A 57,744-nucleotide genomic window follows, 5' to 3' on the forward strand; every position below is an offset into this window, starting at 1 on the left:
TTTGCATTTGTTCAAGGCTATGGTTTCTCAAGCCAAAAACAAATGAAAAGTTTCAAACTTTACATGGTTCAAAACTTTTTAAAGACTCCTTTCAGAATCATCACCTTTAACTCAAATAATGCCAAGGGTTTTCTCCTAAGCTAGGTGTTGGCTTTTAAGGACAAGAAATCAGATTTGAGAGTGGGTAAAGACCAATGGTTTCTTCCAAAAAGTAGATGTGTAAGAGGTAGATGAGTGATTTAAGGGATTTTGTGTAAGAGGATATGTACTTTTGCTTGTTCAACAAGCAAGCATCTTACACGAAAGCGATGTGACCTTTTTGGCGAAACATTCACGAATAAACCATGCTCGATTATTATTAGCTAATACTCGGTCGGATATTAAAAATCTTCTGACTTCGGTTTACGGTTAGAACTTCGAAACATGGAATTCGGAGTGAAAAATATTTAGAAATGCGTTCTGGACAAACTTGATATCTATCTTGACTCGAAATAATATTTCGAAGCCAATGGTGCAATCGGAATTCGATTCCGAGTTACGGAACTCAAAAACACGTTAATGGGTCGAATTTGGGCGAATTTGGGCCCGACAACAGCTCAAAAACTTGACGTCACATAAAATTACGATAATTTACCGCAAAATAGGAAATCATAAAACAAGACTAACACTCAACTATGGTTTAGTCTAATTCAGTACCGATTAATTTATAAAATTAATCGTTGTTAAAATAAATAATTAATAAAACATACACGGAAAATTCACGGTGTTACACCACCCAAAAGAAACAAAGACTAAAACCATAAGTGAACTCAAAGTTAAACCTGGGCAATGAGGTAACAAATTTGATATGTAAAGTATGGTTAGAGAAAAAAAAAAAAAAGAAATTGACATGGTTGTTTTACTTGCATAGGAGTTAGATGTGCATTAAAAAAATGTTGAGCCATTCTCAAACTTTGGATTCTTAAAAAGGCTCCAATTAAACTTTCTAGAGCTACAATCAAGATCAGAACTCCTAAATGGATATCCAAGCACTAGCAAAGCATTGGATTCTCCAAAAGGCTTCTTTGCGTCATGGTTGGACAGTTCAATTGTTAACACTCCTCTACTCTTCAACTTTGTCATCACTCCTTTATGGGTAAATGGATATCCAGTTATGTAGCTTCGTCTTTTCAATTTTATTATTTTGTTTCTAATTTTTGTAAGTCTAATTTTGTATATATCAACTATTATTTTGTTTTTAATTCGTCTTTTCAGATATCATGTATATTGTTGTAGATGATTTACAGATTCTTTAACTTGTAACTATGAATGACGACAAATAATTAGCTCTTTGGCTTTTATTCTTTTAGGCATTTGCAAGTAGTTGATTAAATTAGGCATATCACCATCATAATTGAGCAGGTAAATAAGTCTGTGCTTTTGTGTAGGTAAATAAGTTTGTGTTATAGTAATATGATTTACTATTATAATAATGATTAAAATATACTATATTCACTTCATATGACTCATGCCCTCCACTTCAATAATTGTATTTCTTATTATATCTTCCTAATTTCTATTGGCTAGATAGAGCATTATTCTCCTTTGCTTCTCTTTTCTTCATGTGCTTCCATGTTGATTTATGTTCTTACACTGTTTTTTGGTATTTCCTTATGTTCCAATTCAATTTTGTATCTTTATGTTTCACTTTACAACTCTATGCTCTTAATTTCTATTCGCTTTATTAATTTTATCTTCAAGTGTTCAATTTTGTTGGACACGTTACTAGTAAATAATGGTTCCCAACTTGTATGAGTTATTATTAAGACTTTGCAAGAATTGATTTTGCAAACTAGTAGCAACAATGCTTTCTATTTTTTTCTGTTAGTGTCTTACTTTTCCTTATCTCAATTATTTCCTTCTAATTCATTCTCATTTTTCTATCATATATATGAAGACGTAAAATGGAGAAGCTGAAACAAGAAGGTCTAGTTCCCATTCTCTTCATCTATCAGTGGTAAGTCATAGATTCTTTCATTATGATGTTTTCTCGCGTTCTTCATTTCCTATATATATCTTTTGCTTTTACGTATTATTCTCAATCCATGTCTATTATATATCTCTTGGTGTTATTATCATATTCTTCTGATATCAACTTTATAAATATTGCTCTATTCTTTATTTTTCAATAATAGTATCTGATGTTTTTTTGGGTTGAAAAACTGATTCTTGGGCAATGGGCATATGCATCAAAATATATATGAGGATGCCTGTTATTTTCAATTACTGATATTTCTTGCTCAACATTCTTCGTGGCTTCATTGGTGGATATGAAATCTTGTTGTGATAACTTCACACTTCATGTTATATTACTTGGTCTATAATTAAACCTATATTTATTGTTAGATGTACCAATATAAGACATTAATTGATATAATACCATATAAAAGATGTTTATGAGTTCTAGTGGCTCGTAATTTTTTTACTTGTTTTTTGAGTTTTAGTGGCTCGAGTCAACATGTTGAATACTTGAAGAAATATGTGCAAACTTTGGAATTAAAGTTGTCAGGATATGAAGAGACCAAAGAGCAACTTGCATATATTCAGAATTGATTGGCTACTCTTGAGAAGTTTCTAGTTGACAAATTTTGTAGCGACTTACCCACTTTCACTTGAGATATCTCACCCTCTTAGTTACACATGCTTAGATACTCATGAAATTTTATCATTTTAATTTTTTGATTTATCTTAATTTCTTTACAAATTATGAATGTTAAACATTTGAGAAATGTACAAGGTTTGCTTTTGCTAATGGTATGACACTTTTATTGCTATTATTATTAGCTTGTAAATATTTAATTTAGTTTAAAATTTAACCATTATATTATAGAATATAATGATTGTTAAACAGGACCAAGAGAGAAGGAATATGTGTGAAAACAACTGAAAAAAGATTTGTAATGTGGTTAAAATAATGGTATAAATTAGCCACAGTTTTTACTATATTTAAAAATACTAGTATAAATTAGTCACGGCTGTAACCATGGTTAAACAAATGTTGCCACACTTCACAGAGGCGTGGCTATATCATAAAATGACTGTGGCTAATTTTTTGCAACGCCAATATTTGCTAGGGTAGAAGTGATTGTGGCTACCGTATTTTGCCACGGTTTTATGGTACAATAGCCACGGTTTTATGGTACAATAGCCACGGTTTTAGTCGTGGCAAATAGGATCGTTTTCTATAGTGATTGTAGACAATCTTATGAGACAAAGACATAAGACACAATCATTCTCTTCATCTCATTAGAAGAGAAATTAAGGCTAATAATGATCTACAATTGGAATGCCAAATGACATACATGTTCTACTATAAACATTTGCATATAAGGACAAAGGATATAGAGTTGATGGATTCATGACGAAGAATAATATAAAGTTCACTCACCTTATTCTCAAAGAATACATTAAGGTACGCTTCCGTTCTAGTTTTTATATCTCTTCTCGATAATTTAACATAAAAGATTTTGGCTATACGATGATAGTGTTCATCATCTTTAGTATATATTATGTATCTTTAATATATAAAGTTTCTCACACCATTAAAGTCTCTATTTTATAGAATTTTCCAACCGTCCATGACTAGTAGATCCTCTACGTATCCGCTTAACACTCTTCCAATAAACATGAAGAAGTTGGTTGAGAAATTGTCAAGCTTTACTTACATAGAAAGAAATTTCAGGCACATTGATAATTGCATATTGAAGAGCACCATCCACTGATGCAAAACATAGCAAGTTTAAGACCTGATGTGAATATTGTCTAAAACACCATTAATGTAATTTTGTTGAGACGGGTGTAGAGTACCATTAGCCAAACGAGTTACTTCCGGACCAAGAAAATAGGTGAGGTCACCAAGATATGCAAGAGAAAACTCATTGTTTATTTTATGAATTAGAATATCTATAACAAATAGTGAGCTTCCGGTGATAATTATATTACGAGAGACATTGATAAAAATATCATAAACTTTATATTTTTGTAAGTAATTACTATGAATTATATTATAAGAGTATCATTATCATCAACATTTACAAGAACAAAGATCAACCTGAATCTTCTCAACATCTTTTTTAACTTGCAGGTTTACCCTTTCAATTTGGCAACACCTCTGCAACTAGTTTGGCTTCTATATTGCCCACCCACAAGACACTTCTAGTCACTTTAACATGCATACGGCCCTATCTCCCATGAAAAAATTCTGGAAGGTATGTAATATCATTTGGTTAGCAACAATATAATTCATTTGATTAGCTTGAAACAACAATGTCTTTAACTCACACAAGTTTTCTACTCAATACATTATCAAATCAATGATGATGAAGGCATGATTTTGGATTAAGGGATCTAGTGATAAGTATTTGATGGCTTATCAAGATTGGACTATCAACCCAAACACTTGTCAGTAATACCCATAATCAGTCGAATCTAGGTCCGTGTTTTTGGACCTGTGAGTAACTGAGGTTGGAGATTTTTGAAATCCGTTGTTAAACAAGTTCGAGTCTAGGTAATGAGGTACTTGTATATATATATATATATATATATATAGTAACATAACTAAATATATTTTTCATCATAATTATAATGTTATGTTGTTAAGCAATAATGTTATGTTATTAAGTAATAATGTAATGTTTATTAATCCATCACTGTGATGTAGTTTTATGTTGGTAGAGAGATCTTGGACATTTAATATGTTTTATTGTCATATTTTAAATTATATTTTTAGTAAAAAAAATTATATTTAAGTGAAATTTTAAAGTTGTGTACTTATATTTTAATTATGTTTATAATTATTATTATCGTTTTTCTTCTTATTCTGATTGTCTAAAATAACATATTTGATTATAGGATATACATGTACAAAAGTATAAGTTGTTTGTAATATTTTAAATATTTCTAGATTTTTGGCATCTATAGATTCTCTACTTATCCAAGGACACGTGACTTGCAGATTCAGCATGTATTTGAGCGAGTCTGGGTCCCAAAATGGAAAAACGGGACGGGTCTAGATAGTGCATTATCTAGAACCATCTAGACTCATTGTCATCCCTAAACAAAATACATGTAATTATGGGTGGACATTTTCTATCCCAATAAGTGTATCACTCCATGTACTATTGTCTGTGATTATTTAGAAAAATAATTAAGTGTTAAACTTTTAATTTAAATATATTTTTTCAATCTATCACACATAATAACACAATGACGGGAGTATTATCACTTATTTGAATAAAATGAGAAGGGTCACATTTGCTTTCAATGAACTGAAATTGAAGGACATGAGTTAGCTTTTCAAACCAAGGTGTGGAGTGTTTGTCCTTCAATCTCAAAGAGTGTTTGTCCTTCAAACAATCAAGTGTTTGTCCTTCATTATCAAAGAGTGCTCCATAAACACCTCATTAGAAAGGGTATCGTATTCACGAATGCATTATTGACATTAGTTTGTGAAAGTGGCCATTAATGAGTTAATGCGAGAGCAAAAATATCCTATGGTAGCAAGCTTGATAATAGAAGAAAATCTTTCACCAAAATCAAAATTAGGATTTAAGTGATAACCATTACAACTAGTATACACTTATATTTATTAATAGAACTGTCGATATTCTTTTTCACTCTAAAAATCCATTTCCACCAAATAAGCTAATGACATTTATTATTGAATTTTTTTATATTACACTATTACTTCACGTAATAAACTAATTATTATCCTCCTACCAAACGTCTTTTTTAGGAATCAATTCACTCAGATTTTTTTATTCTTTTATATCTCTTAAACAAAAACAATTGTATTAACTATAAGCGTAAAATGTATATATTAACAGTATAAAGATTTATATACATACACTATATCATCTACTAGTCATTTGGATTTCCTTTTCTGAAAAGTCAACAATAATAAAAAATCAATGGTGATGATACAATGACAGTGTATATACATATTTTTATCATTAAGTATTAGCTCCCGGATTATGTGAACTCTGTCAGTAGCAGTGGGTGTGGGGTCCGCCGTAAGATCAGGTCTGAGAACCCCTAAGAAAAAGGCTTATAAATTAAATAACATTAAATAACACTCTTTTCTATAAATAAATAAAAGAAAATATACATGTGTCCAGACTATAGATCATACTCTACATTACAACTAATCTTTATTTAAATTGAATATCAAAAGAATTTTTCAATACCAAACTATTTAAATAAACAATCAATAAATGGTTTAACAATGTAAGACCTTATTGAATTTTTAAGGTTGAAGGTTCGATTTTTGAAAGTAACACTTATCGTGAAAAATAGTAACAAATCTCAAAATGGATTAATTACTTATCAAAAAGATGAAAAAATTTCTTTGGTAATACAAAAAAAAACTATTTAAATGAAGTGACTTTTAGCCTAAATAAAGAGCAAAAAGAACCATTTACTTTTTAGAGAGAATCTATAATAAAAGGACACTCACACACTCTCCCTTAGGTTCTAACCTTCTTTGCCTTTGTGTTCCTCAAAAACAGAGTACACTCTACACCTTTCAGAAAAGCACAGAGAGAGAAAGAGAATATGTTGGGAGTGAAAATGGATCGATGCTCCACAATATTGAAATGGGTTTCCATCTTCATGCTTCTATTCCTTCCCCATTTGGCTCTCTCAACCCCTATAGAAGATGGTAATGTTTCTTAAATATTTACATAGAATTTGGTTATTGTTTTCCTCTTTTTGTCTCCTGAGATCTGATATACAAGTGTTGTTTTTGAATTTGTTGCTTGATTTATGAGCTTTATTTTGTGTACTATTGTATGATTTTGGTGTTTATATTTATTATTTTACCTTCCCATTGTGTGGTATAGTACTATGGTACGAAAATGAAATGGCTAGTAATTATAGCTTAAAATTCTTGCAACATTTTCTAGGTGTGGGTGGGGCAAATTCTGGGTAGGGGTCAGTTCATTAAGGACATGCCAGTTATAGGAAGCTAGCAGCCGAGCATCTTAGAGTTAGTTATATACTAGTTAACTAAAAAATAGCTAAATGAACTGATTAGTTTATAACTAAAGTAAAGTTGTGCAAGTAAAGCATCCCCGTCGTGCAATTATTGATGTTTCCAACAGCAATATGTTACCGATACTAAAGGCAACTCATAAAAATTTACCCAAAAAATGTAAATCAAATTAAAGCAATAAGTGTTTTATTTTTAGAATGACCCTAGCAGGAGAAGAAATCAAACCCAGCCTAAAGAATAGAACAAAAGTAGTGAAGGTAAGTAAGCATATGGGTCCCAAGCAAATGACCTTTAAAGTAGTAAAAGTTCCTGTCCCATATCCCACACCAATCAGTGTTTGCCAACAAGTCAAAATTAACATCTCAATTTATTTTTATTTTATTAAAATAATATGTTAATTCCATATGTAAATATATGAATGGAATGGGACAGGAATGGGAACACCAAGTTGGGACAGGTGATCCCCATCCGTAGTACCAGTACTACTTGGAAATGCGAAATGGCCTTTTATTAACAGTGTTCCCGCCACTCAACAAACGTGCTTTTTTTATCCACCTATTTTCATAAAAAAAGAAACGTCCTTACGGGAAAAGGACACAATCAACGCGTGTTTAAATTTACTACTACTGATATCATATATAGTATGTGAATCTAATTATTTTTTGTATAATGTCTTTCGGAGTGTGGGAGTGTGGGACTGTTCCTCACACTTTATTTTTAAGAATTAAACTTATTTTTGGATCCAATCCTTACCTTTTAATTATCATTAATAAATAATGAATCACTACTTGTATTTAACTTTTTTTTAATATTTTCAAAATCATTTTAAATTATACAAAAGAGATATTATATTAAAAAACTATGTATTGAAGAAGACCCATAAAGGTTAGTTTGAGAGTTGAATTTTGGAGGGGAAGGGAGGGAAATGGAAGGTTTGGGAGCCATGAAATACACTTGTGAGATGGTTCACAAGCTTTCCATTTTCATTCATTCCCTTCCAAATCTAACTCGCAAACTAACCCCAAGTGTATTATCTTTGGCCATTATCATTCATCATTTATCCCCATACCGAAGCCATGCTCCCTTAAACAAAAACAAAAAACGAAGTAAACAAAGAAAGTAATGATCTTCTAAAGTTCTCTTTGTTAGAATGAGATGAACAATGTTATTAATACTATATCGGTCATCAAATCGGTTAGGGTATTGATATTATAGTATAGTGGTTTAACTGATAGTTCACTAATTAAATTGCATATCGACGAAATTAGATATACATATATAATATATTAATGTTGAAAAATCAATAAAAGGCCAATATGTTTTTTATTTTCATTAAAAAATTATTTTAAATAAAAACCAACTAGTATTATTGGTATGGTTCAATTGAAAATCGGTCAGTATCATCGGTTTTAATTGGTTTTAGCTAGTTTTAATTGATATGATTGTATGACCGACATAATTATTATTCCATACTCGTAATGGATCGATCCACTAGTTTACCGATTCAACTTGTCTGTATAAAATGGTTTTAACAAGAAAGGACAATGAAGTGGGAATGGAAGTGGAGGAGCGTGTTAGGAGCCACGCGCTCAACGCACCTTCTGATACATATTGGATTGGACCAAAACTCAATTTGTTCCCAATCAACATCATGTTTTTTTGTCGTGTTTCTAATCATCCCCATGCTGTGTGCATTTGCAAGCTGTCATATACAATGAGAGATATTTTGTAAGCTACTTTATTTTGTGACTACTTGAGTCTAGTGTTCATTTGTCTGAGCAACTTAGCAAGCTGGCATTTATTATAGAATAATGTAGGTAGGAGATATAGATTAAATAGAAGTTAAATGAAGTAAGAGAAATGATAAGAAAATTCCTCTGCGAAACATTAGGAAACGTTATCAATTAATGCCATAAAAGCTTAATTATAGGAAATCCATCCAGTTTGATTGATCAAGTTTATGAGAATTTGTCTAGCTGAAAGATATATATAAGCTGACCAGATTGAGAGTTTTATGACAGCTTAAAATAATATAGAGTAACACTATACTTTCTTACTAAATTCTCTTACTTACGAAAATGTAACATTACTAATCATCATCAAATAAAATATCATCTTTTGATATATATCATTTTATCATGAGTATAAAAATTAGTAGGAGAATTTAGTATAAGGATATATCATTTTCCAGTTTCAATTTACCAATGGTTGCTTATTATACTAATTGACAATGGGAACTGACGCGAATGAAGGATTTCATTTTTCTAGTTTGGTTCAAGGTTTGAATCTTGTTTATGGTATATTTTATTCGATATTCTCTAGTAAAATTAAGGTTTATAATACTGGATCAATAATTTGATTATATTATGAGTTGTCAAATAGAAATCACTTGTTCCGGATATATATTATTTTTTATCCTAAGTCAATGAGAATGTTATTTTTATTATTTTTTGTTTTTAAAAATTTTCTTTTTTTTCATGGACAACAAGTCATTAACATGAGACATAGAATAAAACATTATTAAGGACAAGTGATTTTCATCTATCCGTCCCGATAACATACCATCATATATGCATGTGCATGTGTCATGTTTATAATTTTTATGTACAAATACATAGAAAAAGATAACGTGGCATCTATTACTTAATGAATCTATTTCAAGTGTAAAAAAAATTATTTTCTCATTAATTTTGATCTACTTTACTTCTACTTGTCTATAATACTTTGTGTACTAAAATATTGATGATAAATAAATTACAGGGTTAGTAGAAAATGGGGACTTTGAGGCAACCCCATCAAAAGGGTTTCCAAGTGAATCAATAACAGAGGGCCCCACAGAAATCCCCACATGGAAATCAAACGGCACCGTTGAGTTAGTAGAGTCAGGGGAAAAACAAGGTGGAATGATCCTCATAGTACCACAAGGTAGACACGCAGTGAGAGTAGGCAATGATGCCGAGATAAGCCAAGAGATACACGTGGACAAAGGTTCCATTTACTCGGTCACGTTTTGTGCGGCTCGCACGTGCGCACAGTTAGAGTCACTTAATGTTTCAGCTGCGTCTGCATCACAGAACATAGACCTGCAGACATTGTATAATGTTCAAGGGTGGAACCCTTATGCGGTTTCTTTCAATGCTATGGAGGAGAGTATTAGGTTGGTGTTTAAGAACCCTGGGATGGAGGATGACCCTACGTGTGGGCCCATCATTGATAATATTGCTATCAAGAAGCTTTTCACTCCTGATAGACCCAAAGGTTTCAACTCAAACCCCATCTTTTCTATCTAGTTTACTACTCCAATTTATAATAATGACATATTATTTAAAACTTTAGAATAATATCATCTTACCAAATTTTACTACAAATCATCATGCCTAGAAGAAAGTGTAAATCAATCATTTATATCGAATATGACTTTGTGACAAAATGTTACTTTTATGATATAGGAGAATTTACAAGTGGATATATCATTTTTCAAAATTTTAATATCTATGTTTTTTGAATTTTGTTAATAATTTAGTATATATTGACAGTGTAAGTATTTTTTACACTATCAGTAAATCATCTACCATTTATATGTTAATTATTATTGACTCTTAAATAAAAATAATACAAATTAATAGTCGATAATAGGATGATAGTATAAAAAACTTTGTGCATAAGTTTTAAACTTTTTTGTTAAATAGTCGATACAAAAACTAGTGTGGTTAACACATGAATAATATAAGGTATTTACAGAAATTTTAGGAAAATTCTTATATTATTTGTGCATACACTTATATCTAATTATCTAATAAAAATAAAAGAGTAAACATATATTTTGGTCCTTCAAAACTTTTATATGTATCAATTTTTTTAAAGATTAAATTGATATACGTAAAAATTTTGAAGGATAAAAATGTGTATTTACTCAAAAGAAAAATTGCACATTGTGCTTAGTTTACTTTTTTTCATGCATGTCAAGTTTTTATATTACAACACAATCTATTTTATTAGCTGATTTTATATATGATTTTAAGATAATTATATTTAGAGGTACATTTCACTTCAATATTAGAGGTACATTTCACTTCAATATTAGAGGTACATATCACTTCAATATTAATATTTTTCATACGGAGTAATTATTATAATAAATAGGGTAAACAATACATTTATATTTTGCAGACAAAACCAGTGAGTTTGTCTAGTGATTAAATGCACTTTTTGGAAAGAAAAAAAAAGGAAAGGCTGAAAGGGCCTATCATATTATTATTTTTTGTAAAACATTATAAGAATGTTTTCTATACAATATACACAAATTTTAATTAGAAGTTTTTGAAAGCACTCTTATTTGGCATATGTCCTATTATAGTTTTATATGCGCCCACATAATACCATCACTATCCACTGTAATAATAGCTAGTAAGAAGCACTTTATTTTGTTAAGCTACAAAATATGAATTAGAATCATCCTTCTTAATTTTACTTTTACTCTCAATACCATGACAAACTACATTGTACTTTAGCTTAGCTAAACTGAAGATACATTTGCATAATATTGTTACTAGCTGTTTTAGATTGTATTCCTCAACCACAATTGTGAAATATTGCATTTTCTTTTAATTTTTCGCAATTGCACTAAATGGCAACACTAATTTCAAAAATTGTATTGATCATGGTTGTGTTGATCATTGTAGATAATGCAGTAACCAATGGAGATTTTGAAGAAGGTCCATGGATGTTCAGGAATGCTTCACTTGGTGTCCTCCTTCCTACCAACCTGGATGAAGAAACTTCCTCATTGCCCGGCTGGATCGTCGAATCCAACCGAGCCATCCGGTTCATCGATTCGGACCATTACGCTGTTCCACAAGGCAAGAGAGCCATTGAGTTGCTCTCAGGCAAAGAAGGCATCATATCCCAAATGGTTGAGACCAAAGCTGACAAACTATATAGCTTGACCTTCTCATTAGGCCATGCAGATGACAAATGCAAGGAGCCTCTTGCTGTTATGGCCTTTGCAGGTGATCAAGCTCAAAACATTCATTACACTCCAAATTCTAATTCTACATACCAAATTGCTAACCTCAATTTCACTGCCAAGGCTGATAGGACTAGAATTGCATTCTATAGTGTGTATTACAATACTAGAAGTGATGATATGAGCTCTCTATGTGGACCTGTTGTAGATGATGTGAGGGTCTGGTTTTCTGGATCCAATGGGCTTGGTGGGTTGGGCATAGTAAGGCTTGGGCTTGTCATTCTGGGTTTAGTTTGGGTTATAGTTTAAAGGGTCTTGTTTGGTTTTGGTTTACTTATCTATACATATATATACTGTGTTACTATGCTTAATAGATTCTACTAGATTAGGGGTATGGGTAAAGTCACATTCTCCAAATCTGTTGTATTTTAATGTTTATGTGAACTGACCTTAAGTTTAAAGCTTTTGCTATTAGAAATGATTTTGTCGTATCTAGTGTCATTCTTATTTTGTGGTTTAGAAGAAAGATTGTCTTGTCAAATAATGCTACTAAAATGTCTAAAAGGATTAAAGGAGTTTAAAGTTGAGTGATTCATACTTAAGTGTTTTATTCTAAAATAAAGTTTGTGAGAATTTTATATCTTGCAAATATGATTCAAGTTGCTAAAATTGTCAATCATGTTGGCACAAATTCTAAATCACGCTTACCTGGGAGCATATCTGGTGTCTCACTTTTTGTACCACTTCATATACCTCATATACCATTACTTCTAATTGGTTGAAAAAAATTATTGAAGTTAAAATTACAATTATTAAATATTTTTTCGGACTAATTATATCTCCTAATACATAGAGTGGCACAAAGGAGGGGGAGAACATATATGTACCTGTAAAAAGTGATTATGTGGGCTCCAAACAAAAATCAAAACATACACTAAAATGATAGGCTTGAATTTTTCTTTTGCCTCAAGGTGCTGCTGAAAATCAGTTATACAAATCAAATATCTTTCTTCATAACATTACTTTAGATATAACTTTTGCCATTAATTCCAACCTAAATGTCAAGAAAAAAATAAATGGCCAGTTGAATATATAGAAATTCAACTAAGATGTACATTAAACAGAGATGAAGGTCCCAATCTAGTGTTTTTAATGGAAACTAGGTTGAAGGTATCTGAGTTGGAGAAGATCAAGATGAATAGTGGTTTTAATCATATACTCTCATGTGAGAATCAGACATTAATATCACTTTATAGAGTTTGTCTTCGAACCATATTTTGGTGTTCTGTGATGATATCCTAGTTGTGGGACAGTTTTACTTTACTGGCATTAATGGATATCAGAAAGAACATAATAAGCATAGCACTACGGGGGTTATTATAAAACCTTGCTGGCCATATTCAAGGTGGTGCATGGCTGTGAATGAATGATCTCAATGATACTTTGTCCAATGATGAGAAAAAAAGTGGTGCTTTGAAGGAATGGAGAAAATATCACCATTCTTGTCTCACTTTGTGTCCCCGCCCAATTAAAAAGTATCACTTAAAAAGAAAAGTTATAAAAACATATTTTGTGAAGTCTGAGTGACAAAAAGATTGTTGTTCGCTTTTGAAGAATGCAATCCAATCTAAGTCATATCTAATCAACATGCAAAACTTTAGAAATGAACTCAATTACTCAAGTCATATCCTTTAACAATACCTCGTGAAATACAAAAAAAAAAATTGGATATAGAAACACGACTTAACTAGATTTAGAGATGCTACTGTTCTGTTAAGCATCAAAATTGAAACATAGTAAAGAGCCATACACCACATAAGTTTAAAGCCTTCTCCCCCTTCTGCCACTCTTTCTACGAGTGCTGTCGGATGGAATGGGAGTCACATCCTCTGAAAAATGGTGCACAATTGAAATCAGTTATGAAACAAAAATGAAAAATACAATGAATTAGGGAACAAATTATCCCTGCACACTAAATGATGAACTCACTTATTAATAATATTCACATACATAACACAACAATAAGAAGTGGCATAAGACAATTGAGTAAGAGATAAGGCTGAAATACAAAGTTTGTTTTTAACAAAGGTAATTACCTATACGGCCAATTTTCATTCCTGAACGAGCAAGGGCGCGAAGAGCAGACTGAGCACCAGGACCGGGTGTTTTTGTCTTATTTCCACCAGTAGCACGGAGCTTGATATGAAGAGCAGTTATGCCCAGTTCCTAGTCCAAAACACTTCAAATCATTACATGTATTTTGCCAGTTTTGCAGAAATAACACATGCTTACTACAATATTTTTACAGGCCCATTACCAGAACAAAATCAGTCATGCCATAACTTAAAAAATTACAATTGTGGCTAGAAGCAGATAAGGTTCTACAAATACAAGAAGAATAATGCAGCATTACTATCATGAAAGTTTGAAAGATTAATTAAAAGAACGATGTTGAAGAAATATTAAGACCTTGCATCTGGTAGCAACATCCTGTGCTGCAAGCATAGCAGCATAAGGAGATGACTCATCTCTGTCAGCTTTAACCTTCATTCCACCTGAGAATGGAAAGGAAATTGCATAAGGATACTGCAGCAGTAAGCATTAGGATACTGTAACTGTAAATTTTTATACTGAGGGTGCATGTCTTCCCTTTAATTTCTTATGATAAAAAAGGCAGGCCCAGTTCACTAAGCTCACAACATTGTGAGGTATGGGGATACTTCAGTCCATACATAAAGATCTCACAAAGAGTGTACAAACTGTTATGAAAGAAAGCTAAAAGGAACAATTCATATCTTTACATATGTACATTTGGAAATAATGACCAGAAGAAACTACAAATATTAAATATTAGAGTGAATCATTACTGTTAACTAAATATCAATTTATGAATTGTTTAATAATTCATTGAAGGTTAAGAGAAACGCTCATACCAGTGATACGTACAAGAGTTTCCCTCCCAGACAAATCAGTCACATGCTGCAATTATACAAATAATTCACTCATTCAATTAGGACCAAACTTGAGGCAACACTAATTAAAATAATGACATGAAGAGCGCTGCATGTACTCACAATGAAGGTGTCATTAAATGACGCAAAGATGCGAGCCACGCCAAAAACATGTTCACCATCTCTGACAGCTGGACCAAGAGTCACTGTTTCCTCCTTTGGCTCCCTAACCTTTCTTCTCGACTACAGTAGATAAGTCACATTAGAACTAAATCCATCTTCCAAATCCCATAACATAACCAATTGCCATAAGGAGTAAAACTATAAGCCATTTTTTAAAATAAAATGGCAACAGTTCATCCAAGCTAAAAATAAAACTTTCAATGTTTCACCATTCCCTATGTAATCAGCTAATTTTCTTATTTAAACTATGTAATGTGTAACTAATTTACCATATTGTGTAGCATGTATAAGGTTCATCGTCATAAAAAACGTCTGATAAATTAATGTAAAAACTGACGAACTGTATATCAAAAACACATACTCATACATGTACCCTTACTGTGGACTTTGATTAGTGGTTTATAAATACAAATAGCAAAATAACCATCAAATGAATAAGATCTTATCAAAAAGATGTCTGCTTTTTTTTTATAAATGTGAAGGCTTAATCACAAACCCATCAAAAAAATAGGGGAATCATAATGCCAATAAAGAACATGCATAAAAACATCATGCATTTGAACCATTCAGAACCCAAATAAACTTAAAACCAAACACAATAATCACGATTCCAATCAATCTAAAATCTGACAAATCTAAAGCTATAAAATTTGCGGGTCAACAATAAATGGGAGAACAATGAAAGATAGATGGAACATTTAATTGGATGAGAATTACACGTACCATGGTTACAATGCGAAGCTAGGGTTTAAGAGATTGATAATTAGATGAAGAAGCGTCTACAACACTTGCGAGTTGAAAATGGAGGCAGTTCTTAACTTCGATTTTATAGTAGGGTTTTGTAAAAATCGGAATTTGCTATGAGCCCCCTCAACCCTTTTTTAATTTTTCAGATTTGCACTTATTTCTTTTGCAATTATTTTATAAGGACCCCTCTTTGAGAATGATTGAGCTTGGAATTATTTTGATATCATCTTACAAATCTTTCTATATACTAAGAAAAAGTAATATTTATCATAAATAATATTTTATTTATTAACAGTTTTAAAAGTAAATATGTCACTTTCTTATTGTGATATATTATTACTTTTTTTTAAAGAACAAGTTTTTATAAAACTCTTGATTAAAGAAAGAGACTTTTAAACCACATTATAATATATATTTTTAAAATATTCTCAAACCCTTCTTTTTCACAAACTCATACTATAGTGAAGCTCTTCAACAAGAACCTTTGTTGCTTCTTCTCCCATCTTGTATGACCAATTAGTACAACACATTCCACTCACAGAATACACATGAAAATATTGAGGCTAGAGGTGGATGTTTAGAGGGGTAGGTGGGGGCAACTGCCCCTATATTTTTCTAAAAAATTAATATTTTTTAGGTAAATTATTTAATATATTTATTTTGTATAATTTATTAAAATATTTATTTTACGCTACAAGTGAATGGTTGAACTAAAATCTAATTTATTAATTTTGAACAGCATATATGAAGAACAAATAATTCTATTATTCTAATCATGTTGTAATTCAAAGTCACACAACATTGTAGGCTTGTAGTAACAACAAATAAAGAACAACATTGCATATCTGAGAGTGCGTTTTTTAATTTGTATTTGTTATCAAAAAAATTTATTACATGATTCGCCTCATCACTCATGAATTCATATTGTGTTTGTAAGTTATTTTTACCAATACTTTCTTCATGCAATATTCTTATTTCCTCAATTAATAATGTAATATTGCAGTATCATTACTCCATATTGGGGGTAGTTATAGACATTGTTGATATATTTTGAATTTTTGTTATAGTATATATTGTTTCAATTATTAATCAAGATGAATTTCCTATTGGCAACGTGGTGACTTATATTGAAAAGGAAATAACTAAAAAAATTATATTTGATTCAATCATGGATGAGTTTAAGCATTTCAAAGAACAAAAAGTGACACTTTAAGTGAATATATCCTTTTTTTAACATCTTTAATTGTCAATTAATGTTATTTAAAATTAAGAGTAAATATTTATTTATGTCCCTCATGTTTTTTTATTTTACTAGTTTGGTCCTCAAAAATTGAAAAAACCCAAAATAATCCCCAAAATTTCAAACTTTGAGTCAAATTAGTCTCTATTAGGTGTTGTGAAATATGCTAAAAAAACTAATTCGACCCACATTTAAAACTTTTTAGGATTTAATTTTGTGATAGACCAAAATGATAAGGTCGAAAAACATGACGGACTGAAATGAGTGTTTACTCTAAAATTAATATGTTGTTTTAAAACTTTGAAACAATTATATATATATATATATATATGTGTGTGTGTGTGTTTTATTGTTAATCAAATAATTTTAATTATAAATTATATTTAAATATTATTATTCCCTATAAACTTTAGAGCAAGATCTGCCACTGATTGAGGCATTGTATAATCAAATCTAACATTGATGTTAATGTCAAACACAAATCAAATATGATTTTTTTAGTTTCTATTCACTCAAATCAACTTCTTTACTATAGTCATGTAGTACAAACTTCATGAATTTTTTTAAAAAAATTGCAAGTTGAACAACCATGTCACAAGCAAAATTATATGTTGGTGACTTAGATGAATAAGTATACTTTTTCAAGTTATTCACAAACATGTGATTTTGGAAGATAAAGTTTCCACTTAGGCTATGAGTTGTTAATTCTTTAACTTTTGCAATGTAGTCATGAACCAGACCACCCTTGAAAGTGGCATAAAGTATGGGATGATTTTTTCAGGATCTGGTTGGTTGCTATTAGAGGAGATAATATGACCTAAATAACTAACAAAATCATACAAAAAGTATATATGGATAGCTTAACATAGAACTGTTTAGTAACCAATAAGTCTAGAACCATCTGCAGATGAGTCATATGGTCATGTATAGTAGCACTACAAATCAATATATCATCAAAAAAAAATACTAGAACAAAATGTTGTTAGGAATGGCCTAGTAGATCATTCATTGCTGCTTGAAAAGTGGTTGAGGCATTTGTAAGTATCCTTAGGGTGAACTTGAATCATGTGATCGGTATCTAGAGTGTAAGTCAATTTTGGAAAAGATTGTCGCGCCACCCATTTCATGCAGTAATTCATTGATAGTAGGGATTGGAAATTGATTTCGTATAGTAATGGAAGTTAGGGTTCCATAATCAACAGAGAAACACCAATTTCCATCCTTTTTTCAAACCAACAACGTTAGGGAAGAAAAAAAGGCTATTATTAGGCACTACAATTCCAGCCTATAACATTTCTTATAGCATTGTTGACATAACATCCTTTTGGGAATGTGAATAGCGATAAGGTTTCACACTTACATGTCTAGAATTTGGGGCAAGGATGATAAATTGGTCATGTGCTCTAGGTGGAGTTAAAAAGGTGAGTGTCTAAAAACTTGTGGGTATGATTGTGCAATAGGTAAGAGTTGAGGGGAAGTGGTTTGAGGAAGATTGGGTGGGGTAGGGTAGATAGTAGTTCAATGGGAACAATAGTAATTGCATGGAATGTAGCAATGGCATCTATGTGAAATAGTCTAGAAAATTGGTGGAGGGTAGAATGTTATAAGTTAACTAGTAAGTTACTTATGCATTCGCACAGAACAATAATTTTTTGTCGTTTGGTTAGGAACACATATGTCACTCGTGTATTTGTATGGTTAAGAACACATATGTTACATATGTATTCATTTGGTTAAGAATACACATATTACTCATGCATTCACATGGTTAAGAACACATATGTTACTCGTGCATTCATATGGTTAAGAACGCACATGTTGTTCATGCATTCACATGGTTAAGCATGCACATGTTTCTCGTTCGTTTACTTGGTTAAGAACGTACATGTTACCTCGTGCATTCACATAGTTAAGAACATGCATGTTACCCGTGCATTCACATGGTTAAGAATGTGCATATTACTTGTGCATTCACATGAGACTAATTGATTTGACACATATTTAGAACCATGTAAGTATCAATATTATTATATATATATTAGTAGTACTCTATAATATTTTGATAATATAAAATGAAATATATAGAAACACAAACATTGTGAACTAATTTTATTGTATGTGTTTTCTGTTGTAACCATTTAATCATCATTTGACATCTATATATCCATAGGTTCACCATCAATCTGCGATAGGGTAAACATATATTCATTAGTCAAATATAAATTTATAATGAAGTCAACACAATCATGTATGTACTTAAGAAATTTTCAATATTATGCACTTAATTCATATTATCAGATTGATATATAATTAATTGATAACTAAGAACTTATTATATTACTACCAATGTGAAAACATTTCATACAAATACAGTCACAAAATAATAAATGAGCACCCCATAAGAGTTCCCATTTTCCATTTGGATGGACAATAAATTGATAATGGATACAATTATGAACTTTGTCCAACATAATACACCTCAAAGATATTAGTAGAATATGATATATACATCCACTGTCATGTATAAGAGTCATGGAGAGATTTGAAAGCATGATATTGAGACAAAATGCAAAGAAAAAAATTAATGATTAAAAAATGAAACTAAAAGGGCCTAAACATTCATAAGAAGTTGACGGTAATATTAGATAATAAAAAACCAACATGACATATGAGAAGCAAAACAGTGAAAAGCAATAGAAAATTATAAAAGCTTTTAAGGCAACAAAACTTTTAAGAGGAAAGAAGCAAACCAAAGGTAAAAGTAACTAAAATACCAATAAAAATTGAATATTGATAGGTAGACTTTACACAGTCACATGTGTACCCTAACCATTAAAGAGTAGATTAACATCAATTATCTCATACTTTGTGTCACTCTGTATGCCAAAGCACGTGATTGGTCAGAAATAAACATATTAATGATAATAAATTAAATACTTAAAAAACTTAATAAACTTTTTATATTTATTTTTTAGTCCTAATCATTATTAACTTTATCTTCCCCGATTCTAAAAAGTCCTTTGGCTTCCACTTCCATGTCATGTCTACTTTTTATATTTATTTTTTAGTCATAATCATTATTAACTTTATCTTCCCTAATTCTAAAAAGTCCTTTGGCTTCCACTTCCATGTCATGTCTACTTATTTTCAAGATTTGGTTGCCTAACATTAATGAAAATAAGTAGACATGACATGACATAGTCATGTATTGGCAAGCTCATCAAAAACTCATTTATTTCGTGCACATAGACAAATTTCCATTGCTCAAGCCACTGAACTAGACATGACATGCAACTCTAGAATTACAACTAAAGAAAGTATGGAATTAATGAGTAGAAGAACTAGTGGGAGAGAACATCTTGGTTTTCTACATATTGATTGTGATAATTATTTGAAGACAAAACGTTCAAAAGAGATGCAAATAGGAGACATCAATGGAGTGCTAGAATATTTACAATGTAAGCAAATTGAAGATCCCATGTGTTTGAGGTACACAAGTACTTTGTTCGTGACTTTAGTAGTTGTGTTTATGATCATGATAATGAAGTTGATTTCTTAAATGCATGGGTTGAAATCATTCTTTACTTTGAGGGAAAAGTGGGCGCTTGTTTATGGTAGACAAACGTTTTGGGCTAATATGAGTACTACACGACGTAGTGAAAATATGAATTCTCAAATAAAGAAATACATTAACTACAGAAATCATTTGTTACAATTTTTTCAACACTTTGAACGTCTTCTTGATGATAGGCGTTATAGTGAGTTGGTGGCTGATTTCAAGACTTTACAGAAATCATTTGTTACAAATAAAGCATTCATCAACTATTTATACACCAAAAGTGTTTGAATTGTTCCATTTAGAAACTTGGAAGGCATGGGATTGTGTGGTAGAAGATGTTTGTACTATGGGAACGACATACAACTATAAAATTATCCCCCATTTGAACAAATTTCAGCATTGGGTTATATTTAACCCAACAAAGGTTAGTGTTTCATGTAGTTGTAATAAATTTGAGTTTGTTGGAATTTCGTGTTCTCATGTGTTAAAATTTCTTTGCTCGAGGTATGTCACCATGATTCCAAATGAATATATTATTAAAAGATGGACAAAGGATGCAAAGGTTAAAGAATTGTGTGATATAAAGGAACTTATTATGCCTACAAATCCAAAATTATGTTAAAAAAAGGTGTAATGATTAGGATCTTTTGTTTAAATATTTTACAAGGAGATCTAGTCAAAGTGAAGAGACATACAAATTTGTCTCGGATGTTTATGACAAGTCACTTGCACAAGTAGAGGCATATCTTAAGGAATTATCTTGTGGAAAAGTTGGTGAAGTTGACATAAATATTTTGGATAATGGAGGAGGAGCAACCAAAGATATTGAAGAGCATTGTGACACTAATACTACCAAAGTGAGGGCAATCAAAATTAAAGAAAGAAGTCGACATAAATTAAAGGTGACCTTGGAAGGAGTTGTGGTCATGACAATGGCTCTATGCGTTTCAAAAGTTCATTGGAAAAAGACAAAAGGAACAAGAAACTTCATTGTTCTACATCAAATGCGTAAGTATTTATTTTTAATATGATTTTTTTACAATACTATATTTATTTGATCTAATTGGGTATATAATATATATATATATATATATATATATATATATATATATTTATAATTAATTGGTTCATGTAGATAAATGATGGATTTGTTGAGAGTAACGACCTTGTTATTTCTGTTATGTCTGATATGGGTGAGTTAATGATCTCAAGGATATTGGTCTAAAGAACTAGATTAAGTAGTTGTACTGTTTGTTGTTGTTTTTTCTCTATTTTTAAGCAAATATATTTATGTAAGAATTCTTTATAGAAATTATTAGAGACCTGACTTATAAACTCATGAAGCTCCATTTTATATCTTCTATGTTGCTCAATTTTGGTCAAAGGATTAAATAATTTTTTATTATACAATGAGATAAAATTAGAAACTAGCTATTCTATCTTCTTGTGTATTTTCATAATAATAGCTAAAATAATGGGATATATATAAAAAATTACAAACTTGAAATGATCATTGGCCAACACAAAACAATGATGTCATTTGGTATAGAAATAGATTTTTTAAGTATGAATTTGATGTTGTTTGGTTGTGAAATTTGGATGTTGTTAAAGATTTTGTTGTATTGATTTATGTTGGCAATGTGCCAAATTCTTCAATACTCATGTGTCTCGTTCATTACACATGTGTATGTTAAAGTACAATAACTTATCACCAACAAAACTTAGTCTTGTTTAAAATAAAGGAGATGTATACAAGGAATTGATCTTAGTTAAAACTTGAAAATTCAAACAGAGTCAAAACTTCTCTTACTTAAATAAAGGAGACTGTTTATTACATCAATGTACAAAGGATTGGATTAAGAAAGCAAATTATTTATTATATCAATGTTATATGTTCATTTGCTTTTACATTAAAGAAAAATGAGTTCTCCCAAATCCATTAGCATTGATTTGAAGTTATCAATATATTTTTGCATTGAAAATGAACCACATCTCCTGCCATAAAAGAAAAGAATAAATTTAACATTAATAGAACAAAGTAACTTAACACAAAGTTAGCAATATACTTTTACATTGGCTATTGAAATTTAATATAAGTATTGGGGATAGTGGTAAAACAATAGAACATATTGGGGACAACAACGGAATTTTTTTTATGGTTATGAAATATATTGAGGACATCAATGGAAACAAAAGGTTCCAAATAAAAAAAATGGTAAAATATTGGAACATCTTGAATCAAAAGTTCTTGATTTAGATAAAATTAGAAAAATTGAGCAACCCTACATTGATAATCTTCATGAACATATGATTTTTCTTTGGATTTTAAAACGAGAATTTTGGGGCAAACATATTGTGAAGAGTGTTACAATGCACTCACAAGAATTAATAAAGTGTGATAAGAAAGTTAACTAGAATCAAAGGGAAATGACAAACTTAGTCACAAACACAAAGAAAAACTCATAAAGTGATTTTTTTTCATATTTAAGTATTATGTCAAATACATAGTGAACAATGTTAAAATACAATAATTAGCAAACTCATATATGTAATTGCAAAGTGACTTACAATGCTTTAACCATATAATGAAAATCCAAACTTCAAAACCAAATCAAGAGAAAACCCAGAACATTAAGGAAAGTTAAGAGAAAACCAAGTTTGTCATTTTCTTTAATGCATACGCACTAATACTAAATAATTAATAACATGTTCAGAAATGAAAACCAATATTTTGACTGAATGAAAACCATGGAGATTGAAGAAAAAAGAAGAAATACATGGAAAAATGTTTGTAGAGCTACATCATAAACGAAATAAAAACCATAGGAGAGCAATGTCATATGAGAACAAAGTTAAGTAGAGTTGGTGAAGTGAAAGAGGAATGGAAAAGTTTGTGAAATGAAGTAAAGTTACTAATAGAAAAAATGGAGAACAAGAGGTAAAGTAACATGGAAGTGGAAGCCAAATGACTTTTTAGAATAGAGAAATAAAATGATTAGGTCCAAAAAATTAATATAAAAAGTTTATTAAGTTTTTTAAGTATTTAATTTATTATTATTAATAAAGTTATTTCTGACCAATCTCATGCTTTGGCACACAGAATGACACAAAGTCTGGGATACGACATGTTAACTCTTAAAGAGTATGGGGAATATTAAATGACATCTTAAATGATTTCTCAGTATTGATAAATAATACATTTATTACTTTGAAAACTTCTTAAAGCATCGTGTAAATTACCAATAGTGAAAATGAAAATATTTAAATGCAATGGAAAGTAGCATTAATTGGAAAAATGAAAAATAAATGTCATGGTTGTGTACCAACATAGAAATGTAAATGGAAAAATGTTATTACCTATGCAACAATTAATTGAAAAATTAATCAGCCATATAAAACGAAAAGTCTTGAGTGATAATTTAAACAATAAGTAAAAAATTTAAATTGGAACAATGAAAATTTAAATAATCAATGATTTTAAATTGAAAATGATAATTAAAACAATAAATATTTTAATTTTTTACCTTTCAGAACTAGAATGTTAGTGAGAACAAAAGTTTTAGAGATGAAAATAATTAATTAACGAAATGTTAATCACTCTATAGTCTATATATTTGGTTGACTAATAAATACAATAAAAGTTTATGTTGTTCATTCTTAATATAAGGCCACACATATAGAACTTGTTTACTTTTATGGTATTACTTCTGATTGTTTCTTAATGTAACATGTTAATAGTTTATTTTTATTTCTAGGATATTATTTCTTATTAGTTGTTGATATAATTGGTTTATTATTTCTTTTTTTTAAAGTCTATTAGAAAATGACTTTAATAATAAGTTATGTTTGGATTTTTTTATTGATGAGTATTTTGTGTATGTAAACAAATTAGAAGATATAACTAAACTCATATTTAAAATTTATTGTATAGCAAAATAGATGAATCACAATGTGAATTAGAAATAAAAACACTATTGTATTATTTTTTGCTCTAGTTTAGGTACGATAACATATAATATATTCTCTAGTGTTTACTTTTAAACAACTATTTTTTTACAAATTGAAGGAAAAATGACCAAAATATCAATTTGTTATCGATTATTAACTTTTCTTCCTATGTATTATCCATCACTATTGATGCTATTTTCAACACATAATTACAATCTAATATCATGACAATTCATATGCTATTTGTGAAAATAATGATTATTTTGAAGAGAAAAGTCTATAAACAAAATAAGATATTCACAGATACAAAAAACTAAAATACAATAATGCTTCAAGGGTAACTAATAATAAGAGACACCATATCAAATACAACCATCATCGCCACCCACATTATTAGATACAATTATTTCCTCTAGCTATCCTATAATAAGCACATATCTACAAAATAAAATAAAAAACAATAAAGAATGAATTTTAATAATAATTTCAATGCATAAAAATCAATGAACATATCTATAAACATAGACCCACTCTAACTCTAAAGTTAACTATAAAACATTCTAGAAAAAAAAGAATATTTTCGCATGGTAACATATATCTCTTACCACTAGCAAAAGAAACATTTGAAATGAAATGTAAGAAGAATACGAACTATGAAAAGAAAACAATTGGTTGAAAAGAAGAAGAGTCATGTAATGAATGAGTGAAAAGTAGAGAGGGGGTTCTCTACTTCAGAATGAAACGAGAGAGAAAGATATGGAAGAAAAGAAAACAAATGTCATTGGAGTGTGGAAAAGTAATATGGACTTCAAAAAACTCTCAACGAGAGTTTAATGTGGTTTTTTATTTACATTAAACATTTAATTTTAGTATAATAATAAAATAAGGAATGAAAAAGAGTAAAGAACCATATCTAGTGTGTGAAGGCACACAATAATGAGTGGAACGTTTCAAGCCGAAAAGAAATGGTTGAGCTTGCCACACATGTCTAAGGGTGAGGTGGTGAATCCTTTTTTTCCTTATATAGTTAATAGATGGAGGATTCACGTGTGAGTGTAATAGTAGTATATGGAACATAGAAATCATATATAATAGGGCTCAATGTGCTTAGCCACTTAATCCCTAAAACTACATCAACACATTTTATGGGCAAAAAGTTGAATGGAATAAAAAATTCTCGATCATGTAGAATGATAGGAGTATTGGCACCCAAACCACTACATTAGATGTGAGCACCATTGTCCATCATCACATGGAATTGTAGTGTTGGGGAAATAAGTAGTGCAAAATGAGAGGCAATGTGAGGTTCTAGAATATTATGAGGATTGTTTGTGTCTACTAACACTATAACCGCTTGACCATGGACGAAGCCTATAAATTTGAGGGTTTTTTGTGAAAATTTACCCTCAAGTGCTCGGTCAGAAATATGAAAGTGAATGATATTAGTGGAAAGGGATATATAGAGAGTAATATCTAAGCTCTCAAAAGAATAGTCCACATAACACAATTGAGCATTTAAAGATGGATTGCAATCATCTTCAAGTAACAACAAGAATTTTTTTGTTTGACATCTATGGCCACAATGAAACTTTTCATCACAATTGTAGTGCAATTCTTGAGCATGTCGTTCATACATTTGAACAATGGAGATGCAACAAATGGGAATGGAGGAAGGAATGGAAAATAATGCTCGATTGGGAAGGAAAATTGTTGGCATGTTTTAGGTTAAGTGGTTGTATAGGGTGGGGAACTAATCAGAGTAGTTTCTGAGTGGCTTGGTTAATTTATCATATTTTGGCTTCCACTAGTTTAGCTAATCCAATGGCATTTGAGATAGAGGTAGGACATAGAATAGCTAATTAATGCCTAATTTCGAGAAAAAGCCTAAAAATAAAGCTATTTAGGATTAACAATTGAGACAAACCTCAAATTTTGTTGCACAACTTCTCAAATTGTTGCTTGTAATCTACCATAATACCCTTTGTTTTATTTTTAATAACTCAACTTGGTGGTTTGTATAAGAAGAATGACCAAAACGACTCTCCAAATCCTTGATAAATGAGTGCTAATTAGAGAGTTAGGAGTTGTGGAACATCCACTTAAACTAGCTACATGCCTCACCCTGCTTATAAAAAATAGATCATGTGGAGATGTTGATATGAGGGAACCATGTAAAACTGAAAAATTGTTATGTTTAAAAAATCCAGTCTAATGGTTTAGAGCCATTGAAGGAGATGAGTTGAAGTTTAGGGGGGGCTAATTGATGGGATGGAATGGGAATGTGAGAGATATTGTGGAAAGTGGTTATGGATAAGTGTTTGGCGATATAGGAAATGAGGGAGAGTGTTGGATATGGGATGTGGATATAAATGTGTAGGTACTTGGTAGGTTATGGATACATGAGGGTTTGGAGGATAGGATAGATGATGTGTGAGATGAAAATAACAGGTCTCGGTAGATGATGTTTGAGATGAAAATGTTAGGCTAACAATTAAATGGACACTAAAAATGAGTTAAGAAGAAAATAATAAAGTTAATTCATTCTCCCTACCATTTTCCGTAATCAAATATAGCTTAAAAACAACTAAGGATGGCAATGGGCGCGAGCGGTGTTTTCACATTCCGAAACCCACAATATTTCCGGGTACCCGTGCGGGTAGTGGGTACTCAACGAGTTTTTGATTTTAATTATATATTTATATAATTTGCAATAATTAATATGTAAAAATAATTATTATATGAATAATATGATATATATTTGATAAATTTGTGGTCATAGTCAATTACATGTAATTTATTATGAAATAATAATAAAATATATGATATATAATCTTAAAATAATAATAAATATATATAAAAATTTAATTAGAAACTAAATATATATTCACGGGTATCCATGGGTGAGTATCATAAAACTCATTCTCACCCCTAAGCTATTTTTATGGGGTAACGTATTTCCACATGTACCCACAAGCCGGGTTTTGTGCCTTCCCTAATAAACAAGACAATAAAGTGTCTAATAAATAACAAGGCAATAAAATGTCTAATATGATTTAGTAATATAAATAAAATGGATGAATGTGATTTTAGTAAAAACATATTTCAGAAAGTTAAAGTAATTTTTTTTTCAGTTAGTGTAATAATAGTATTGTTCAAAAGAAGTTTTCTAATACTTTGCGAAGGAGATTCATACTATTAGTGTATCATCCTTTCAAGAAAATAACACGATATTGTACATGTTTAAACAAAACTAATTCTTAAACAATGAACAATAAATTTGGTTTACTATTTGCAAAATTGGTGGATAATTATAAACTTAAAATCGGCACAATAGGCATAAATTGAAGATTAATATCACTTGGAATATGATTTTTTTTAACGTACATCAATTTTTTTAACGTAACCTACTAAAACAAAACATTATATATACCAAACTTTAATACAGCCAAGTATCAAAATACAATTCTAAATGGTAAAATTAACTTCCACATGGAACACTTTACAATTCATCTTATCATATGCATGACGATTTTGATTTCATTTCTAACGCTGAAAGCAAATCACTTTAAATGCATATATAACCTCTATCTCTATCTCTATCTCTATATCTATATCTATATCTATATCTATATATATTTATTTATTTATTGTAAGTGTAAATTTTTTATATATATTATTTAATATTCATATCTATTATTTTTATTTCTATTATAATTAATATATAATTGATAATTGATACGGTCACAATATAAAAACTCTTAAAAGATATCATTAATCCATAAATATTTAGTCCTAATTTTAAATTTTACATGATACAAATTTGTATCTCCAAAGAAAGCAAATTATCTCAAAAATGAAAATAAGTTTTTGGGTTTACATTGGGCTCTGAAACGGCCCAGCCCAAAATGAACGCAATTAGGGTTTCGCCGCGTGTGATGATATATAATGAAAACCAAAACCCTTTTGTTGCTATTCCCTCACGAACCCCGAATCGAAGAGAGTGCGTTTGTTCTCTCATTCAGAAATGGTTACCTTCAAGGTGAGATTCACATCGCATTCCTTCGATTTCATTTCCCTCTGTGATTAACTCCTACTATGATTTAACGTTGATTATGTGGTTTGAATTGCAGTACCATCAGTACCAGGTTGTAGGTAGGGCTCTCCCTACACAATCAGATGAGCACCCTAAGATTTACCGCATGAAGCTTTGGGCTACCAATGAGGTTCGCGCTAAGTCCAAGTTCTGGTAATTACTCTTCCATAAGGTTTTGTTTTCTTAGATCTTTGTGGTTTTGTATGAAATTGTTTATTGTTTTGTTTATTTGTTTTGATTAGGTACTTTTTGAGGAAGCTGAAGAAGGTTAAGAAGAGCAATGGTCAAGTTCTTGCTATCAATGAGGTATAATTTCAATTACTTTTAGTTGTGTTTTGTATATGGATTTTTATTTCATAAGTATCTAGATGTTATTTAGAGGAAAATGTTTTATTTTATGTCCTGATTTCCGCAATGTGGAATTTGACATTTGTTCGAATTTTCTGAGTTAGTTTGCTGCTTGTCCAATGTCTTATAGATACTTCTTTGCACTGATATTATCTATAAATACTGTTGCAATGAATAATACTGATGATCACATATAAAGTTATAATAGAATATAAACAATTTTGTTTTAACAATTTTCATCATTGTGGACTGGTCAATTATGGTGTCACTTTTTTTATGTAATGTGGATTGCTCAAGTGTTGTTTTTGGTTGATCACCCTTTCGATAAAAAGTTTGTATATAGCAATATAAGTTCACAAGTTAACTTTTGGATGAGTTATATAGTTCTCTTCCGGATAACCAATCTTTTTAGTATCTCAATTCAACATTGGAGATTAATCATTATGCATTTTTTAGGCCATTCAAGGTACTGTTAATGATACTGTGCACTACTTCAGCTTCTTATATATGCATTATATTTATAGTCTTTAACAGATGCTTGTCAATGTCTAACTACAATTTGCCATATTGGTCTTTGTGTCATTTTTACCAACTGAAATATATCTGTCATAATCTTTGTATGTTATATCCAATTACAATTTGCTTCTAGTGAACTTTTCATTTGTATGATAGTTTATTGAGTTATTCTGTTGTATTTTATTAATATGTAAACGATCTTATTTTACAGATTTTTGAGAAGAATCCAACCAAGATTAAGAACTATGGAATTTGGTTGAGGTACCAGAGTAGGACTGGATACCACAACATGTACAAGGAGTACCGTGACACCACTCTAAATGGTGCAGTGGAGGCGATGTACAATGAGATGGCTTCACGACACAGGGTCAGGTTCCCATGCATTCAAATCATCAAGACTGCCACCATCGCTGCCAAGCTTTGCAAAAGAGAGAGCACCAAGCAATTCCATAACTCCAAAATCAAGTTCCCATTAGTCTACAAGAAGATTAGGCCACCAACAAGGAAGCTGAAGACCACATACAAGGCAAAGAAGCCCAACTTGTTTATGTAATGTGGATGAGTTACAATTACCAGTGTGTCTCTATCAATACCTTCTGGTAGAAATATTTCTGTTCCTGATTTTGTTTTTTAAGGATTTTGGACTACTGTATTGCTTTTAAAAGTTTATGTTTTTGTTGGGTATGCTCTTGACATTTTTTTTATAATTGAGTAGAATGGAACAACTTTATATTCATGTCAATTTAGACACTTGCTTGAAATTTATAGTTGCTATTGGATGATCAATGGTAGTCCTGGTTTTTTCTTGTTAACTACCAAAGAAGAGTAATGCTGCCCTTAATATTTTGCTGAAATCTTCCATAAGTTTAATTTTCGTTTAACCAAGCAAACAATTCAAACTTTTAACTCATCTAGAACTGTGCATTGATCTGTTTTGGTACTGTTTGGATTAACAGAACTTTGGTGCCACATCTGTATTTTGAGCCATGATCTTGTGTGATGAAATGGTTGTTGATAGAGGTTGTTGAAGGGCAGAGGGTTAGGATGGTGCGTGAGTGGGGTGGGGCAGCAGTGTGAAGTTGAATTCTGTCACCAAATACCATCAGTGAATGGGAGTGGACATGTACAGATCCCACAGAACTGGGAGGAAGGAACTCCGTTGTTTATAGTGGGTGGTTTTTTGAAAAATTAATGTGAATAACCACGTCCATGTTGTGCACCAAAGATTAAAATTGGCACACTGAAGAAAGCGCCTGAATTCCTGTAAAGTAACCAAAACTGCTAATGTAAATTCCATCCAGCAGTGCTACTCTTGGTTTAGTTGAATTCTACGAAGAGGATTGCTTAAACCTTTGAATTATCAGACAGAATGCGTAAGTACCATAAGAATTTATAAACCATGTCTGTCTTATCCTCTTACTCTTAGGTGTAGAAACTTATGGGTTGCATTCTAAATCTAGAACGTTGGTCGTCCGTGTAGGATAGATTGTATTTGGCAGCGCAAGTTATTGGAGTAACCTCACATTGAGTTACATCATTTTTGGGCTACAACTAATAAAAATAGTTTCGGGAAATCACAGTCGGCTACACCATTCATGATTAGCAAGTATCTATGTTCTTGAAAATACACATGGGTACAATATTTTCATGAAACTAGAATACTAATATGTCAATAAATATGTGGTAAAAATATTTTCTTTAAACAGCCATTGATTTTCATTTTGCAAATTGAAAGAAAATTTAATAGAGTGCACAAGGAGTCACAAGCTTTGTACCTTTGTGTTCCTCCGTGATTCAGGCTTCAATCTTGTTGTCCCATACCTAGATAAAGTATACCCAGATCGTTTTTTGGTTGACGGGTATGATCCAGTTGATGTATGTACCTGGATGTACCCATTGCAAACTTGTGTTTGATTCAGACCAGGTATAGTTACGTAGTTCATTTCATTGACGTTGTTTTCTTCATTTCTAACATAGCTAGTAATCTTCCCATGTTTCATGGAGTACTAAGTCCCGTTGGAGTTCTTTATGAATGGTGAAATCCTAATCCTAGGATTTTGAATATCGTGATTCTTACAATAATATAAAATAAAACAAGGGTGCAATATCATACCTGAATCTATGTTCTTTGATATACTCCTTTGATCTACCTTTCTGATAGAGTTTTGGTATGATGACATTCATCAACTAAATTCTTAATTCATTTTGGGACCTTTGTTTTTTTTATGATGAGGAGATGTGAAAACTATTTGTGATTTGGTGCGTTGGAGACCATAATCATTCCTTATGTTAACTTATAGAGTTCTCATTTCCCATATGAGCTAATTCATTTTGGGACCTTCGTTTGTTTTTTTTTCTGATGAGGAGATGTGAAAACTATTTGTGATTTGGTGCGTTGGAGACCATAATCATTCTTTATGTGTTAACTTATAGAGTTCTCATTTCCCATATGAGCTAACCTGTTGGGTCATTAAGCTCATATTTGTTATCAGCTTTTAGAAGTCTATGAGTTGCCAGTAATTAAATCACTTATAATGTAACTCCATAAATAAATAGCTGATATAATTGTATTAAATATATGATATCAACTTTAATTAGAAATTATGAATTTCAAAGAATCTCCCACTTGAGCTTCATATTTTCCTGGAATAATTATATCCCATATTCTTTAAGTGCGCATCCGTATGCTATTTATATTTAGAATTCTCCTTAATATAATTTCGTCTATCTCGTATATTAACTATGGAATCACGATGACTTTCATCATATTCAAGCGTGACACAACCACAATGATCACCATAATAATATACTTAATGACATAGATCAAGTATGAATGAGTGATATGAAAATTTCATGCAATGTGATCTCGAACATGTCTATTTCCACTAGTCCTTCTTTATTCTTTAGTGAGATCAATCTAAAGTCTTTAATTGCAACCCAATAGTTACAATGCACAATTTCAAAATGGAACAATAAAACATCAACTTTATTATGCATAAAAATTATTTATAACATCCAAAATAAATCATAAAACATATAGACTCCCACTGAACTAAGGTATCCTAAGGAACAACACTCATATGAGGAAAATGCTCATGAAAGACTTTAAGTACCAAACCTTAATCAGTGGATCAGCTAGCATAAAATTTGTCGCTATATGTTCTATGAAAATTTATCCATTTTCAATACTTTCTTTAACAACGAGAAACTTGATGTCAATAAATTTTGACTTTGTAGAACTCTTTGTATTGTTGGATTAAAGAACCGCAGACTTGTTGTCACAATTAATTCTCAATGGTCTTTCAATACCATCGACCATACGTAAGCCAGTGACAAAATTCCATAACCATATACCATGGTCTGATGTTTCATAACAAGCCATGAACTCCGTATTCATGGTTTAAGGAGCTATAAACGTCTGTTTTGCAGACTTCCAAGAGGTAGTGCCTCCAGCAATATAAACACATATCTAGAGGTGAAGTGTTTGATGTCTAGACATCCAGAAAAATCAGAGTCAGCGTACCCAATGATCTCTAAATTCTCAGATCTCTGATAAGTGAGCATGTACTCTTTTGTTCTCTTCAAGTAATACATTACTCGTTTGACTGCCTTCCAATGATGCATTACATGATTACTTATATATTTTCCTAAAATTCCCACGACAAAAGTTATGTCGGGACGTGTGCAAACTTGAGCATACATTAGACTTCCTACTGTAGATGCATAAGGAATCTTTGGCATCTCGTATCTTTCAAGGTAATTTTTGGGGCACTATTTGAGACTAAATTTGTCTCCCTTAGCCCTGGTTTACTGTCTTTCATGCTAAATCTATCCAGTGCTTTATCTATATAGCTTTCCTGTGATAACCTTAGAATACCTTGAGAGCGATCTTTCAATATCTGAATATCTAATACAAAAGAAGCTTCCACAAGATCTTTCATTTCGAAATTCTTCGTTAAAAATCTTTGGTCTTTTGCAATAGTTCAATATAACTGCTAGCAAGCAGTATATCATCGATATATTATACTAGGAATATAAATTTACTCCCACTGAACCTATGGTACACACAATCATCAACTTTATTTGCCTCAAAACTAAATGAGGTAATAACTTGATGAAATTTGTGATTCCATTGACCAGAAGCTTGTTTAATCCCATAGATGGATTTCTTTAATTTGCATACCATTGACTTTGAGCCAACTAACACAAAGTTTTCTAGTTACACCATATAGATTGTTTCTTTAATGTCACCATTTAGAAACGCAGTCTTAATTTCCATCTGATGTAGCTCTAAATCAAAATGAGCTACTTGTGCCAATATTATTCTAAAAGAATCCTTCGAAGATACTAGAGAGAAGGTTTCTTTATAATCAATGCCTTCTTTTTGAGTGAAGCTTTTAGCAACTAGACGAGCTTTATATATGTCAATATTACTGTTTGAATCCCTATTGGTTTTAAATATCCATTTGCAACCAATAGGTTTCGCACCTTCAGGTAATTCGACAAGATCCCAAATGCCATCATCTCATTCTTCATGGCACCGATCTACTTTTGAGAGTTAGAACTTTTCATGGTTTAACAGAAGTTCAATGGATCATCTTCTATTAACTCGATGTCATCCTCATGTACTTGAAGAAATACAATATAATCATCATGAGTTGCACTTCTCATCTCTTTAGTGTATCTCCTTAATGACACTTCTACTTCTTGAGGTTGTTGAATATGTTCTATAGGTACTTGATGGAGAATCTCATTGTTGTCTTGTTCTGAAATATTGTCAGGAACAATATTCTGAATATTATCTTCTATTATCGAAGTTATTCCTTAAATGGTGATAGGCAAAAGAACTTTTGCACCATTAGTGACAGGTTCTTTCTCAAAGACAACATTACTTATGTTCTCCTCCTTCCCAAAATCAAATTCCTAAAAAAATCTTGCATTTCCCTTCTCAAAAAATAGTCTTGAAGTGAGATCATAAAATTTATAGACATGAGAGCGTTCAACACAACCAAAAAAATAGCAGCTAACTGTTCTTGAGACCAATTTTCTTTCATGTGGCCTATAAGGCTGCACCTCAGCTGGACAATCCTAAATCTGCAAGTGTTTTAAGCTTGGTCTTTTATTAGTCCAAAGCTCATATGAGATTTTTTTAACTGCTTTACTTGGCACCCTATTAAGGATATAAACTGCGGTCTTTAAAGCTTCCCCCAAAGAGACTCTAGTAAGGAAGAATGACTAATCATACTTCTCACCATATCCTTAAGAGTTCGGTTTCGTCACTCAACAACACCATTCATGCTAGGTTTGCCTTACATAGTGTATTGCAGAACAAATTCACACTCTCTAAGGAAAAGCGCAAATAGCCCTGTACGTTGTTCTCCTGATCCATCATATCTGCCATAGTACTCACCACCACGTTAGATTTGATAACCTTAATTTTCTTTCCAAGTTGAAGTTCAATTTCAGCCTTCAAAGACTTGAAAACATCCAAGGATTGAGACTTCGCATGTATAAGATATAAGTAATTGTACCTTGAGTAATCGTCTCTAAACGTAATAAAATAAGGTTGTCCATTCCAAGAAGCCATAGGGAAAGGACCACATATATCCATATGTATTAGTTCTAAGACATCTTTAGCTCTTTCAACACCTAATTTCCTTTTGTTTGTATGTTTTCCCTTTATGTACTCAACACAGACTTCAAAGTCTGATATATCTAAAAGGTCAAGAATTTCATTCAACACAAGTCTTTGTATTCTTTGTTTAAATATATGACCTAAACGCTTGTACTATAAGGTGATTGAATTCTCTTTTAATTTTCATTTTGTATCACATAAATTTGTTTACAGTATTTCATTATTGGAATTAGGAACATCAAACATATATAGATTATCAATTAAAGAATCAGAACCAACAATATTTGAATTTTGATAGAGATTAATTTTATTATTTCCAAAAGAACAAGAAAAACCAAATTTGTCCAAGCTAGAAATACTAATTAAATTCCGCCTAAAAGACGGTACAACAAATGTCTCAAATAAATCCAACTGAAAACCAATTCTTAAACATAATCTAAATGTTTCAATAGCCTCAACTACAACCTTTTTGCCATCGCCCACAAAAATGAATCTTTCATAGTCACTTGGTTGTCGACTCCATAGGCAACCCTGCATAGTGATACTTAAGTGAGTAGTAGCACCAAAATCCACCCACCAAGTATCATTGGGTACAAAAGCTAAATTAATTTCAGAACAAACAAGAGTGATAAATTTATCTTTCTTTACACGCTATGAGTCATATTTAGGACACTCTTTCTTCATGTGTCCTTCTTCTTACATAAGTAGCAGGTAAATTCCTCATCACTCTTCAATTTCTTTTGCTGATAAGTCCATTTCGCATCACCCTTAATGCTCTTTCTTTTCTTATTTTGAGAGTCAGAGCCAAATGAGCACTTTAAGTCTTATCTCTCTACAACCTTTCTTCTTCTTGCACACAGTGAGATATAAGCTCATTGAGGGACTGCTTGTCCTTCTGAGTGTTATAACTCACTTTGAATTGTCCAAAGTGTGCAGGAAGAGAGATTAAAACCAAGTGCACGAGTAAGTCATCATCAAGCTCTAACTTAAGTGACTTGAGTTTTGATGCGAAATTAGACATCTCCATAATGTACTCCCTTATGTTCCATTTGCCTTTATATTTCATGGAGACGAGTTCAGCCAAAAGGCTACTCGTCTCCGCCTTTTCATTTTTGGCAAAAAATTGTTCTCTTTATTCAAGGAACTTTCTTGCACTTTGACCCTCGGAGATAGAGCCCCGAAACGCATATGGAATAATGCGTTTCATGATTGAGGCACATTCAGTTAGAGCGTTCCCATTTCTCAATTTTAGCCTCATCGTGGTTTTCTGTAGTAGAAATGAGTTTCTCCACACGAAGTGCCAGATCCATATCCATACAACCGATAATTATTTCTACAGTTTCCTTCCAGACCTTAAAGTTTGTCTCATTCAGCAATTAGATGTTATTAATTTGAATAGGAATATATGCAGTATTAGTAACACAACATCAGGAATGTGCCTCAATCATGAAACGCATATGGAATAATGCGTTTCATGATTGAGACACATTCAGTTAGAGCGTTCCCATTTCTCAACACTAAATACATAAAACAAAGAATGAATAACATGTTCACATCTAAACAAACAAATCCTGTAATATATACAAAACAATACATGTTCACATAATAGACCCATCACAAGATACATAACACAACATCATAATTTCTAGTCTTTGGACAGATAAATTGATATACTCCAAACAAGTCCTCTTATACCACTTGTTGGAGTTCATTATGATTGGTGAAATATCAATTCTATGATCTTGAATATCATGATTCTCACAATAATATTCACAATAATATAAAACAATGGTACAATGTCATACTTGAATCCATGTTCTATGATATACTCCTTTGATCTACCTTTCTGATAGAGTTTTGGTATGATGGTCTTTCTCAACCAAATCCTTACTTCCTTTTGCGACATTCATTTTCTCTCTTATGGGGAAATGTGAAAATTGTTATGATTTGATGTGTTGGGGACCATAATCATTCCTTATGTGTTAACTTACAGAGTTCCCATTATCTCCCATGGGCTAGCTAACCTCTTGAGTATTCACTAATTAAGCTCATATTCGTTATTAGCTTTTAGAAGTTTATAGATTGCCAACAATTAGATCACTTATGATGTAAAGTAAATAGTCAATATAATTGTATTAAATATATGATATCCACCTTAATTAGAAATTATGAATTTTTAACAACTACATCTCCTCAATTTCTAGTTTTTCTATTATTAATAATAATAACAAACAAAAGATTGAAGAGGAATGGGTGCTGTGCACTTCTGTCCAAAATTTCGTCTTCGAAGCAGGAATGAGTATTGTGCACTTCTGTCTAAGATTTCGTGGAGACACACAATACTCATCCCTGGTTCGTTTTTTGTTGTTGGTGGACATAAACCGCGTATGTACCTAAATGTACCCATGTGCATGAACATTAAACTTGCCAATGCATTGATACCCCACCCTATGAAGCGTAGAGGATATAGCATATGAAGTTTGGACACAACTTACATTTTCTGCATCCTAGTGTGAAAATAGCTTCCAAGGATTGACCATTCCCTTTTGTGAGAAGAACCTAGATTAGTTTTTATTTTTGGATTTGTGAACAATTCTACATTGCTTTAATTAATAAATACAAAGTTTAACTTCTATAACTTGTCTAAAAGTTAATGTAGATTTATGCATAAATATAGTTATTAGCTTTCCTTTTTATTTAATCTCTCTCTTTATATATAAATATTGTTGAAGAAACCAATTGAAAGTGATTTTGTTATCCTTGAACAACTACCACTAAGCTACACTAAGTTTTTGAGGTCATAAATTCGAGTCGCTAAGACTCCCTTTAGGAAAAATAAAGTACCGCAGAGAGTATTCAAGCTTCGCACGCTCAGTAAATTCATTGAGTATAGTGTATTATATGCCCATAACTACTAGGACTGGAAGTAGGTATGCCTACAAGTGCAACCGTCACTGCAGTCTGAGGCTCTTAATTCCAATGGATGTTTTGTGCCACATTCTTTTCACTGGAGCAAAGTGCACTCTATTCAACAAAGAATCATGCTACAAACATATGAAAAGAGAATGATAAACAGAAAAAAATCCCATTCAGAAAATTACTTGATCTCACATCAAAGCAGATAAAAGATCAAGATATAAATGGAGAATGGAAAAAAAGAGAGGTAATACACACATGAAATGAGTTAATTTAAATGTGTTTCTTCATATATGTAATCTGTAATAAATATAAGTACCAAGTTATGCTTTTCATTGTCATAAGATCACTGTGCACCCAAAACCATATAAGATAGAAGTGTGAAGCCTCATTACAATCTCCTGATTAATTCTCTTCACAATCAACCCTAGATACAACAAGGGAAAATTACAGAACAGGAATTTCCGAGAAGAATGTACCCGAATTCAAAAAGGGTTAAGCTGAAGAGACATAGCTCAATGAAAATCTGGGTTGGATTCTCTGATATAAGATAAGATTGAAGCATAAATAAAGCACAACAAGCTCCAAAAAATGGAGATGTGAATGGACATGTGCATAATGGAGTTGCAGATTCCTTTGGAGTAGTTATTCAAAAGCAAGGTACCTGAGCTGTATGGGTTGATAACCTTAATTTTCTTTCCAAGTTGAAGTTCAATTTCAGCCTTCAAAGACTTGAAAACATCCAAGGATTGAGACTTCGCATGTATAAGATATAAGTAATTGTACCTTGAGTAATCGTCTCTAAACGTAATAAAATAAGGTTGTCCATTCCAAGAAGCCATAGGGAAAGGACCACATATATCCATATGTATTAGTTCTAAGACATCTTTAGCTCTTTCAACACCTAATTTCCTTTTGTTTGTATGTTTTCCCTTTATGTACTCAACACAGACTTCAAAGTCTGATATATCTAAAAGGTCAAGAATTTCATTCAACACAAGTCTTTGTATTCTTTGTTTAAATATATGACCTAAACGCTTGTACTATAAGGTGATTGAATTCTCTTTTAATTTTCATTTTGTATCACATAAATTTGTTTACAGTATTTCATTATTGGAATTAGGAACATCAAACATATATAGATTATCAATTAAAGAATCAGAACCAACAATATTTGAATTTTGATAGAGATTAATTTTATTATTTCCAAAAGAACAAGAAAAACCAAATTTGTCCAAGCTAGAAATACTAATTAAATTCCGCCTAAAAGACGGTACAACAAATGTCTCAAATAAATCCAACTGAAAACCAATTCTTAAACATAATCTAAATGTTTCAATAGCCTCAACTACAACCTTTTTGCCATCGCCCACAAAAATGAATCTTTCATAGTCACTTGGTTGTCGACTCCATAGGCAACCCTGCATAGTGATACTTAAGTGAGTAGTAGCACCAAAATCCACCCACCAAGTATCATTGGGTACAAAAGCTAAATTAATTTCAGAACAAACAAGAGTGATAAATTTATCTTTCTTTACACGCTATGAGTCATATTTAGGACACTCTTTCTTCATGTGTCCTTCTTCTTACATAAGTAGCAGGTAAATTCCTCATCACTCTTCAATTTCTTTTGCTGATAAGTCCATTTCGCATCACCCTTAATGCTCTTTCTTTTCTTATTTTGAGAGTCAGAGCCAAATGAGCACTTTAAGTCTTATCTCTCTACAACCTTTCTTCTTCTTGCACACAGTGAGATATAAGCTCATTGAGGGACTGCTTGTCCTTCTGAGTGTTATAACTCACTTTGAATTGTCCAAAGTGTGCAGGAAGAGAGATTAAAACCAAGTGCACGAGCAAGTCATCATCAAGCTCTAACTTAAGTGACTTGAGTTTTGATGCGAAATTAGACATCTCCATAATGTACTCCCTTATGTTCCATTTGCCTTTATATTTCATGGAGACGAGTTCAGCCAAAAGGCTACTCGTCTCCGCCTTTTCATTTTTGGCAAAAAATTGTTCTCTTTATTCAAGGAACTTTCTTGCACTTTGACCCTCGGAGATAGAGCCCCGAAACGCATATGGAATAATGCGTTTCATGATTGAGGCACATTCAGTTAGAGCGTTCCCATTTCTCAATTTTAGCCTCATCGTGGTTTTCTGTAGTAGAAATGAGTTTCTCCACACGAAGTGCCAGATCCATATCCATACAACCGATAATTATTTCTACAGTTTCCTTCCAGACCTTAAAGTTTGTCTCATTCAGCAATTAGATGTTATTAATTTGAATAGGAATATATGCAGTATTAGTAACACAACATCAGGAATGTGCCTCAATCATGAAACGCATATGGAATAATGCGTTTCATGATTGAGACACATTCAGTTAGAGCGTTCCCATTTCTCAACACTAAATACATAAAACAAAGAATGAATAACATGTTCACATCTAAACAAACAAATCCTGTAATATATACAAAACAATACATGTTCACATAATAGACCCATCACAAGATACATAACACAACATCATAATTTCTAGTCTTTGGACAGATAAATTGATATACTCCAAACAAGTCCTCTTATACCACTTGTTGGAGTTCATTATGATTGGTGAAATATCAATTCTATGATCTTGAATATCATGATTCTCACAATAATATTCACAATAATATAAAACAATGGTACAATGTCATACTTGAATCCATGTTCTATGATATACTCCTTTGATCTACCTTTCTGATAGAGTTTTGGTATGATGGTCTTTCTCAACCAAATCCTTACTTCCTTTTGCGACATTCATTTTCTCTCTTATGGGGAAATGTGAAAATTGTTATGATTTGATGTGTTGGGGACCATAATCATTCCTTATGTGTTAACTTACAGAGTTCCCATTATCTCCCATGGGCTAGCTAACCTCTTGAGTATTCACTAATTAAGCTCATATTCGTTATTAGCTTTTAGAAGTTTATAGATTGCCAACAATTAGATCACTTATGATGTAAAGTAAATAGTCAATATAATTGTATTAAATATATGATATCCACCTTAATTAGAAATTATGAATTTTTAACAACTACATCTCCTCAATTTCTAGTTTTTCTATTATTAATAATAATAACAAACAAAAGATTGAAGAGGAATGGGTGCTGTGCACTTCTGTCCAAAATTTCGTCTTCGAAGCAGGAATGAGTATTGTGCACTTCTGTCTAAGATTTCGTGGAGACACACAATACTCATCCCTGGTTCGTTTTTTGTTGTTGGTGGACATAAACCGCGTATGTACCTAAATGTACCCATGTGCATGAACATTAAACTTGCCAATGCATTGATACCCCACCCTATGAAGCGTAGAGGATATAGCATATGAAGTTTGGACACAACTTACATTTTCTGCATCCTAGTGTGAAAATAGCTTCCAAGGATTGACCATTCCCTTTTGTGAGAAGAACCTAGATTAGTTTTTATTTTTGGATTTGTGAACAATTCTACATTGCTTTAATTAATAAATACAAAGTTTAACTTCTATAACTTGTCTAAAAGTTAATGTAGATTTATGCATAAATATAGTTATTAGCTTTCCTTTTTATTTAATCTCTCTCTTTATATATAAATATTGTTGAAGAAACCAATTGAAAGTGATTTTGTTATCCTTGAACAACTACCACTAAGCTACACTAAGTTTTTGAGGTCATAAATTCGAGTCGCTAAGACTCCCTTTAGGAAAAATAAAGTACCGCAGAGAGTATTCAAGCTTCGCACGCTCAGTAAATTCATTGAGTATAGTGTATTATATGCCCATAACTACTAGGACTGGAAGTAGGTATGCCTACAAGTGCAACCGTCACTGCAGTCTGAGGCTCTTAATTCCAATGGATGTTTTGTGCCACATTCTTTTCACTGGAGCAAAGTGCACTCTATTCAACAAAGAATCATGCTACAAACATATGAAAAGAGAATGATAAACAGAAAAAAATCCCATTCAGAAAATTACTTGATCTCACATCAAAGCAGATAAAAGATCAAGATATAAATGGAGAATGGAAAAAAAGAGAGGTAATACACACATGAAATGAGTTAATTTAAATGTGTTTCTTCATATATGTAATCTGTAATAAATATAAGTACCAAGTTATGCTTTTCATTGTCATAAGATCACTGTGCACCCAAAACCATATAAGATAGAAGTGTGAAGCCTCATTACAATCTCCTGATTAATTCTCTTCACAATCAACCCTAGATACAACAAGGGAAAATTACAGAACAGGAATTTCCGAGAAGAATGTACCCGAATTCAAAAAGGGTTAAGCTGAAGAGACATAGCTCAATGAAAATCTGGGTTGGATTCTCTGATATAAGATAAGATTGAAGCATAAATAAAGCACAACAAGCTCCAAAAAATGGAGATGTGAATGGACATGTGCATAATGGAGTTGCAGATTCCTTTGGAGTAGTTATTCAAAAGCAAGGTACCTGAGCTGTATGGGTTGCTAAAATCCTGAAGGTTGGCCATGGTTTATTCAAGATCAAAGGGATGGCCAAGAAAAGATTATATGAACACGGATAATTCGTGGGATGTGTACTAGACCTGAATGCGGAACGTGGATAATTGAAAAACAAAACCTATTTGAAGAGCTCCTTGTATAATGATGTCTGGTTGAAGAATTGAGATAAAAAGAAGCAATGATGAGGTATCCATTCACATTGCTTAGCTTGAGGTGTGAGAGACATTTCCACTTGTGGCGGTACTTGGAGCAGCTAAAGGATTTGAACTCTGAGCAGATGGCTGAGTGCGTGATTGAGAAACAGGTTCACCAGTTGACAAAGTCAAGCCGACTGACCCAGTCGATGTGCTCAATGACGAAGACACTCTGAATGAAACAGGTTCCTTGGATCTGGAGGTAAGGTCAGGCCGCAACTCCGATGATGAAGATGATGGGGCAAGTGTACCAATTGATGAACCCACAGGATAGGGTGCAACTGGCATGTCAGCCAGAGAAGAAGCGGATGGACTATAACTCAGTGATGCTACAGGATGATCAAATTTGCAATCAGGACCAAACTTACAAACTCCCCTTTGTGCATAATGAGTGCAAGGTGCTGCCCCCTGAATATTGAACACAAATGTTAGATGCTTGACAATTAGGAACACAGTCGAACAAATAATTCTTAAAAACGTTTCAGCTAAACATTCAAATATCGGTGTAATGTGCCAGTTCTTAAAAAAATAAAGTGATAAAATAAATTTAAGTACATTATGATGGTTTCCTTGAATCATAGTCCAAAAATAAATGTTATAGCAGGAAGAAGAGAGACAGAAATAAAAGTCAAGAGGATCATTAAAGACTAGTAAGTTTATCATGTTTTGAAATAGCCACAGTCAAGAGAATGTGAAAACACTCTATAATAAGGGAAACTAGAAGCACTTCTAATCTAAAATCACAGCAAAATCTGTAACACTCCAAGATTCGTGATCCAAGCATACAAAGACACTTCTGCGCTTCATCCAACTTGTGAAAATCCATCCTTACCCTTCCCCCTCACCACCCCACTCCACTCGATCCCCATTTCCTAGTCCACCTGATCAAAATTTTAGGAAACATGTGGCTACAAAGGAGTGCCCTGGCTTTCCGAATTCCAAATCATATTGAAGGATAATGATATTCAGATATCCTCCCTCCACCCCTAGAAAACATGTCTTTCTTGAAATTTTGACCTGATGCACAACTGCAATTTTTTAAATTGAATTTTACAGCGTTCATAAATAAAACAATTCGAAAGTGATATTTATGGGTTTAATTTCCAATGTTGTCCATGTTTAAGTGTTGGAGAAGGGGTGTCGGAATCTGCAAGATAGTGGGGTCAATGTTGGAGGAGGAGGAGACCTTATACCGGTGCTAATGATGAAGAGGCGACAAGTGCATCAACAGTGAGCCAATGACCAGTGAGGACAGCTTCAGATAGAGCTTGAGGAGAAGTGGTCGTCAGAGTTGATGGTGATTGTCGAGGTGGTAACAATGCAAGGAGGGCAGTGATGGATATTGATATGAGGGTCGACGATGGTTAGGGCAGTGATGCGTAGGATGGAAAAAGAGAATAGATGACAGAGCACAAAGCATCTATGCTCTAAACAAAGAAACATGCAGCACAAAGTGTTCCTAGCACTATTAAATATTTCAAGCAAAAGCATTTGGAATGACAGATATAAAATTCAGGTATACAAATAAAGTGAAGAATATGAAATTCTCTAACAGACAATCTTTAAGCTTTACAGATAATAAACAAAGAGTGTGGATCCACTTACTCCAAGAGCAAGTTTTTTAAACTTACTCTCCATCCTAGCCATCAATTCTAGGGACATTTAATGGTTTAGATCTACTCCTTAATTGAAACCATTGGATTTCCCTAGAATTGATGGCTAGGATGGGGAGTAAACAAATACTATAAACAAATTATAACTTGGAGTTAGTGGATCCCCACTCATAAACAAATACTATAAATGAAAATTAAAATGGAGATGGGAATCTAAATCAAATTAGTAAAACATCGAATCGGTGATGCCATTGGAGATGATATAAATTATAACGCAATTAATAATGCAATCTCCAATGACGTAAGGTATACTATTGATCAATAAATTATGTTATCATTTTATCAATCTTTGATGTTTTAGGACTCATGAAACTCAGTAATAAGAATTTCTCTATAGATCAAAACAAATACATCTAAGCTATTAAATCCTTATTTAAATGTTACAGATATCTACAGCTTCACTTCATCTACTCATCCGAATGAACCTCAATGATCGACTCCTAGATTTCCATTCACAAATATATAATTTATTATAAATCTACTCGACTAATTGCAAAGACTATATGTCAGTGTCCAAGAGCTTAACTCCCATAAATTTAAGAGTATCATTGTTGACACTCTAGATTGAACAAGTTACAGAGCAAAAACAAAATATTATGCTGAATGTTAGTCCCTGTGTGAAATCCAAAAGCTCATATTAGTCCATAGAATGAGGCATGAAAGGAGCAGCAAGCATAACAGAACATTTTCGGCTTATGTCAATCATGCATTCAATTCTACACCAAACCATTTTCAGCTTAAATGCTCAAGGATTTGATATTTCTAGTTTGGAGACAAGCATATTTTGCTCTTCTGTTGAGTTTTGTTTATTTAAACATTGTAGTATTGTACTGTCCTTATTTTTTCTCATTTAAAAAACATATAAGTTAAACAAAAAAGGATATACAATGAGTAATATGAACTAAATTGAGAGGAATTGAGAAAGTCTCCCCAAGGTGGATGGTTTTACTATGATACCCAGGTGGAAAATTTAAGGTTAGATAGGGAAAAGAGAAAACAGAGAATAATGGCTGACAAGAGAAGAGTGAATACGATTTGTAAGTATACGTGCTACACAATAATACAATAACTTAATGCACCTATTTATACTGATAATTAGGTCAAGTACTAGAGTTATTAGTACAAGCCCAAACCAACTAATAGTAAGAATATTAACCTTAACCTGCTATCTTCTAACAAGGGTCAACCCATTATGTCTGGGCATTGAGCTCATAAATCGTTGAGCTACATATGTCGTAAACATACAATCATTACTATGGTTTGGCACTTCGGAACAATGGGTTAGTGATTTAGACATCCAGTATAGTTTTGATTTAAAGTAGGAACTTATCAGCTTGCGTATAAATAAGATACTTCATAAAGACAATTACATACATGCAACATCTTGAAATGCTATTGAAGCAGGAAAAATAGGTAACATAAGATCATTTTTCAGTAAGCAATAGCATGTTAACACACAAGAGTTCATAAATTTAAATCTACAAGCAAGCTACTAAAAAAGGAAATATATTTCATAATTCATATAAAGGTACTCAAATTTTGATACAGTTTTGAATTAAAAAAATCATATTTATCACCACGACTTCTACTACTACTACTACTTCTGTGATCCCAAATCTACTATAAACCCTAATCATTCGCTCCAAATTATGTCATTTATAAGGTTCAGAACAAAAACAATATAATCAGCATCAATGTTAAAAATAAGGGCGGCCTGTGCATGAGGTTCCCACCTAGTGAGGTTCGGGAGAGTAGACTGTAGATGTATGCAGCCTTAACCTTACAAACGAAGAGGTTGTTTCCAGGATTCAAACATGCGACCTCCAGGTCACAAGCAAGTAGCCTTGCCAATGTTATCATGAAAATTTCATCTCCATGATCGTTGATGGCATTCTATCAAAACATTCAATATCCATGGTGGAGGTCATGCTCCTCAATGCTAAATCATCACTGGTGGTGGCAATCCAATGAACATTTTAAACTGTACATATCTTTGGTGATAGAAGGAAGTGCAAAAAGATGATGCGGTGAAAGAGGGTGATGTGATATCATGCTTGTGAGTCATGATCACAAGTGAAGTGAGATTAGCAAAAGATGGGTGTGAGAATTCCCTAGTAACCATGCATAAGAAATTAATCAGAGATGCATTGCATTCAAATACAACGGAAAACCATAACATCATTTACAAGTCTATATTATGTTCCGGATCTAGTATTATCTTACAAACTTAAGAAAGAGTCATAATAATCTCCAACTGTCTATAATACATATTACACAATATTCCTTGCACTCCATGCTCTGGCTGAGAACAAATCAATGCTGAAATATTTTGAAGAGAAGCTTACTAACAGCACTTGGGTACAGTGAAAGTGATAAGAAGCAAAAATTTAACAGAACATACAGTTAAAGAAAGGAACAGGATACAAGCCTAAAATGAATGTCAGACAAAGTGGGAATTCCACCCTCATACTTTCAATTTTTTCAAGAATCTCCAATAGATCATAAACATGATGTACTTCCTAGTTAAATATTGCTTCCTAGTCAAATATTGTCCAACATCATGATTAAAACATTCATCCACACAAAAATTACGACATCATTTAATTTACTTAACCTACCATCATCTGTGTGTGGGGAGGAGGTCCCATATAAAACTTCTCTAAGGTCTTACTTCAGATCATCAAATGGTTGCTAAACTAAATTTACGAGACTGTACAGGACTGGTAGTATAACCAACATCAATGCATAACCCAAGAAGTCAAGATAGTATAAAGATAAAATCTCATTATCCGAATAAAGTGTGTTAGCTTAAAATAATAATCTAAGCACAAGAACAAGGAAGGATGGCTCCTACTGTGATTTGTTTCATTGATAAATTGAAAACTAAACCCGAGTTTCGGTAAAGCAAGTTTAAAATTGTACATAAGGCTATTGAAAATAAATGATAAGTTAATTTGGTTATGCCTTGAAATTAGCTATTTTAATCACTGGAAAATACTAAATTTTGTCGATGACGAGGGAGATGGATCAACAACAAAAACAAAGCTTTTTCCCACTGGACGGAAGAGCAAGGATGGATCACAGATATATAATGCATAACCGAATATGAGGTGCAAACAGTTCAAAGAAGCTGAGAGGCAACCATTACCGGTCGCAAAGGAAGACCCGCAGGACTAAGAGTCACGGTCGCTTTTAGTGCATTCATGGCTTGTGGATGGTGGTACCTACAAGATGGACCAAATTTACACTCCCCTGTTTTCAAGAAATACTGACATTCTGGTTGATCGGGCCTTTCTGGAAGTGAGTACTCCTTCTGACTACTGCTTGAAGGTCCAACCGAGGAAACAGAAGGTTGATAAGGTCCAGTATAGGCAGCTGATGATGGAGCTATCTGGGTTATCCCATACAGCTGTGCCGAACCAACATTAGATGGAGTACTTGAGGGAAGTACAGGGCTTGTTGCCATAGCCTGCACCAAGAGATCAACTGTCAACAGCTTCAATGAATGCACATATAACTTAACTAAGCAGACAAAAAAGAAATGCTTAACCTACCTGATAAGGATCCCAGCCTGAATAAGGGACCATGGCAGGTGACAGTACCATAGGGCCATAAGGGCTCTGGACAAATGAGCCGGATAGAAGAGGTGGCCTTGCAACCAGTACACCAAATTGTTGTGATGGACCAGATGGAAGCTGTACAGTTGGATATAGTGGTGAAGGCATGGGCACAGATAAGTGTGGAACTTGGGGGACCGGTGGTGGCAGTGGTGGAATTTGGACGACAGTGGGCTGTGGATGATGGAACTTGCAAGTTGAACCGAACTTGCATTGTCCCGTTTTCACATAATAGGAACACTCTTTCTCACCCTGTAATTATTTATAAAAATTCAAATTTGAAGCTAAACTTTTTCTCTGTTTAGAAAATGACGCCCGACATTCACAAAACATGCATAATTTTATGTGAAGAAATACTAACCGGACGCAATGGATATCCATAATAATTTAGTGATACAGGGTTAGCAGTTCCTCCTCCTTCCTTAGGATGGTGGTACTTGCAGGATGGACCATATTTGCATGATCCTGTCCTCATATAATACTGCATTTTTAAGTATAGGCAAATGTAATCAATACAAAAGTAAACTCACAGGCTTTGAAGGCAATCCAAACAGAAATGTAAGCTCACACAATCCTCGAAATATATTGATGATCGCTAAACACATTATTTTGATTGGCGTTCCCAAAATATTACAGAATTAATTGTCAAAGACATTCATTTGATGAGTGCTCATAGTATTCAACACAAGAAGAACCATATAAATCACCTGGCACACAGGCTGGCCAACTCGTTCTGGAAACTCTCCGGTCCTCGAAGCTCTGATAACCTAAGCAGCATATATAGACATCTCCAAATTAGGAAACATTAAATCAGAGTGTTGAATGCAATCATCTTAATTTAGTTAATTAAGTAAAGTTCAATTCAATCAATGACTTGAATCAATGCAACCCCACTAATGAAAAGCCTTCTGATTCAGCAAGCCCAACACTAGTTCACTCTACATAGCAAAGATCAAACCAAATTGCACACAAAGAAACACATGATCACATAAAAAAAACCTTCAATGGAGAAATCTAGACATGAAGTTACCACGCCAAAGTCAGGAGGATGGTTGAATCGACAACGCGAACCATAGCCACAGACACCAGTCCTCAAATAGTACATACAATCAGCCTCACCAGGGCGCAATGGATACGATTCCTCGCCACCACCGCCGCCATCACCACCACCTAACCCCAATTGCCACATAGACCCTGCATTTTTTCCAAAATCAAGATCAAACCCACTTCACAAAACACCACATTTTACTCAAACCACATATCAAAACCATAAAACCAAAACCTTTGCCCATAAAAGGAACGATTTTTGGAAAATGCAGAGTGCAAAAAAAACAAATAAATTACCTTCAAGCCCAGTCCCAGCTCCAGTTCCGGTCCATTCCGGCGACGGATCAGAGCGAGAGCCTTCATTGGACCGGGCAAATCGCTCCATTGAACCGGTTGAACAATGAGATGGTTCGATCAAATGGAAATTGTAGAGAGAGAAAGTGGGGTTTTTTCTTATTCTCTCTCTTAAATCTCTCACAAACACTGAGAAAGAGAAAGAGTAGATTTTGTTGTACTAAGCTTGGTGGGTCTCTTCCACACTCACTCTCTTTCAGTTTTGTTGATTTTTTTCATCTTTACTCTCACAAAAGTAGCTTCTTTTATTGGTCTCTTACTTTGTTTGTTGCTTGCTTTTATTTTTATTTATTTATTTATTTATAGGCACCCATCAAGTATCTATCTCTCATCTTTTACTATAAATGTAATAAATTATTATTATCTCCATTAATTAAGTGTATGAGTGAAAGAGGGGTGGATTTTGTGCTTTGGATGGTCTAATTTTGTATTTTGTTTACTTAAAAACTTATTTTTCATAACTTGTTGACTTTATTTAAAAATAGGTATTTTATTTAATCAATTAATACAAATAAATTAAGAGAATAAGTTATTGTAAAAAAATGTATAAAGTTAGGAAGGATAAAAATGTAAAGTTAAACCATCCAAATTCATGGATTTTCTAGTAAAAAATATTTCATTGAGAGGGTTGGCATAAGAAAAAAGAAAAAAATTGTAATTAATGAGTTAATAGTATTGATAATAATTTTTCAATTTTACATGAATAGTACAAGAAATTAATAGATATTGTATAAAAACAAACGGCATATTAGAAAAGATATGTAATAATTTTAATTTAAACCAACATAATTTTTATTGCAATTATTAATTTGTTTTCATGAAGAAGATTAAAAAAAGTACTAAATCACAAATAAGAAAATCTAAAAATGAAATGTGTGAAAGAAGCTAATTTTAACTGAGCTTGGGGTTGGTGGGGGTATCTAATGGTTAAGGTAACCAATAAGTTAGTGTTAGATTTTGGGACAGTGGGAACTGACTAGGAAACACTCAAATGCCACTCATTTTCAACATGTGTTTAGTGGCTACAGTCAATACAATATGTCTTTGAATGACAGACTTGTCCTTTTGCTTTAAATAATAACATAACTGGGGTTACTACTTTATTTAATCTAATTAATTTAAATGTTGTCTGCAGGAGCTGATGACAAGTGATGCTAGAAGGGGAAGAAACATTTGTCCTAAACAATATCTTATTTCTTATCTCAAACTAAATGGATATTATTACATAAATAAAAAATAAAATGTAATAGTTTTATATTAATTATTAAAATTTGATTGATCTTATGCATAAAATGAAATATCCTTTGGGACATGTGATATATATCTAAAAAAGACATGAGTTAAATCTTGTTGAATCCACGTGGCATATAAAGGACGATCTTCCTTAAAAGTGACAAAAAGGTCACATGAATTTACTATGTAACAAGGATTATTATGGGATTTATGTCCTAACTCCTAACTAGAATCTCATCACTCTTCGTTTTAAGGGATTATTAGGTGTGAAATTTTGTTATGTTACATGTATGATAAATTCTTTTTTAGCTATTATGTATATGATAAGTTTGTTAATGAATAAATGGTACTTCTAGTTAATTATAATAAAAGCATTGAAACAGGTTTATTTAAACAAACATTTATTTTCTCATAAATACTCACATAAACCGAAATAGATTTGACTTTTATTTTATTTGTTGATTAGTAGTAATATCTTTCCTCTTTGATTTAGTCTATTTATTTTTTTCTCAAGTTTAACAAGTTTTAGTCACTTGTTTTTTTTTCCTTGAAAGTTTTTGTTGTTGTTACAGCACCAATAATAAACACGAAAATATCTTCAATGTAAGAAGATACCATAATTAAAACTTCTTGTATTTGGCACAAACATTGACGCGCTCAGATTCCTCCAGAGGCATTAAAACATAAAAGAAATCAGTGAATACTCACTTAAAAAAATTGCATGTACTCAAAGTTTACCAAGTTGAGTCAAAATAGTCATTAACAAAAATTATAGTGTCCCAAAAATTAGTCAAAAAATATTAAGTGATTAACTTAACTATATTTTTAGGACTATTTTGGGTTTTCTAGTTTTTTAGCAACCAATTTAGTACAAATAAAAAAAATTAAATACAAAAATAGTTGTTTACTCTAGAGAAAATGGGACATGCATCAAAAAATTATTCTCCTAATTTCATTTCAATGTAATTCATTCAATCAATAAAATATAAATTATTCTCTTGCTCTTTTATTTCTAAGATGATATCAGAACAAGTTATATATTTCTCATACATTTTCCTTTCTTCTTCACCACCAAAAGAAGTTGTTCTCTATCATATTTTAGCTTCTCTGTCTCATCTATCTATACTCTGTAAACTTTATTATGGAAATCATGTGTAAATGAATGTTAAGAATTCATAGCTTTCACATAGTAAGAATGGTTATAGATTACCTTTATCCATGGCGACATGGTCCTCCTTTAAATGTTGTGTTGTTCTTCCTCAATAGAGAAACTCTTCTATCTCTTTTCCTTCCTTTCTATGCTCTTCCTTTATTAATGGCTGATAGAGACAAACTTTCTGGGCAGAGATAAGGACAATATTTCAGGTCCTTTTTCTAATAAGTATAGTGCTTCCATCAAGCATTATATATAGAATTACTATTTCATTGATAACTCTTCATTCAAGAGTTATGTCATTCAAACAAAGAAATAGTATATACCTTCATATCACCCGATATATCCCCTTCCATGTACTACTATATTAGCCTTATTCATAACACGACATATTAAATGAGAATCATATAATAATGTTATTTAGAAAGAAAATTGTATTTTCAATATTACTATTATCACATGTGTACATAAGTGTGAAAATAAAATATTAATAAAAAACTTAAATATTAATGAGCTCGGAGTGTTAAACATTGAGACTTTATTAATAACATAATGTTCAACATTCATTAGCAGACATAATGCCAATATTTTTAACATGACCAGAAAATATTTTGGGCGGTAACCCTTTCATCAAAGGGTCTACAATCATAAGGTTAGTGCTAATATGTTCAATTGACACTCTAAGTTTCTGAACTTCTTCTTTATCAATAAAATATTTCAACTCCGTAAGTTTAGCACCTTTGAAATATTTGTCATTTTTAGAAAAGAAGATTGCTGGGAAATTATCACAATAATTTTTCAGCGGCTTGACAATACGGTCGACTAAACCAAGTCCTGAAATAAAGTTCTGTAGCCACTTAACATGAACTATGGCCTCAAAGCATGCCACAAATTCAACTTTCATAATGAATGCAACAATGACAATCTACTTCACACTCTTCCATGAGATAGTTCTTCCAGTTAATAAACATATATAACTGAATGTCTATGCATCTTGCAGAGTCTGAATTTGAATAACCAATCACTTCAAGATGATTTGATATCCTACAAATAAGCATGTGATCATTTGTACTTGCAAATATCTCAGACCTTTCTTTGAATTTTCCAATGTTATAACCAATATTACTCTAGTATCCTTCTAACATTTCAACTACAAAACTAATATCTGGTCATGTACAAGTATGGGCATGTAATAAACTCCCAACTATATATGCATAAGGAGATTCTTCCATTTGCTTTTGTTCTGAATCATTCTTTAGATATTGCATCATACTAAACATGTCTCCTTTATGAATTGGAATGGCGGATGCTGAACATTTATCCATTCCGAATCTCTCTAAAATTTTGTTAATATATGCTTTCTAAGACAAGCCTAAAAGTCTTTGTGATCTATCACAGAATATTTCTATTTTAATCATACAGTTTGCCTCACCCATATCTTTCATTTCAAATCTTTTTAGAGAGAAACATCTTAGTCTCATTTAAAAGACCAAGATCATAAGTTGCAAACAAGATGTCATCAACATGTAGAACCAAGAAGATAAACTTACTCTCATTGACCTTTAGGTATATACATCGATCAACAATGTTTTCCTTAAACGCAAAGGATACAATAGTAACATTAAACTTAAGATACTACTGCCGAGAAGCTTGTTTAAGTCCATATATTGATTTCTTAAGATTACACACCATGTGTTCATTTCCTTTCTCTATGAATCACATTGGTTGATCAATATAGACCTTTTTTGTTAAATCCCCATTTAGAAAGGCAGTTTTCACATCCATTTGGTCTAACTCCAAATCATATTGAGCCACCAATGCCATGATAATCTGAAGTGAGTCTTTCTTAGAGACTGGTGAAAATGTCTCTTTATAGTCAATGTCATCTTTCTTAGTATAGCCTTTTGCTACAAGTCTAACCTTATAACGTTCTAAGTTACCATAAGAGTCACGTTTGGTTTTGAAAACTCACTTACAACCAACTATTTGCAATCTTCTGGTAACTCAACAAGGTCCCAAACCTCATTTTGTTTCATAGATTTTAACTCATATTTCATGGCATTTAACCATTTATCGGCATTATCATTATCTATGGCTTGTGAAAACATAATTGGGTCATTCTCAATTACTATATCGCATTCTGACTCATGTAGGTAAACCATATAATCATCAGGAATATCATATCGTCTTTCTCTTTGAGATCTTCTTAATGATATCTCTTGTGATTTTTCTATTATAGGTTCATCAACTTCATTTTCAGTAATGAGATTATTTTGTTGTTCTCCATCATTACTACTCAGTTCAATAACTTGAGGAACAACATTATTAAGGATATAAGTAAATGGAACTTGTACCCCACTTCTTGAATTTCCACTTTACATGGTGTTTCACTCTCACTAATCTCATCATTCTTGATGAACCTAACATTCCAGTTTCAGTAATTCTTGTAGTATGGTTTGGACAATAAAATCTATACTCCTCTGATTTTTTTTGGATAACCAATGAAATAAACATTAATTATTCTTGCATTCAGTTTCTTTTCTTATGGATTATAAATTATAATTTCCATCGGGCATCCCCAAACATGCAGGTGCCTTAAATTAGGTTTCCTTCCTATCCACAATTCAAAAGGAGTCTTCAGAACTGCCTTACTAGGAACCCTAATTAATAAATACATGGCGATCTATAAAGCATAAGTCAACAATGAAATGGGTAAAGATTAATTACTCAACATAATTCTAACCATATTCAACAACGTTCTATTACGCATTTCTGATACACCATTTTATTGCGGTGTACATGGAATTGTGTATTGTGCACATATGCCACGACTTTCAAAGAATTTAGCAAATGGACCTGGATGTTGTCCATTTTTATCATATCTTTCCTAATACTCACCACCTCAATCAGACTTGATAATTTTCACGTTTTTATCTAATTGTCTTTCAACTTCAGTAATGTAAATCTCTAAGACTTTTAATGCTTGAGATTTATCAGACAATAAATAGACATGTCCATAATGTGAATAATCATCGATGAAGGTAATGAAATATTTTTCCTTATTGAAAGAGTTAACATCAAAAAGTTCACAAATATTTGTGTGTATAATTTCAAGAAGTTTAGTGCTTCTTGTGGCTCATTTCTTTGCGCGTTTTGTTTATTTACCTTTAATACAATCCACACACATAGTCATATCAGTGAAATCTAAATCCGGAAGGATTTCATTCTTTACTAATCCTTTCATTCTTTATTTGGAAATATGTCCCAAATATTTATGTCACAAGTAAGCAGAACGTTTATCAATTAAGTCACGCTTAATTCCAACATTATGATGCAAGGTTAAAAGTGTTTCAGAAAAAAGATTATCAAGATTTAACTTGTACAATCTATCCCATAATATATCATTATCAATTAAATGAGTATATTTATACAAATTGAAACATTCATTACCAAATTTAAAATAATATCCAGCAATATCAAGTTTAGATAAAGAAACCACATTCTTAGATATATTAGGTACATAAAGGGTTTCAAATAAATCTAAATGATGTTTAGTGTCAAGGATTAAACGATAAGTCTCGATGACTTCCAGTGGAACCTTCATATATTTTCCATAAAGACAAATTTTTCATTTGGTCTTTTTGTAACGCCCCGAAAATTACTCCAAAAATCTTGCTAAAAATGGGTAAAATTTTTTTGAATGAAGCCATATAAAATTTATTTCCTTATATTCGTTTCATTTTCGGAACATCACTTTAAGTAACATACATTGCAGAAAATAAAAAACCATTACCTAATGGTAACAAAAAATAACTCAATATAACTTCGAATAATACTTCATTAGAATATCGGAAAATGTTGGTACGAAATACAAGGCATAATTTTAATCGTCGCCCAAATAAAACTACTCAGAAAAAATACCCTACACAGGTACCCTAATCAAAAAGCAAAATAGAAATGGAAATGGCTTCTAGTGACTAGCCCTAGTGTTTGCGGGTGTGCTGGAACACTCGTTCGGGTCCTCCTCCATCTCAGAGTCGGAGGAGAGGTTGATAACCTCAATGGAGTCCTCGATGTTGATTAACTCCACACAGTTATCCTCTTCAGTTTCTGGCTCCTCCTCCTCCGTCGCCATCTCCTCCTCTAGGTCATAGGACAAATGTTGCGATAAAGTCACCACCCTTGCATCCGCTTGGAGTTCTGGCATAGTCCGCCAAGCGACTCTCCTCCATGATGGGGAATTGATCACGTCATCCTAAGTCTTTCGCCTCCTCGAAAGCCCTACAACATCTGGTCCCTAGGGGGTCATAGACTGAGTCAATGGCACAGTAGGTGGCGGCCTCCGAGCAGGCAAGGTAAAGGAAGCCTCCAGCTCCTCATGATGGTATGGAAAGCACATCGTAGATCCATCGTATTCCATCTCCAACTCTAAGGCGCAAGGGCCTGTGTAGGTGTACTAGTCTTCCTCAATCCTCCATGCCCCCTCCTGGGACATCGAGAAGTGGTAACTCCGAATCCTCGCAGAACGATCCATTTGAACAAAATGCGAATCGAAGAAAAATATAAAGAAAAGGGAGTAAGACATCTAATGAATATTACTCATTGACAGCATGGAATTACATAGAATATCACATCCAGACAGACACATGATAAGTGCCAAACATACCTAAATTTCATACACTTTTATGGCACTTATCTTAAGCATAATTGAGAAAAACCAACTTAAAACAATATTTTTTGTATAAAATATCATAATCTTGTATATTTGTATGTGTATTTATTTTTTATGTATTTTGTAGGATTTAGAATGAAGAAAAGAAGAGAAAACAGGCTTATGGTCAAAAAGACAAAAAAAAGTTAAAAACCAAGGTACTCAACCAGACAGCTAAGCGTGGACCAAGCCACGCTAAGTTGACCTAGACACCAGCCTGACCTGGACCAAGCTGCTCAAGCAAGCAGCTGAGCGGACCTGCTTGGTTGCTCATCCTAGGACCAGAGTAGTCCTGGCACGGTTAGAATTCAGCTTGACACGGTCAGACACAAGCTTGGCACATGCCCAAGTTGCTGAAGAAGATCAGCAAGCACCAGGCCACGTCCCAGTCAGCACAGTCAAAGCTGCTGAACAAGCAGCTTAGCAATGCAACAGGTGTGTTAAGTGGTGTGCACCCAGACTTGATTTAACCATCAAGCAAACCATGAAGTCACCAATGACCTCACCTCAAGTAGCCACCATAGGCTTTTCAGAGTAGCTCACAACTAGCTTTGATGAGTCAAGCATAAGGAGGTGACAAAGCTACTTGATCAAGGGACCAAACCCATGCTGAAGGGTTTGATCAGCTGCTTAGCGGGACTGACAAGCAGCTCAGCGACCCATAAATAATTTCTATAAATAGAGCACATTCCATTCGAGCAAAAGGCATCCATTTCATATCAAATTCACATATCTCTCACTAGAAATTCTTCTTTGAAGTTCTCTCTTCATTTTCTTAGTTTTTAGAGCTTTATTTCAAGTAATTTGTAATTTTAGTTTAGAATTAAAGAGGAGAAAAGGAGAAGGCAAATGAGATGCAAAAATCAATTTTGTAATCTCATTTGGAACTCAAAGCATCCAATCCTTGGAGGGATGACTCATGCTCCTAATAATTTCTTTTGAATATGGTTATGTATTTCTACTTATTCTTATATTCTAAAAGGTTTGAATTTTAATCATTCAAGTTGGTGCTTTGATTAATTTTACTTGTTTGAGAAATTCTTAATGCTCTTTTTAGATTGATCACCTAAAAAATGATTTCAAGTCATAAAAATTACTTGTCTCAAACACTTAACAAATAAACTAAGA

At 32.3% G+C, this 57,744-nt stretch overlaps 4 protein-coding genes across 5 annotated transcripts; 2 read left to right on the plus strand and 2 right to left on the minus strand.

The window, feature by feature from the left end:
* The first annotated feature begins 6,501 nt into the window (after positions 1-6,501).
* Positions 6,502-12,455, plus strand: LOC109338880. The gene is made up of 3 exons (XM_019576229.1): positions 6,502-6,697; positions 9,791-10,288; positions 11,713-12,455. The coding sequence occupies exons 1-3, from the start codon at positions 6,592-6,594 to the stop codon at positions 12,303-12,305; spliced, it is 1,197 nt and encodes a 398-aa protein (XP_019431774.1). The 5' UTR covers positions 6,502-6,591; the 3' UTR covers positions 12,306-12,455.
* A 1,181-nt stretch (positions 12,456-13,636) lies between these two features.
* On the minus strand, positions 13,637-15,983 carry LOC109338878 (40S ribosomal protein S14). Its single transcript, XM_019576227.1, has 6 exons — positions 15,854-15,983; positions 15,071-15,190; positions 14,930-14,975; positions 14,466-14,551; positions 14,093-14,222; positions 13,637-13,885 (listed from the first exon to the last, which is right to left on the minus strand). The coding sequence occupies exons 1-6, from the start codon at positions 15,854-15,856 to the stop codon at positions 13,818-13,820; spliced, it is 453 nt and encodes a 150-aa protein (XP_019431772.1). The 5' UTR covers positions 15,857-15,983; the 3' UTR covers positions 13,637-13,817.
* A 12,556-nt stretch (positions 15,984-28,539) lies between these two features.
* Positions 28,540-30,351, plus strand: LOC109338882 (60S ribosomal protein L18a). The gene is made up of 4 exons (XM_019576231.1): positions 28,540-28,663; positions 28,755-28,870; positions 28,960-29,023; positions 29,793-30,351. The coding sequence occupies exons 1-4, from the start codon at positions 28,649-28,651 to the stop codon at positions 30,132-30,134; spliced, it is 537 nt and encodes a 178-aa protein (XP_019431776.1). The 5' UTR covers positions 28,540-28,648; the 3' UTR covers positions 30,135-30,351.
* Positions 30,352-38,328: 7,977 nt separating this feature from the next.
* Positions 38,329-49,776, minus strand: LOC109338881 (zinc finger CCCH domain-containing protein 34-like). Of its 2 annotated transcripts, XR_002106600.1 has the most exons (8): positions 49,463-49,776; positions 49,149-49,312; positions 48,826-48,885; positions 48,480-48,599; positions 48,056-48,370; positions 47,650-47,970; positions 42,603-43,236; positions 38,329-38,796 (listed from the first exon to the last, which is right to left on the minus strand). XR_002106600.1 is itself a non-coding variant. In XM_019576230.1 (7 exons), the coding sequence occupies exons 1-7, from the start codon at positions 49,548-49,550 to the stop codon at positions 42,838-42,840; spliced, it is 1,467 nt and encodes a 488-aa protein (XP_019431775.1). In that variant the 5' UTR covers positions 49,551-49,776; the 3' UTR covers positions 42,135-42,837. The 2 variants fall into 2 exon arrangements, 1 of the variants encoding a protein (XP_019431775.1); XM_019576230.1 differs by lacking the exon at positions 38,329-38,796 and having other exon boundaries at positions 42,135-43,236.
* Between the last annotated feature and the right edge of the window lie 7,968 nt (positions 49,777-57,744).

The sequence above is a fragment of the Lupinus angustifolius genome, unplaced genomic scaffold (genome assembly GCF_001865875.1).
Source record: "Lupinus angustifolius cultivar Tanjil unplaced genomic scaffold, LupAngTanjil_v1.0 Scaffold_45_208, whole genome shotgun sequence".
Taxonomy (NCBI): domain Eukaryota; kingdom Viridiplantae; phylum Streptophyta; class Magnoliopsida; order Fabales; family Fabaceae; genus Lupinus; species Lupinus angustifolius.

Bases quoted from the DNA above. Each gene is read 5' to 3' on its own strand.
- LOC109338880 (XM_019576229.1), top strand. From the start codon at position 6,592: ATGTTGGGAGTGAAAATGGATCGATGCTCCACAATATTGAAATGGGTT. The intron at 6,698-9,790 runs GTAATGTTTCTT...AATAAATTACAG, and splicing joins CTCAACCCCTATAGAAGATG to GGTTAGTAGAAAATGGGGAC. The intron at 10,289-11,712 runs GTTTCAACTCAA...TGATCATTGTAG, and splicing joins CACTCCTGATAGACCCAAAG to ATAATGCAGTAACCAATGGA.
- LOC109338878 (XM_019576227.1), bottom strand. The intron at 14,976-15,070 runs GTGAGTACATGC...GTATAATTGCAG, and splicing joins CATTTAATGACACCTTCATT to CATGTGACTGATTTGTCTGG. The intron at 14,552-14,929 runs GTATGAGCGTTT...TTCCATTCTCAG, and splicing joins AACTCTTGTACGTATCACTG to GTGGAATGAAGGTTAAAGCT.
- LOC109338882 (XM_019576231.1), top strand. The intron at 28,871-28,959 runs GTAATTACTCTT...TGTTTTGATTAG, and splicing joins CGCGCTAAGTCCAAGTTCTG to GTACTTTTTGAGGAAGCTGA. The intron at 29,024-29,792 runs GTATAATTTCAA...CTTATTTTACAG, and splicing joins AAGTTCTTGCTATCAATGAG to ATTTTTGAGAAGAATCCAAC.
- LOC109338881 (XM_019576230.1), bottom strand. From the start codon at position 49,550: ATGGAGCGATTTGCCCGGTCCAATGAAGGCTCTCGCTCTGATCCGTCG. The intron at 48,600-48,825 runs GTGATTTATATG...TTAAAAATGCAG, and splicing joins TTGGCCAGCCTGTGTGCCAG to TATTATATGAGGACAGGATC. The intron at 47,971-48,055 runs GTAGGTTAAGCA...CTCTTGGTGCAG, and splicing joins CAGGCTGGGATCCTTATCAG to GCTATGGCAACAAGCCCTGT.